The 55998-nt window shown below is 46.5% G+C and overlaps 1 protein-coding gene and 1 long non-coding RNA gene across 2 annotated transcripts; both read left to right on the plus strand.

The window, feature by feature from the left end:
• The first annotated feature begins 2149 nt into the window (after window positions 1-2149).
• Window positions 2150-6819, plus strand: LOC142085566 (uncharacterized). Its single transcript, XR_012674765.1, has 3 exons — window positions 2150-2462; window positions 3062-3157; window positions 5616-6819. It is a non-coding gene; the product is annotated as an uncharacterized LOC142085566 (long non-coding RNA).
• A 9851-nt stretch (window positions 6820-16670) lies between these two features.
• SGPP2 (sphingosine-1-phosphate phosphatase 2) lies at window positions 16671-54715 on the plus strand. Its single transcript, XM_075157625.1, has 5 exons — window positions 16671-16927; window positions 30865-31023; window positions 43393-43572; window positions 46095-46184; window positions 52790-54715. The coding sequence occupies exons 1-5, from the start codon at window positions 16715-16717 to the stop codon at window positions 53333-53335; spliced, it is 1188 nt and encodes a 395-aa protein (XP_075013726.1). The 5' UTR covers window positions 16671-16714; the 3' UTR covers window positions 53336-54715.
• The last annotated feature ends 1283 nt before the right edge of the window (window positions 54716-55998 follow it).

Below are 55998 nucleotides of genomic sequence, written 5' to 3' on the forward strand. Positions count from 1 at the left end.
GATTTACAGTCTGTTAAAAATCTAGGCTCAGTCTCTTGAGAAGAAGAAAGAAAATTACTTTTGCTGTCACTGTCCATAGTGCACAGATACTTCGGCATGTGGAGTCAAAAATCACCCCTTTTTAAAAGCCCACACTGGTTTGCAACCTCAGAGCTAATCTACCCCTGTCACCTGGAGGACTTTCTCAGTGTTACTGTTTTCCCAGTGCTGCATATCATCCCTGATGGATTTGGACTCTTTTCATCTAACTCTGGTATCTCCCATTTTTTACACTTATTTCATCTTCTTTACTCAGGTATTCTTAAATGTATGTTTCTGGTGGTTTGTTTTGTTTTGCCCTTTTTTTTTTTTTGCTTGCTACTGTTTCCCAGTTTAGCGTCATCTTCCCATTTAATTAGTTCATTGTTAAAAGATGTGTGTCAAATTATGCCAGGCACCACCCTTCCAGTTAATATTATTGCCACTTTCATAACCCTACAACTTTCAATTCATTTTCAAAACATGTGAAAGTCCTTAGATCCAAGCAGATCTGAATTAATTTTTCAAGTAAAATTTTTTGAGGCACTGTATCAAATGCTCTAATAAGGTCCAGATACATCAGCTGCGTTTCTGGTTCAAACTGCTTTGCCTCTGTCTTTTGTATTCTGAGTTTTCTTATCTGATGTGTATCTGCCTTGAGGTCAACTGAAACTCCACCTAATAAGTATATGAAAGACAGCATTGGGAAAGCTTCCTGTAATTCTGGCATGAAAACTGCACAGAATAGATGGCGAAGTTGAGCATAACTGAAAAATAGTAATAAAAAAAGTATAAATGCTAAATATGAAATTAGGATGAAATTTACATTTTTTGATAAAACTAAGTATGAGAAAAACTGCTGTATAGTCACAGAGACTTCTTTGCTCATAATCACCCCTGAGAACACAATCTATAACTAGATCCTGCACAAGCAAGGTTATCGTGTGCCGTGCGGTCCCTAGAGAACATTATTTAACAGAACATGTAAGCCGCGTGGTCCCCACGCCTGGTGAGATGCTGCTTTTTTCTATGGAAGGGCGCAACTCCTATTTACCTCTTTGTGTATCTGGTGGCACTTGCGGGCTCTTACCCTTCTGCTAGCACAGGAACTCGTGATGATACAGCAAGTCAGTTCATGGAGATGATCCAACTGAGCACTGTTAACTTTTTTATTAGTTTTTTCTGCTGGCACAACTCAGCGAAGCAGGTTGCTGCCTGGGTGCATGAGGTCTGCAGCCAGTGCAAGGAAAAATGCCGGTGGCTGTGTGGTCAGGAGAGGCTGGGACCACAGCAACAGTGATTTATGTCCTTACTATGGAACAAAGCCATTAATGATTTCAGCCCTTTTGTCTTAGTCCAGCATTATGTCATGTATATAATGGGATATTATAGTCCAGAGCAAGCCTTGAAAACCTGCTGTGACAACCTGAAGAGTAAGCTGCGTTCTTGTACCCCCTGGCAGCCTTATCCGTGTAGGTGTTCAGCTGTGGCTCTCCGAGGGTGCACAGGTTCATCGGGCAGGGTGTGTGTCTGTGCAGCACGCACTCCTACTTCTCACGACGTGGTGCTAGCCCGGCTCCTCGGTCACTTGGACCGGCAGAGCACCTGGCCTGGAGTTGAAGGTGGCTTCTTGGATGGATTCCGCTGGCGATTGAATCCATGATTCTTCACAAGCGGAGGAGTTGGGCCATGAGTACTGGAAAACACCTTCATGTTGAATTTAAAGGCTTGCTAGGCTGGGATTGAAGAGAAGAGAAATTTCTTCAGATTTTTGGAAGAGTTACTGTATTTCTTAAGGTCCAGATGTATTCTCTCCTTTAGTCGCTTTAATTACAACAAGCATTTGTTCTTTGGATTGTCAGCTTGTAGGGACTGTTATTTAGTGGGAAAAATGTATTAGTTATTTCAAAAAAACACCCTGAAATGCAACTGAGCTGATTCTGAGGGCTGACTTTTGGCTGAACCACTATCGGAGACTTTGGATGTTATTCAGCAGAAGTTGTGTTATGAATTCTGAGCAAAAGTGGCAAACAACCCTTAGGAAATACACATTTTTCCACTTAAAATAATCATCCTGCGGCTGGTAAGAATTGATTTTTAGCATTTTAAATATTGGGCCTGATTTACCCAGTGCAGCATGCCAGTTTTATGCTGGTGTAAGAGTTGATCTTAGAAGAGCTGTAACAGTGTAAAATGAACTCACTGATGAACCAAGCCCAAAACGCCAGAAGAATCCTCATGTTTTTCACAAGGGACATGCTGGCATACATCCCTGCAGCAATAATGTCTTGTTTAGCTGGTTTAATTCTTCAGAATTTCCGTGTTGCTGTACAATAGGTATGTTTAATGAAATTTGACGTCTTGCTTTTTATTTACAGGTAGGAAGAAAGTTCTCTCTGATGGATGCACAGGACAGGAATGGATCGGATGCCAGCCCATTCACGGTAAAAAAGTTAACTCCCCCTTTTTTGTGCTTATGTTTTCTATATATTTCAATGGTTTAGAAGCTTGTTTGGGACTGATGCAAAGTCAGACTGCTCTTCAGATAAGTCCTTGTGGTTTAATATACTATTATGGTTGACATCAGAAGCTTTTTGACAATATTTTAATATCAGCAGTTTTTTACTTCTATAAAAGTCTGCTTATTGTATGACTTTCTAGAGTGCATTAAGTAACTAAGCCTAGAGCTCATTTGGTAAATATTTGGAAAAAGAGAACTCTCTTGCTTTTCCATCCTTCCATTCAAATTCATTTACACAAGTTTCCTCCTCCAACCCCATTTCCCCTCACTTTTGAGGGGTGGCAAAAGCTGTGCGTTATTTTTATGCCCTATCATTGTATTGTAGGATGCTGCAACGTCATCTTCTGCTTTCTTCACGTTAACATTTTATTTCATATAATGTATTTCTGAATAATTTATAATTAAAGTGCTTTTTAGTCTTTTCTGTCTTGGAACTACTGTAAAAACTATTGCATGCGCGGTCTATTGCATTCAGTACAGAAAGGAATGTTAATTTTCCATAATATTTGCGGGCTATTTCAGGGAGCTGAAAAAGGAGAGAAGAAGGATTCCACGTCAGTCACAGCCATATACAAAATGTGTTGTTCTCTTAATGCATGTAATAGGAAAGATGCAGAGGTAAATAGATGCAAAGGTACCATATTTCACACCCCACTCCCCCAAAAATACACTTTATTGTGTTGTAGCTGCTAAATACAGTCCTGCTTCAGTTGCCTCAGGCAGTGAGGAATGTGTGAAAGACTGCTTTCACTGACCACTCACCTCTGCTGGTGAGGTCTCTGCTTTCTCTTTTCTTCTAGGTTAAGCTTTAAGCTGCTCTTTAAGTTTCTTTCTCAGTGTTGTCCTGAAGCCCCAAGCACAGACACACCCTCGTTGGCATCAGTCTGATGCCAAATTGTGCAACAGGTTTAATGGCAATAAAAGGGTGAGGGACGCGGGATTAAAGCTGGGGAGGACTACATCATTTCTGGTGGGAATAATTTCTCATTATTCCCATCCCTTTATTTTCCATAACCCTGTGTTTTCCGCATGTCCCAAACAGGTAACTGCATTACGAGCTTTGGTTCAGAAAAGATGAGGAACCATTTAAAATTGTGAGGTTGTGTCCCTTAGAGCAATATTCTTCTCAAATAGCCAAGGTTTAACAGCAACAAGGAGCATCACCACAGACTTGCTATCCAGAGCAAACCCATCTCAGAAATGTTATTTAACTGATGGCAGAACTGGGCTAACTCTGCAGTTCAGGCAGAGGTGACTTCAATATTACCCGTGCAGATCTACGTTTAATCTAGCTAATCGGAGTATCAAGATCAACCGCTTGGGCTCCAGAGCTGTGCACCCCTTGGGTCCCTCGGGCTGTGCGGTACAGCAAAGCACAGCCAAAGGAGCCCGCATCTCACTAGCGTATGGCGCTTTATTAACGGCTCCCTGAAGCAGGAACTGTGTTTCTGTGTTAGGGCAGATCTGCCCTGGGTATTTGCAGGGATTTAATTAAGCTCATAGAAAACAGTATTTAAATTGGTGCAGTCTTCCAGGTTGGTTGCAGCTTTAGGAACAAATGTATTTTTATACTATTTACCTTCTACTAAGCAAATTGCACTTCTTCAAACCCTTTGCTGATGATATAATTGAGAAAAGAATCCAGGAATTGCACTGATTTAACCGTTGTTTTTTCAAAAAGGACCAAGCTAAAAAGAGAAAAAGAGAGAGAAACTCTGAGAAGTCCTTTGTTTTGGCCAGCACTGTTTTCTGCACGTCACAGGAATAGTGAAAATTGAATTCGACACTGGATGCTGATTTCGGTGCCAGTGTGGGGTTGGCAGAGCCTGTTTGGGCTTGCTTGGTGCAGCATGCTGCCTCAGCAGCCTCGGCAAGGAGACAGATCTCTGCGGAGCAGGGCGTTTTGGGATGCGGGACTGCTGTGTCTCATGTGGCACCTTGGGGCTTAAAATTAACTAAGTGTTATGGCTATGCTGGCCCTGTGGGAAAATATAGCCAAAATTAATAATTACTAATAATGATGATTAGAGTAATTAGTGAATACCAGCATGGCTATTTGCTCTTGGGCAGTTACTTTCTGCTATCAAAATTGTCCTTGCATTGTACTAAGAAAAGCTATTCCTATATGGAATCACTTTAAAAGATTATTTAGTGCTTTGGGAGCTCTGCTTAAAACACACAGTACGCATTTCAGTTACTGCTTTTATTACAGCATATCATTGGTAACGTTGAGTTAAAATAGGGATGGTTATCTCTGAAGTAAAATCCTGATCCAGTGAAGCTGGTAAGAATTTTTTCATCAGCTTCAAAGGGGACAAGTTTTTATCCTTGATAATGACAGGGACATATTTTTTTAAGACAGCTTGGAAACAACTACTATTGCTCAGACCACAATATTATGTATATGTGCTTAAATCAATTTTCTTCAGAATGAGAAACAGATGAAGGGTTTGGGGATTTTTGCATTCATACTATTGCATATATTCAGATATTAAAATTGGGGTCTTTTTGTTTGTTTTGAGCTCAAGTGAGCACATGGGAGTTTCTTTTTTTTTAGACAAACTTTAACATCTTCTCACAAGAAATAACAAATTTTAAAATCACTTGATGTGAACCTAAAACCTGATTTATAGCTAGCTGAAGCCTAAGGGACCATTTCTATAAATTTCTCTGGGCTCGAGGTTAGTTTCAAATAGTATTATTTTCTATTGTAGATTTATTTCAGCTTTGTGCTCAAGAAGTGCCTACATAAGGGAGAAGAAACTTCATAAACTTCACCTGAGCTCAGGTAGCTTGTAAGGGGACACAGAAATTGGGTTGCCTCCGGAGTGGCAGAGGCTGTGTGCTACCCCCACCACGCCCTGCTCTCCTCACCTCTTGGAAGCCTCTGCATTCCCTACTTGGGTCTCTGCAGGAGGAGCCCAGCCTCTGCTTTTAAAAGAGGTATCAGTCCGAAAAGCAAACCAAGTGTTAGGGGTAAATTAGGAACAATCGTAGACCAAAAGAGAAAACATCGTTTTGCCACTCTAACAATCACATACTGAGCACTGTGTGCGCTCTGGTGCCTCTTCTCTAGGAAGGAAAATGTTCAGGAAAGAGCAAGACGGACCAGGGATTGGGAAGAGCTTCCTTACGAAGGAAACCCAACGGACCAGGACTCCACAACCTCCAGAAGAGGCAGCTTAGAGGGGGTACAATAGCGGTCTAATTGACTCTGCTGAACAAGCCAAGCGACTCAGACACAGGGAACGGATCTCCAGCATTACAAGGGGATGGAGACTGCCAAAAGGGTTGCTGCCAACTTCTAAACTCGCCCCGCCGAGGGTGACTGTAACTCTAGAAGGAAAGGGATATCTGATTTGTTACTTGGCATACTCCTGCTGTATAGTCTGTTCTGCTGGCCCACTCATTTTCATAATATTGGAAAGGAAGATGAGAAGCTTGTTTCTAATGGGTTGATTAGATATTAAATATTTTGGAACAAAAACAACTAACAACTGGGATGTCTTTCTGGTGGGGGTGAGAACTCAGGATGTTACATTTGGAGAGAAAACTCTCCAATTAGCTAAAAATGCGGTTCTAGCTGAGTCAAGAAAGAGATTCCTTCATCCTAATTTGAAATCTAAATTACTTTAATTGAAGAGTATATGGTTCCTGAGTTTTATGAGTAAGAATAATTGAAAATGGATTAAATTGCCATTTTTTTGTTCACAACTGTTTTCCCCACAAAAATGTGGACTAAATTTATACTCCCACTAGTGAATGCCAATTTGGAAGAATTCCACTGGATTCATTGCAGTTGCCCTAGTTGCACCTTCCTTAGCGAGTACAGAATCAGGCCCTGCGTGCATAATTTTTCCACTTTTAGACCTGAGGGAATATAATCGGGAGCCAGGCTGAGGTCCCATTCCAGATCAAGTCTTTCATATGCAGATTATAAAATCAGTGAAAAACAAGCTTGGTTTGGCAGTTACTTTAAAAGAGACCTTGGGATGATTTTATCAACAGCAGAAGAGGCAATTCATTCTTCATGCTAGAAATCATCATATATCTCATTCTGGGAGATGTGATCTATACTGACTGTTTTTTGTGTAGAGAGAAAAATACCATATTTGGGAGAAATTTTCGTAGGGCCACTTCAGGTCTCTGGAAACACTTCTGCCCTCAAAAACCTCATCCCGTAATCTCAGAGAAATATTTTTACCCAATGTATTTAGATCAATATTTTTGTTTTATTTATTTCTATATCTTGTCTCTTTGACTGTCTGAGGCTTCAAATAAAATTTCAGAAGCTCATCCAAAGTTTCTATATTAATTCTGCTAGAAGCATGGACATTGAGTTATAGTTGTGGTTCGGATTTGTAGATGCTAATGCAAGAAAGCACCCAAGGAATGCAACTTCTCTCAGCTGTTGCACTGCTAGAGACCTCATAACCACTAAGGAAGGGAGTTAAAACATTATTTTCTCTTCAGCCATTGCCAGGAAAGCTGCCAACCAGATGGATGATCCATGGTGGATGGTGAACAATCCTAGTTAGAAGCTCTGTAGGTGCTGCCATTGTCTTTCAAAAGAATGCATATTCCCCAAATGAGCACAAATAAATAGAGATAACAGAGTGGGCATGGATGTCTTCTCTAAAACGATTAATGGATGTCTCAAGCCTTGTTGACCTGCACAGTGTCCATGCGAGGGCCGTGCAAGGTCAGGCTGTAGCACTGTAAATGCTGCCGTAACATCCACCCTCCCACTCAGAGGGTGCAGCAGCTCCTGTCAGGTGTGATTGGTCGCCTCTCGGATGACATCTGATATTCCACAATTTGATGCAGAGGAAATATTTTTGCTAAAATAGTTAAAAATAAGGATTATTAAAATAGCCATACAGACAGTTGATAGAGTTTGCATTGAAGGGAGATGACAGAGTATGGCCATGTTTCTCTCCTGCAAAAAATATTGAAAATGCCTGCCATTTGGTGATATTTAAATACATTTCAACAGCAAAATGTTTGCTCTGAGAGTGAGGCATAGTAGAAAATCACTCCTACTATGAGTTATTAGAGGTGAAGGATCAATGATGACTCCATTCTGAAGAGGGATGAGGGAGCCGCCCAGGCAAGACATCTCCTCGGTCTGCCTGTGTCTGAATTCACAAAGAGGTCCGTAAGTGCAGGGTAGCCCTATATTTCTGTCTTGCTTATGGATCCCTTTTTCTTCCTTCCTTACCCCGGTCTGAAAATGGCCACCTTTTTAAGGAGTTGCAAACTGCTTCAAAGAGCTGGGACAGGACAGGCGGAGGCTCTGGAAATGTGGCGGTCACACCTGGAACAAGGGGTAACCTCAACTTCCCTTACCCATATGTAAAAATGGCAGTACCCTTGCTTCATCAGTAGCTGAATATTAATTGCTAGAATTGGGGCAAATTCCCAGAATATAAAATGTTTTTTTTTTTACTGCCCTGTACAGTTAATCTCATGGCTTCCAGTGTTTGAAGTGGATGACTTGTATTATTTCTAATGAATCAAGGCAAACGCTGTCAGACCTCCTAATGATTGTTTCTATCTACTATACCATAAAAAATGTACATATGTATCCATCTTGGTTTACTGCCAGTCAATCAATGTTAAAACATTGACATATGGGTGTGGGATTTTTTGCTGTCTTTAAAATAGGATCAATGACATTAAGGTTTGTCATGTAAATAGTAGAAATAAAGCAAAAAACCCAAGAGCTATTTATGGTTTTAGGATGACATCTGTAATGTGGGTGGCAGTAGAATGAAAAGTAGAGAATTTCGAAGCTCTTCAGAGTTGAATGGATCAACTGAGTGTATATTTTTTAATAGGTTAAAAAGTGTTAGTTACCCAAAGTTCATGCATACAAACAAAGTAAATCTATGAACTAAAGATAAAATAAATGTATGAACTGGCTGCACTAGCCTCAACCCATTTCATTGCTCATTTTCCACTCCCACTTTTCTTCCTTCTCTGGACTGTTAAATCCTGAACAGACTTCTTGTTGAAACTCATAAATTACCTGAAAAAAAAGAATTAAAAAGTGAGCAGCTCCCAACAAAAGCCACTGTTGCCCTTCTCAGGATGCTTTGTGTCGGCTGAGTCTCTGCAGGAACTGAACAATCCTGATGGCCAAGTTAACCTGCACTGGCAGTGCCCAGCTCCACACCGCAAATAAACAGAGTTTAGAGGAAAGAAAAATACCCTCAGTCTGTTGCATTCCTAAGAAGTGTTTGACAGCAGTGACTCATGCTGTCATAATGCAGCGATAAACATTTAGAATCATAGAATCATAGAATCATAGAATCATTAAGGTTGGAAAAGACCTCTAAGATCATCGTGTCCAACCATCAACTCAACACCACCATACCCACTACACCATGTCCGTAAGGGCCTCATCTACACGTCTTTTAAATACTTCCAGGGATGGAGACTCCACCACTTCCCTGGGCAGCCTGTTCCAAGGCCTGACCACTCTTTCAGTGAAGAAATTTCTCCTAATGTCCAGTCTAAACCTCCCTTGGCGCAACTTGAGGCCATTTCCTCTCGTCCTATCACTAGTTACTTGGCAGAAGAGACCAACACCCACGTCGCTACAACCTCCTTTCAGGTAGTTGTAGAGCGCGATGAGGTCTCCCCTCAGCCTCCTCTTCTCCAGACCAAACAACCCCAGTTCCCTCAGCCGCTCCTCATAAAACTTGTGTTTTAGACTCTTCACCAGCTTTGTTGCCCTTCTCTGGACACTCCAGCACCTCAATGTCCTTCTTGTAGTGAGGGGCCCAGAACTGAGGTGCGGCCTCACCAGTGCCAAGTACAGGGGCACGATCACCTCCTTACTCCTGCTGGCCACACTATTTCTGATACAGGCCAGGATGCCGTTGGCCTTCTTGGCCACCTGAGCACACTGCCGGCTCATGTTCAGCCGGCTGTCAATCAGCACCCCCAGGTCCTTTTCCTCTGGGCAGCTTTCCAGCCACTCTTCCCCAAGCCTGTAGCGTTGCCCGGGGTTGTTGTGGCCGAAGTGCAGGACCCGGCACTTGGCTGCGTTCGATAACAGTTACCCAAGAACTGCCACGTTGTCACCATTTTTCCATGCGCTGAATGAGGGTTTATTCAAGAGAGCATGCCAAGAGATGTCTCAGAATAAAACAAGCAAAGAGAAAGGATGTTTGTTCCGCTGAGCCCTTCCAGCAGTGCCCCCGTCTCTGTAGCAAAGGTGTACTATCAGACGGACCATTTCCAGGGGAGCTGGTTATAACGACATAGGAGCTGGTCACACCAGCAAAGACCCTCCCAGATGCTTTTACAGGGCTGATTTACAGAGGCTGCTGAATTCCCTTGTCTTTGTGTCAGACCTTCAGTCCAGGCACTGGCTGCTACAAGCAGAGACGCACCAGACAGCAGCGTGGGAGCCGCCCTAAAAAGTGCTAGAAACCCTTTCCGTGGTTTCAAGTGCATCAAGGCAAAACTCAACCCAGAGAAAGAGAAGTTTTCACCATTTTAGGTCTAGACCACTGTTGAGACAATCAGACATTTTTTCCAGAGGGCTAAGATACAGTATTAGAAATAAAATCAGACAGGTCAACGGGTGTGAAAGTCAAGCTTTTAAAAATTCTTAGGGAGTAAATTTGATATTTAAACACAGCATTATTAATTTCTCTTCTGCTGTTATTTCCCAAAACGCTGAAACAGCCAAGGTATGGAATAGCCTACAAATAACTCGAAAGGTTGAGAACACCTCTAGGAATTTCACAGTAGATGTGCGTGCAATTGAAGTGTCCAAATGATATGGTGCAGAATAATTATTTAAATGACATGCTAATCATCACTGGAAATTAGCAATACCATTTCAAGCAATGCAAATCATAAGCAATTACATAGCATTATCTGGTTACTTACACTGCAAACAGAAAAGTTAATTATTCCTACCCAAGACAGCAGCCGCAGCTTCAGCACTTTCCCTTTCTCGCAGTTTTTGGAGATACTTTCATCTTTCCAAGTTCTAAAATTCACTTTGCTGATGTACTTATATTCTCTAAAACTGGAAATATGACCATATATATAAAATAAGGTTTTTATAATAAAATTATGGGAGAATTATAAAATCACGGGTCTACAATTCCATTTTTTCCATGCCTAAAGTTATGGGAGTTGATGAGCAGTTAGGACCTTAAAGGACTGATATATTTAGCACATGCTGTGTGCTGGAGCTTTACATTTTTAAAACCATCTGTGCAAAGACAATCAGCTATGTGTTCAGTGCATTGAAGACTGCTGAGGTATTACAGAAACATGTTCCAATCTTGCTATACTGCTCAGTTAAACTAAAGAAGTTATTTGCATAGAAAACATTTTCTCATAGTCAGAAAAGGCACACAAAACATGCAGGCTTGAGGCCCATTACAGCTGTGTGGACTCCTGCTGTGCAAAATCAAGCTGGTTTATGTTGTTACGTCTCAAATGGAGATCAAATCTGGGAGAGATTCAATGAGAATGGTACCTATTCATGGCTTTACATTGCAGACACAAGACCATTCCTACTGCTGCAGAGCAAAGCCTGGTGAAACTTTGTGATTCGTTCTTTATTGACCTGTGTTGCAAACAATTTTTTTTCAGAAAATTCTTCAAAATGGGTTTTATTTGAGCTTTGATATGCATTAGATAAGATATGCAAAAGCAAAAGATTCAAGTGCTGTGAAAACTGTAGTCTCGCATGCATTGGTTTCTAAGGGCACCTTCTACAGAACTTTGCCATCTCTTCACCTTACTTCACAATCTTCAGTTTTCCCACCCAAGCTGAGAAAGCTCCTTTTTGTTCCCTGTGAGGTTAGTGGGTGGTTGGGTCTGACATTCAGTACAAAAATCTTAGATCCAAAATAATGTGTTCAGTAATGTGTCAACCAAATAAAACAAAAAATCAAGAATCTTATAAAAAGAGTACTTGGAACTTTTTGTATTAAAAACACACAAATTTTAATAGTTTCTTCCGCAATATAAACAGTGAAAAACTCAAATTGCCAAAAAATGGTGAAGGAAGATGAAAGTATGAGTTGGGCTCTAAAGTACATTGAGAAAATGACTGAAGAGAGAAAAAAACCATATGGGATGAAGCTGGGAAAGAAAATTTGTCCAAAACCCGTTTAAATACAATGTGCCATAATGCTGATGAGTTGGTGGGATTTCTGTCTTCACTGCATGGCCAAAGGATTTCTGTGTCTAGCCCTAATTGTCTTCAAATGGTGAAGAAGAGGGATTGCACCAAACCGTAAGTTGAGTCCCCTCCCTCTGGCACAGCCCACATCCCACCGTCACGCTCTGCGGTCCCAGGTCACACCATGCTGATGTTTGTAGCTCTACCTTGTTAAATCTTCATCATCCTTCTAGGGATTGGTGATATTAGTAAGTCCTTTTCCCCTGGTACCAGAGACATCTCATAATGCAGTGGCTCTGCGCCTACTCTATGGCATTTCAGTGGAGGCTTCAGTTTGTCCATGTTCACCTCATCTCTGTGGTTTTTTTGTTTGGAAATGCAGTTCCGACATTTGTGTGTGTAACTAATAACCCGCCGCTGGCTGAAAGGGCTATCAGCTGAAGTAACTCTAAGTACGATCCTCCACAGTGAAACGTGGTTGTTGTCTGTAGAGTGACTGGAAAAGTTATGTTCATATTTGCTCCTTCAGACCCATTCCCTTGGCTTACGAGTCAAAACAAGACTTGACTGGCTGTCAGGATTGCAAACTCACGCTGGCATCCGAAAACCGAGCTGTGTTCTCCTAGCATCGTTATCCATCCCCAGTCATAGAATTTGTACTTCGCTCTTAGCTTTGTTGATGCTGGAGGCAAAATGATCCAGCGTCATGACAGTGACACCCGTTGTTGTTAAGGAAATGCCTTCAGCGCAAGGCACTATTTTCAGCTTTCTCAAAAGTTATCCTTTGTATTCTCATCTTTCATGCTTATCCTCAGCCCAGAGGTGATTTTCTTCCCTTGTGAAAATGAATGCTGACCAGCTGTTAGTGAGATATTTTGGCCCTAGATGAGATAGTTTCACCAGTTAAAGCTTTAAAAATGTTTTTTGCAGCTGGACAGTTTATAAATAGCTTCTTTTAAACCCTCTCAGAATGCTGCTCGTCCAGTCCTTTGCAGTGATGCTGCTTCCACTGGTTTTACAGAAAACTACCTTTCTAAATGTCAGAAAATCTGTATGGGGCATACAAAGTGTGGGACAGTTCTTGAATTTTTTGTTTTACTTTGTTTTTTATTTTGTTTTTTATTTTCTAAAGCAAATCTTTCAAGGAGCCAAATCCTGAGTATTTTTCTTGGCCATCAGAGGTAATGTGAGGTAGGTCTCAGGAAAAGGCGATTAGAGCATTGTTCTACAAGAGGAATAGAAAGAGGAATGATTCATACTCTTGCTTTGAACAAGAACAAACAAGTTGTTCCGTAAGCAGTGCAAATGATAAAACAAGCTTCCTATAGATTTTTATTCCACGTTACTAGGCACTTTCCACTGCAATAGTCAGTCTTCTGCCCTTGGTTCTCTCGTCAAACCCTCCATCCTCTTTGTGGCCCGCACACCTCCCACTGATGTGCTACAGTCCTTCCTACGATCCTTTATTCGATCCTGGAAGTATCTCTATTTCCCTCTTCCCGGTCCCCCAAAACCACGCTGCTGTATCCCGCAGCCGTGCCCATATCTGTTAGGTACCGGACAGGCAAGAGGTGGAATTGCCAGCAGCACACCTGGAGATAAGCGTGTCCTGAGCGGGGCCATCAGGCAGCCCTAATTGTGTCTCTGTCCGCTATTCCACTGCCATTTCTCCCTAAAACTGCAGGAGTGCAAGTCTGTGGAAACCTCTGCTCCCATGATGAACGTGGTTTGAATTTGCCAGGTGGTTCAAAAATTGGTTGAGGGGAGATGGCAGAGGCAGAGTGATCAGATTGAGCATTCTCTTCCTAAGAAAATGTCCAAAAGCCATCAATGAGTTTTCTTTCATGAAAACTTTGTGCCCTGTTGCCAATGAATGCCAAACTGAAATGTTTCTTTCATTCCAGATATCAGTCTCTGTTAGGAACATAACTTTCACAAATCCCTTCACTTTCTTTAGCAAAAAAGGGGTCACAAACTTCCATCATCAGCTTACGTACCACCTATAATTGCTCGTGTTGATTCAATGAGTGTTTGGCATCTGGCCTCTCCAGGCATTCCCACAAACCCCTTTTGCTGGATAGTTGCACCCCTGGGCCCCCAAGCACCTTTGTAAAATGCCCCCACACCTCCAACCTAATTAGCGTCAGCTCATTTCTAAGCTAGGAATTACAGGCAGCATCCTTTCCACACGCAGCCTTATTTTGCAGAGACAAAGGGTCACTGCAGTCTTGACTGAAGGGATGCTTAAAGTTCCTGCAGATCTGGCACGTTTCAAACCCAGTTTGCATTTTTTTTCAATGATGCTGTGATTCTGGCCCTGCTTTTTCTCCCATTCCCCAGGGGTTTTTATCTGCGTGCTGATTCCCCCGTAAATCAAGAGGGCTTGCTTAGTCTGGTGTTCCCCATGCCCCATAGCAGTAGGAAGGTCTCTTAGGCCTGGCTTTGTCTAATGCTTTGCTACTCAAGCTAGCCTAAGGAAATAGGGGGGTAAAACTGCATGCGGTTGTTCTGCATGGATGCCTCTGCTAAAATAATCTACTAACCCAATCTAAAGTCACAGCTGTATTAAGCTAATGTCAAGAAAATGGTAAATTCTTAAAAGTAAATCCTCCCCCCCCCTTTGGCTTTCTTGGAAGCCTTAGTGAATAAAGACAAACTAAGAGCTGGAGTGCTCAAAGACATGGACAAGGCAGATTAAAATTAACAATAGGTGGAAATTCCACCCCACCCCCCTTTCTTTTTCCTTTTTTTGGGCTCTATTAGATTTAGAGTAAGTTTGGAAAAAAAATCTCAGTCATCCTGAATTCTTATCAGCTGGATGTTGATGTCCTCACTGAGCACACTCCCACTAGCCTAAGTTTGCCTGAAGAAGAATTAGGTAGAAGCTGGCTACGAATTGTTAGTTCTATTTTAATACTTGGGAAGTATTATAATGACAATGGGTAGACACAAGTATGTAGGCAGATCAGATAAATATTGACTTGTGGTTGACAAAGAGATGTTTTAAAATACCTATAGAGTGATGGCCCCGGCCATGCACTTTCATTCCTGCTTTCCTGCTTTACGCTGTGTCTCTGAATAAGATCCTATCTCACCGGCATCAACGGCAAAACTCCCCGCCGCACCGCTGGGCCTGTAATTTTACGCTTCAAATTAACATGTTGAAAACTCTTGTACGCGTTGTCATATAGGTGGATAAAATAAGAATGAAATAGTTTTGAAGACTCTTCCTGTATACAATGAAAATAACCATGAAGGAACTATGGACTAAACTCATCTCTCATCCAGCTCTACTGAAGTCAGTCTATGTAGAAGGAATTAAGCAATTTAAATGCAATGTTTAATTGAAATTCCACACTTGTGGATGTTTTGCATATCCAAGAAAGAGGAAAAAGAACAGAAAAGCTTCCCAGATACTTATGAGTGCACCTAATAAATTATACATCCATTAAAAAACAAAACCAGGAGCAAACAATGAATAATTCCTGCAAGTAAACAATATAAACATATAACCAAGCCGGAACGGGCAGCCTCCCTCCTCAGCCTGCGTGAACTGGTTCTGCCAACAAGCGAGCTGCAACCCTGTCATCACGGCCGTGGATGAGTGCGTGCGCGCACAAGCGATGAGGAAAGCACTTGAAACATGGTATCACCTGGAGCTGTGGTTGGGCAAACCTCGAATGATTGAAGATTACCTTTTGAGAAGATAAAAGAAAATGAATCACACAAAACAATTAGATGGGATCTATGGAGTCTGCCCTAGACTCCGGATGGGAGTGAAGGAGACCCATCCTTGTCGTTCCTCGCGGAGGCCACACTGCCCATGGCCATGGAGCTGGCCTGGCCCGAGCTGGGGCTGGGTGAGGAGATGACCCTGCCAGCTCGAGGGCGCGGGCACTCGCAGGGGCTGGGTGAGGAACTCCCGCAGCCAGCACAAGCAATGGCACAGGGACAAACCAACTTTCTAAAAAGCAAAGGAGATGGCTTTGGTTTTCAAGGGCTCTAGAAAAAAAAGCCGGGATGCAATCCTGGATAATTTGGGGTATTTGAGAGGGGGAAAAAAGTAATGAATTTGCACTGAGCAAATGATAATTTTGCAATCTTTGTACAAAATATATTTCTGGGGATAGAAATGGGCTGTCCTAAAAAATCAAATACACCAACAAAACTAAGGTCCTTAACGTTTCATGAGCAGAAATCATCAGCAAGTATCATCCGTGGCAAGTTTTGCAGCCCCAGAGCTGCAGGTGTATCTTCCAGGTGATAACTTCTCTCTTTCTATGGGAAACTCCATAGCTGTATTTAAGGGAGAGAACAGAGATGTATGCTTATGTGTGTATGGGTACATGTGTATGTATACAATATATATATGTAAATATTCAGGAGAAAAAATAAATGCTGGCTCCAAGACGGGACAAAATGAAACTGGGGCCAGCCCAGGGTACGTTTTACACCCAAGAGGGGCACTGATGGGAGACGAGCCCAGGCAGCCCTTCCGTCCGGAGGAGCGGTAGTGTGGGTGCTAGCCTGGGGAGGGAAGGGGCTCTCCCCTCCAGTCCTCCGCGCTGCCTTTTCATGGCACCCATGTTTAAGTGTTTTCCAGGGAAATCCCGAAGCTCTTGGTGAGGTTCAGGGCGTTTTACCTGTAGGTTGAGAAAGTGGGCTGGTCTGCCTCAAGGTGATTCTATACGGTTTTTATCAGGATCGCCATGGGAGGAAAAATGACAAAAAAGAGGAACTCGCTGCGTTTCCTCCCGCCGCCGGGTGGGGCACCGGGGGGGGGAGGGGGGGGCGCACGGCCCGGCCGGCAGGGGGCGCTCCCGGGCGGGGCGCCGCACCTGTGCGGGTGGGGCGGGGCGGGGCGGGGCGGAGGGCGCCCGGGGCGGGGGGCGGGCGCACCTGGCGGGCGGGGCGGGGCGGGGCGGGGCGCACCTGCCCGCGGCCCCGCGGCCGCCGGGGCGCTGCGCGGGTCGGGGCTGCGCGGCGCGGAGCGCAGCGCGGAGGCTGCCGGCAGCATGGCCCGCCTGCTGGGCACCCTGCGCAGCTCCCAGCCCGTGGCGCGCTTCCAGCGCTGCTGCGGGCTCTTCCCCGCCGGCGAGGAGGGCGGCGGCGACCCCGCGGAGGGGGCCCGGGACGGCGGCGCCTGCAACGGCGCGGGCGCGCAGCGTCGCCCGGCAGCCGCCGGCCGCGGCCCCCCCAACGGGGTGCGGAGCGGCCGCGGCCCGCAGGTGAGTGCCGCGGGGGGCGGCCGGGCCCGGCCGTGACTCAGCAGAGCCGCCCCCCGCGGCCGTGCGCACCGGAGCTCCCCGGGGGTCCCCCCCATCCTGCCGCCTGCCCGGGCGAGGGAGCGGGAGGAGGGACGGAGGGGCCGGGCTGCGAGTGGGCGCCGGTGCCGGGGAGCGCTGCGCGGGGCCGCAGCCCGGCATCATCCCGGCCCCGGCAGGCAGGCGTTTCTGGGGTTCCCCGCTTGCCCGCCATCGCTGGCGCCCCCGACATGAGAAAATCGGTGTGAGTGGGGGTCCGCCTGCCGCGGTGCCTGGAGGAGCTCTGCAGCAGCGCAGCCTCATCCCGGGGTGCACGTTTTCCCGTGGGCAGCGGCTGGGAGCGCAGCTCCGTTTGGCGCGGATCTCCCTATCCGGCGGCTCTTCCCCGGCCCACGGCTTCTTGCTGGTCTCGCATGGGATGAGGCTCGGCCCAGGCGAGGGGCTCTGCCTGTAGCTGTGCCATCGCTGCTTCATTTCTGTTTATTGCAGCTGGGGAGATGGAGATAGGCCGCGCTCCTTGCGCTTCCCTCTGGGCAAGCAGGTCACGGCGTTTTATGGCACGGTCTGTAATTCAGTTGTGTATCTGAAGGGAACAGGGAAGGGCATGACGCAACCGATGTGTACAGGTTGGATGACCTGCTTTTTCTCCTACTGTAATGACTTTAATTCATTAGCAGATCACTTTGTGGTGCCTTTTGGAAAGGAGGTGTGATAATGGTCTTCCAAACTCTACCTGCAAAATAAACACAGGCCAGGCGTGAACGCCACAACTCTACCACTCCTCCCCTCTCATACTATTTTACCCTTCCCTGTTCTACATCTAGCGCTTGGTTTCCCATTTCAAGCATCTAAAATTCCTCATCAGCCACTGTTTGACTCTTTCTCAATTAGAAGATAAGGAAAACTGAGGTAGGCCTTCAGTCTGTTCACTTTTGAACTACAGTAAACTATTTTCAATAAATTATGCAGATAATTCACTAAAAGATTTGTTTTCACTACTTACTCCATGAAAGGAGCTATTCACTTCATCTGGAGCAATTATTTTGGGTTTCACAAAATAAGAAACAACTACCTTTACTGAAGGGTGAATATATCCTGGGTAAGACTTCATGAGACCTAGAGATAAAAGCAGAAGAGCTTGTTTCCACATAATTTGGACACTCACTTCTGAAACATGCAAAAGTTGGGTTCAAATCCAAAGCAAATGGAGATTGGAGTAATGGCTTGACCAATGTTTCAGTGAAGTGCTAGAATTACAAAGATAGACTCTCTCTGCTGCTGTGAAAATCGATTTATACAAAAAGGGTCTTCTGCAACCTGCCAGAAGATGCAGAAAGTGAATTTGGATCTTCCTTATGCCAAAAAAACATACTCGCTGCTCTGTTGCTAAATGAACTGGGGTTGCCCTTTCTGAAGTTTGGGGCTTTCAAAGTCTCTACTATCAGGACAGAAGGTTTTTAGGAGGTTATATTACTTTGTGTTTACTGTCATAATGCAGTAGCCTTAAAAGCTTTCAGGTTCTCCTATGTAAGTTCTTGAATGATCAGTAGGTTATACCTGTGAAAACAGAATGTATAATTGAGTGCTTGAGTGAAGAAGATGGGAATGGTTGGCCAGATGCTGGGGCTGCCACAGCTCCCTCTCCCTAGGACATTCCCCTTTCTTCTGTGCCAGCTCTCAGGCCCCCGCATCTGACGTGTGCCGGATTGTGTGCTGAGGTGGCCCAGCTGGAGGGACTCTGGGGAAAGGGAGCTGAGGACTACCAGCTGGTGGTGGTTTGGGAGGGGATGGACACACCTGATAGGGATGGATGCCATACTGCATGGAGAGAAGGGGGGATCCCTCAGGAGGGTAACAAGACAAGACAGCTCATGATCTGGGAGAAGGAGGCCTTTAATTACCTGCATGCATTTGTTGCCAGCAGTGCTACTCGTGATGCATCAGTGTCATCTTTTATGTATAACCTGCAGATTATATGTGGTTTTTTTAAAAAAAAAAAAGTCAGCAGGGTCTCATTACAGTGGTCGGCAGTGCAATGAGTGGCTGTATTTCTGAATCTTTGTAATTCAGTCCTGTCTGCCCCACAGGAGCTGCTGAGATGACGAGACAAGGAATGAAATGCTTAGATGTGACAGCGAGGGCTGCATGTGTTTCTTAAATATTGAATCAGTTGCTTAGCCCATGTTCTTGATGTTCTCTTGCTTACCAGATCACTTAGAAACACTTTTTAATACTTCAAGTGAAAACTCAGGTATCCGAGGATGATACAAAATGTGCTAGTCCAATGCGCTAGCTGGATTTATGTCCTGGCTTGGACTTAATATTGAACCCATGGGCTTTTAGTGAAGGAACCTTTGGATTTTATTACTATGGAAGACAAGACAGTAACTTCTTGTAATTATCCTGTCTCTAGCTAATACTTCTTTGTTTTCTGCACTCCTTTCTAATATTACTTTGTTTTGCAGGGAATTTATTTCTGAAACTGCTTTGGAAGATATCTTTTCCTGATGCTCTGTATGAAGTCCTTGAGTTGCACACTTAAAAATACTAACTTTCTGAAGACTTGTCCAGTTTTTTAGTGAGTGGCCAAATAAATGTTACATATGTTTAAAAAGTAGAGCTCTGCTTATCTGTAACCTCCTGATGGAGGGAACAAAGAAAAAAAAAATCTCTTATTCCAAGTTCTCTGTAGAGATTTGTTTGTTTTTCTCCACTCTTCCTTTTCCCGGATGCTTTATCATCTCTTGAGATCTATCTTTCTGCCTTTGAGAGAGTACAGTTCATATTTACCTTAGTTATACCTTAACTGTCAGAACTGCTCCGAACTGGTGCAATGTTTACAAACTGCCCGATCATGTGTAGTGGTTGTATAGTTCTTGCTCGTGCCTTAGGTGAGGAGGCTAATAACCGGGATAACAGCAAGGTGATGGTAACAGATGTGGTAGGTAAAAACTGCACATCCATCTCAGATGTATTGCAATCCCCAAAAATGTAGTTAATTATTGGCAAGACATAGATGACAGCACTGCTTTTGCTGTGATGGGATGTCTGGTAACTTGAAGTAGACTTGCTCTAGAGCTTGAGTCAGTCTCTCTTCTGTGGTGTTCCCTCGCAATAGAGTTTTGCATCAGCCTCAGAGTCTTGCTTTTCCTTTTTAAATCATATTACTGGCTTACTCGGTTTCACATTGTTTCCCTTTCTACCCAGCAGTAAGTTGACAGTAGCTGAGGTAGGTTCAGCAGGTGAGACAAACCCTTGTAAGAAAAGCCCACGAGTGCCGTTAGGAGAGCTGGCAGCAAGGCATTTCTGCCTCCAGTGCTAGGGCTTCGTTCTCCTAGAGAATATAGCTGAACTTTTGGAAGTTCCTCCGTTTGGAGCTGCAGCTGGAGAAACATGAGATCCAGTTTCTGATTTCAATGGGCTGAGCATGAGGCTCACGTTCCTCAGCATCGCTCCCGCTGCTCTGGTACTTCGTGTTCAGCTCTCCCCTACCCGGTGTGGTGGCCGAGGGACTTGCCTGTCTTGCACGTGTCCGATTTTTGTTTTAAGGTTCCCACGGAAAGAAGCTGGTACGTTGTTAGTCTGTATGAACAAGATGGTTTCATCGGATGGTTTTGGCCAGCCTTATGAGTGATGGTCCTTTGGAAGATGACAGTACAGTCACATCCAAGATTCAAGTAGTGTGTGGCAACGCTGTGTAGATCTGTTAGTGCTGGGTTTGCTGCTCTTCAGCGAGAAGACCAGTGTCTCCTCTGGAGAACATGCAGCAAAGCTAGGCCCCTGCCGTTTGTTACCAGTGTCTAGATCTTGCTGCAGAAAGACCTGATGCTCATAAAAGTTTGTGAAACTTCACTCGCTGGTTGTACTAGGTATCCTGGGTGGCTGTGTGGTGCCTACTGCTGCGGAAGCTGCTGCTGGCGAGATGGGTGCAGGGGGCATGCGAGGGGCTGCGCCAGGAGCCCGAGTTGTTATGCCGATGATTAGGTGCTTCCTGGCTCACAGCCTGAGTCATCTTTTTGGAGGCTGCTGGACCTCATGGTGAAGAGCTGTCGGGATCCTAGTATTAATTCCGGTACTTGGAGGTGAGCCATTTACTGTTTTATAATTCTGCTGAATGTCTTAGGCCATTAGTTCAGATATCAACCAGAAGAATAAAAGCTCATCTGCTGTCATTTTTCTCCTTTGGGTCTCTGGAGAACAGGGGTAGGTTTAATGAGCGAGGAGCCGGAGGAAATCTGTTCTCCCTGGAAAATTCCTTTGGACAGCCAGTTCTTTTTCTTTATCTCATGTATATGCTCTGCAGGGAATATTTATGGGTCATCTGGGCAATGGAAGGTGACTCTTGACTGCTATGGCAAGTAAATCTGAGGTCTAGAATGTACAGGTAGTGTTGTCTAAACCATGAGATTTTTATTTAAAATAGCTATTCAAGTTCCTGCTTTTTAGGGCTTCATATCAGTTCAGCATAGTTAGCACCTGTAACTTATTTTTCCAAGGTAAACTGCTATTGGTCTAGATTCAGAGCTACGTGAATACTTTAATATAGGGTTACATTGCTAATTTATTACTATTTTATTGTATTACTATCTTTGTGAAAATTTATTATTAGATGTAAAAAAAAAAAAGTATGTTTAATCCTTCCTTTTGAAGACAACTGGCTGTTGCAAGCTACTGCTAATAGAGTTCCCTGAGCCTGCCAGTTCTGGTACGCACGAAGCTGTGCGGTCATTCTGTAACAGCAGACCAGGTCGTTGTTATCCCCTCTGCAGCTAGCTCGACTTGACATAATTATACCTGCTTACTTATGCTAACCAGTTTAATTAGTATGTATTGCCTTCAGTGTTCCCTGTTGACATTTCTCTGTGCAAAGGGAGGGCGTCGAGATGCTGTATTTTCCAGGAGAAGGGTGTCAGACATGGGAAAGGGCTCAGAGGCATTAGCAGCGAGGAACCTGTTCCCTGACAGATATAAGGCCCGTGGACCAGGATGTATGGCATGAAGCAGAGGGCAGAATCAGCAAAACACTGTAGGAGGGGTCTAGGGAGGAGAAGGGGATATGTACGGCAGGGTGGCTGTGATGCCAATGTCACCCCTACCTGTGAGGTGCCAGGGTGAATAGAGACCTGGCACAGCTTTGAAGCATTAAACCTTGCAAGCGCTGTGCCGAGCAGTGCCAGCAGCGCTGTGCCGAGCTGCGCTGGCGCGTGGAGGCTGCTGGGCTGCCAAGGGGGCTTCAGCCACAGAGTCGCTTGTTCAGTGGCGTAAGAGATCCTGGCCGTCTTCTTGAACAGCGCGTGTTGGTGACATCGGGACACCTGTTGGTCTCCTTGTGTGTTTCTGCATCAGAAACAGAGCTGACATTGGCATGGCCTGCACTAATTGCCACTAATAATGAGGCAGCAAGTGAATTGAGAACATCTTATCTACGGCTCTCGTCCCCAGGGGTGGGCTGGCTGGTGGGGTGTCCTCAGCATGCCTCTCTAGTCACGGCTGCAATTTGAACACCGTGTCCCTTCCTGTTTACAGTGGTCTCTGCCTTCCAGGAGCACATCTACCGGGGACTGGCATATCTGCAGGGATAGTTAACTTGAAGCCTTAGTCGGCTTAGGAAACTGCTCTTTGGCTTGAATCCTGGAACTACCTGCTGGGGAAGCAGTCACTTCTCCCGGTGCTGTTGCTTGATTATAACAGATTAAAAAAAAATAATAATTTAGTTGTCTGAAAATGGTATGGTGTTACTCTGCCCATTTATCTTCCAGAAGCCTTGCTGCTCCGTGCCTCTCAAAATAGACCTCTACTGTGGAAATGATCTTTGCGCAGAAGCAGGCTGACTTCTGGGTTCATGATGCTGCTGAGTAGATATATGTGACTAATCTATGGTGTCAAATTTCCAGGCTATAGTTTATTTATAAAACCAAGTCTTAAGACGAGAAGAAGCTTTTTGCTCTGAAAAGAAACATAATATTGAAGTCCTTGGTCATTTGGCCATTCCTGTATGCTTCTGTTGGGTTAGGCTGCCATCAGCGGGGAGGTCCCCAAACGCAGGCATGCTGGGGGAAAAGCAAATTGAGGGGCTTTGCACTCTTCTTTCTCTAGACGTCTGGAGAGCAGCCTGGGTATCTAGCAGCCACGCAGGTCCTAGTAACGCTCTGACTCATGTGTTTTGGCAGGAAGTCAAAAATACGAGGTGGTGGCGCTCGCAGGGAGCTGGCGTGTGGGCAGGGTGGCCGACTAATGCTGCGCGGTTTGAAAACTGTTGTTGTGTGACGCACCCTTCTTCTATCCAAAAACGCTTTTAGTAACACTCAACCTTTGGAGATATGAAATATGGTTGAGTTTCAGAGGAATTTTTTTGATCTCTGTTTCAAAGCAGGAGTCTCTGTCCTTCTGAGCTGTCTGTAATTTACTTTCTCTGCTTCTTAACTGAAGTTTTTTCCCTGCTCTGTCCACAAACATTGCAGCTACCTAACCCTTAAAATGACTTCCTCAGACACTTTCAGGCGTAGGCTCCGTGGTGCACCTCACAAAATTGCAATCTAATTCTCAGGAATTAAAATGCAATTAAACAAACCTGTTCTCCCACTGTAAATCAGGGAGGAAGGAAGCCTTTTCCTTCTGCCCTTCCCTCTCCTGCCTCTCTCTTGCCCTGTTACTTCCGTATTGCACAAATCAGCCAGTGCTTCCTGGAACGTAGGAGGATGCCGAAGCGCCTGGGAAGCTCACCACCGCTTTTGTCGGGGGCACCTGAGAGAGCCGTGTCCAACCTGCCTAACCCCTGGCTGGCAAAGCAGGGCCGGTCGCTTGCGGAGAGGATGAAGGAGGTGAGCGCCTCACAGCGCTCATCAAGAAGCAGACGCACGCAGCCCTACTCGCGCTGGTGTTGTGCGGCTTTCTTGGCGGGAAACTGCTGTTGACACTCATCAGTGATTAAAACCAAAAGTGTAAGAACTGGCCATCTGAGGAGTTACTCAGGTGGCTGGAATGGCCACGAGAGGGACAACTTTCCATAAAGAGCATGCAAGGAGATAAAGACAAAGGCATTACCTTCCGTGTCAGGGATGTGTGTATAGGTGTTTGCTCACGAGTCTGAAGACCGTGGTGGAGGGTAGATCTCTTTGGGTTTCTCTGAATGATATTGGAAGAAAAGGGCTGAAAGATCATTCTGATACCATGAGACCACTGTGTGGAGAAGATCAGATGATCTTGCATTTTTACTAGCACCTAGCACAAGCTCCAAAGCATATGAGCCAGCAGGAATCATGGATGTCAACTCTCCAGGCATCTGCTAAGAAAGGACTATATGAAGTCGAATGGCCTGCGAGGAAGAACACCTTTTGAGGGAAAGCAATGAGTTCAGAGGCTCTTCTGAATAGGTTTCATGGTCATATGGAAGTAACTAGCTGGAAATGTAGGTGTGAGAGGCATGCTGTCTCTGAGATGAATTTAGGAGGAGCTGTGGGTAGGCTGGAGGACGAGAACAGAAATCAAATAGTCTTGTCAAGTTGAAGGTGTGGTTCAAAACTGGCTTTATTCAATAGGTGCAGCTACATATTGAACAAGCAGGTGTAATAAATACTCAACTACAGAATGGGAAACCATAGGCTTTAGTGCTTTCATGGAGAAAAAAATTATTAGAGGAGATCACAGGTTGAGCATGGTTCAATGGTGGCATGCTGTTCTGAAAACAGCCTGCAAAATGAATGAAACTATGGAGGACTATTCCTTCAGCATTACTGTGTCATGTCTGATCTTTGGGCACTGTAATTCAAGGCAGGCATGTTACGTGCTGTGTCTGTAAAATGCAAAATATCTTCTGTAAGAAATACCAGGCGATTAAGCAGTGGAAGAGAGGACAGTTATGTCCTTTTTGAATGCTTGTACCAAGCTTCTCCCGTGTCAGCCTTCAGAGGAAGGAAACAATTTGTTCCTTGTCTGCAGCAGATAAAAATACAGTCATAGGTTTAAATTACAGTAAGAAAGTTTCAGGCTAGGTGTCAGGGAGAGCAAAGCACACGGAGATCGCCTGGAGCAAGCAGTGGAGCCTCCACCGTCGGCATCGGTAAGGACAGGTTAGACAAACTTCTGTCGGAGTGATGGGAGTGTAAACTGTCCGTCCTTGGTGGACAAGCTGGACTAGACTTCGGTTAGGCTGTCTTTCAGGAAACACGAGGCTGTCCTTCCAGCCGACTGCAGGCATGGTCCTTCACAAGCAACCTCGATCTCGTTAGCAGCCATTCCCCTATGTCTCTGACAGAGAATTATGGGCTTTTCTTTATTCTTTTTTTGATTAAGAAGGCTTTCTTTTAGGAAGACGACATAATCAATTTTTTCCTTCATTGATTCTTCCTATTAATTGCCTAAGCAAGTGCTCTGTCAACTCTAGTCTTATTTTATTCCACTTTATATTTAAATGACTTGGCAGATTCTGGTACATCTACCTGTGTTCTTTCAACAGAAGGAATGAGGGCTAATTATGTTACTTCAAGAGCAATGTACAGAAATATAACCTATAATTCAGTCTACCTCCTAAGTACTAATCAGAGTGGAAGGGAAAATAATCTGAAGATTAAAAAATGAGATCTTCAGGGATAAACTGAGGTGTCTTAGCTATGTCCCGTCCTAGCTGCGGCGTGCTGAGTGTGTGTTGATCGTGCAGGGGTGTGTGTCTGTCTCAGCTGACCACCCTTTACAGACTGGAGGGGAAACTTTGGATGAAGACGCACCGATGTAAGATGTGATGAATGGTGCGACATCGATTGGGCATTGTGCCCAGCGTGGCAGCACTGGTGGGAGTCCTGGACACACCTTTCCCATTTCCCACTTGACTGGTCCCAACCTTTGGTCCTGCAAAGCCTGGCCCATTTCAGGCTGACAGCTTCCAGCCGTCCCTGGCGCTGCTGGCTGTGCGACACTGCTCTGCTCTGCTGAAGTGCCTTGCTGAGAGCTTTACGTAATGGCCTTTTTTGGTGCTTTGAATGAATTAAGAAACTACTGAAATGCTACCTGATTTTTAGATTCGCTGCTTGTTCCATGCCTGAGACTACTGTTATGGTTGTCTGGCTTGAAGCTCACACGTTGTTACTTTTCATGCAGAGATTGTCTTGCTCCTGCATCCTGACTCAAGGCCATGTCCCTGACCATTATGCCATTAGTGCATGCCACTATAAATGCATGCGCAACACTGCGAGTTGGACATCGCGTATTTGCGTAGTAGTCAACAAGCCCTTCCTGCTAATAGCAGAGCTGGTCAGAACTTTATAGCGTTGAAGGAGGGTTTTTCTCATGATTTCTGTTTGTCTCCATCCTCACGTTTCTCAGGTTTCAGTTAGCTCTAGGTGTCTCTCCAACAACAAGGATGCTGTATAAACCTGGACAACTCGTGTTAACTGGCTGCATCACATTGGGGGCGGGAGGTAGGGGGAAGAAAAGGAAAATAATTACCTGATTAAAAGTGCTTGAGCAGAGCGGGAAGCTGCACATACATATATGAGCTTGGTTAGGTAAGCTTTTCATGCCTTGGGGCTCGTTCTGTGCGTTTTGTAGGCTCTGCGTGCTGCTGCCTTTGACAACTCTGCAATTTCTTCCATGTATCTGCATCCCTCCCTTGCTGCCTCCGCCCTCTCCGCTGGTCCAGTGCCCCCAACCCCGCCCTGCGAGGGGCTCACGGCCACACCAGGATCTCCCACTGGGGCACAGCCCCTTTTTCCTGGCCAAGGAAAAGGAAAGATTTTCTTTCATCTTGGAGCGGAGAGTTCCTAACATTGGTGCTCCCAGGATCGGCAAACGCATAGGTGCTGGAGATGTCACTGGCTGCTCTCAGCTGCGCCTTGGATCTTCAGAAAACTCTGAAATTGTTTGACACTTAGCTGTGCAGATGGGTGGAAGAACTGAAGCCTTTGATATCATGGTTTTTGCTTTTTCTTATTTTCCAAAATCTGATCACCGATACCTAATTTTTGGTTGTGATGTGATAGGTTGTTTTATTAACTGGGTACAGTTAATAAACGTAGAAATGACATCAAACTGGGTGCTTATACAGAATACTGCAATACAGAAGGTTTTTTCCCCACCGGTTGTACTCCACACAGTACTGCACTGTGGGACTGAATTGTCTGATTTATATTGTCTCCGTGTACAGCAGCATCTCGATGGGAATTTTTGGCTTTTTGTTCTTGTGCCTGGTCTTCGGTGGCTTCTCTATATTTTGTGCCTTTTTGCAGCATAAAAAATGCCTCCCTTAAGTGAGAAGTATCGCAATGCATTAACCAGGGGCTTTGGGAGGGAAATTCCTGATTTTCTGCAAGGCAATTCTGTTGGAAGGGAAGCAAGGGACTTCAAGAACTTTAATTAAACATGCACATCTTCTGAAAGATCTGAAGTAATTGAGAGCAGAGAACAAAATGTTGGTATCTCTGGGTCAGGCTCTGAGCCTTGGACATCTGATGCAAAGCTTGTCTCTAGAGACAGGGCAGGGAAAGGCGGTGCCTGTTTAGCGCTCTGACAAGAGAGATCCTACAGGAATTGGAAGGAGTGGTATCTTTACGCAGCTTTTTTTTTTTTTTCTTTTGTCTTGTGGAGGGTATACCTCTGCCTAAAAATACATTTAAAATCCATTACATTAGTGTTCAGCTGCTGTTCAGCTATAAAGGCTAAGTATTCTTTATGTGTGTACTGTCTAAAATTCCTGCTATACTGTGTCATGGTGTTAGGGTCTCCCAAGGGTCACCATGGTGGTGGTTTGATCTGCTCTGCTGGCCCGGTCATTGCCGCTCCGTAGGGAGGCTTTGAGGATGCTCCCGTGCTCCGGGGGAGGTTGGGTGGGAGCTGTGGCGGCGTAGGGGCTGCACGCGGACCCCCGAGCGTGTGTGGGGCAGCACCTGGCGTGGGTGACCCACCCATGACCTACAATAGCCATTTTTGGTGCCAATACTTCAGGTGAGCATTTAGTTTATGTAATTTGAGCAGTTAAGTTTTTTCAAAATAGATATTTTATAGTTGATGAGAGGGTCATTTGTATGACATTACCTGTCTTCTGTGTCTGCGAATGTCATGGCTTATTACAACTTGCTTCTGAAATGTTCTTAAAATTCTGACTTTCTCTACAGCCTTAATTATTGCCCATTAAAACTTCTCTGATCCTGACTGAGTAGTAATGGAGATGGATGGAGGGGCTGACTCACTGAAAGTGCTTCAGAGGTTTGGAAGGCATCAGGTCACTTCAGTACATTAAATATAAACAAGTCTAAAGATCAGAGTTATTTAAAAGTAGAGATTGAATAAACTTCTGAGAGTGTTAGAAGATGCTAAATGTTCACACAAATAATTGTAAGCTTTTTCCTGCACTGGGGTTAGAATGAGAATAAAAAGGGAAGGCAATTCACAAAGCACAGTAGTCTTTGCTTTCTGCAGAAATAATGGATATAAACAGTAAATGTGAGCTAACCGCTGCAGCCGAACGTAGACCTCTCATGGGCCAGGGTACCAAGGTGCGTGGAGTGGGCTTTCTGTACTTACAGTGCTTTAGGATCACAATGAATGAAAACATGGGGTTTTTTTTATTACCGTACACTATCTAAAATGAAGTAGAGCGATTCTGTGATACCTTGCATGCCCAACACGTGGCTGTTACCATCGTGTGTCACAGGTGTGATCTTTGTCCCCTGCCTCACATGTTGGGCTGTCCACAACCGCTGGTGTGGTGTTTAAAAAAAAAACAAAAAGTTTAAAAAAAAACAGAAAAAAAACCCAGACAAGTGGGGAGTGATTTCTGTTAGAAAAAGAAAAAGGTTTTAAAAATCACATTTAAAAATGGCAAGACTTGGCCTTGCCTTCTGCCTGGAAATATTTTTTAACTCCAGATTTCTGTTAGAACCTGAAAAATTATTTTTTTTCCCCACAAAACAGATTACTGGAATTAGAAAGTTTTATCCCTCATCCCGCGAGTCCAAGTATAAAAGAGTTACCTTAGGGATATGTCTGATCATCTTTGATTTAAAGCACACAAGCACATAATTCCTAATACATTGGAGATTGACGCTTAATTGAGGAATTAGCGATGCCAGAAGCGAGCTTTCTTTGGGGCGATATAAGTATGGCCAAATGCACTTTCAGGATCTCAGGCAGAAGCATCAGAGTTGCTAATTGCACTGGGGGTGTTTTCTAAGTGGCATATGAGACTCGAGACACTTAGCCTGATAGCTCTGTCATTCGGCCAGCCGTAGCATACTGCTGAATTGTCTTAGAGGGATGCCGGGAACTCATCTGTGACCTCTATTACTAATACACGGGGGAACACTCCTGTGACCCCAGTGTTTCAAAAGCGTTGACTCATCTTTTCTGTTTATTGATGCAAAAATCAATTTAAATAAGTTGTTGGGGTTTTTTTCTGTGATAGGTGAATGGATGCAACCTCTTTCCATCTTGCTTCTTGTTTTCCTCATGCAGTTTGCCTCATCTCCATATTAAAAGCAGATTAAGGGACTGGAACTTCTAATGGCTTTTACAATGAGTCGCAGTTGTGTGTCTAGACTCCTTAGACAATTTTTACATTTTCTCTCTAGCATGTAGGATGAGAATTTCTCTCTGGTAGATTAGTTACACAGCCAAGTCCAAGCATAATAGTTTTTCTCTTAGAAGAGTTTTAGGAGCTTATGTCAAAGCTATATCTTAACTTAGTGTGTGTATGCTGAAACCTTCATGATCCCTTCTCAGCTCTCATCTTTAGGAAGTTCTTTCACCTCATATTTACACAGCCAACTTCCATATTTTATTTCTTTTCTTTTTGGGGAGATGGAGAGAGACTAGATTGGCTCCCTCACTCCGGCCCCTAAATCAAAATTCCTCTTCATATATATCTCCTTTTTTCTGAAGTGTACAGGTGTTTATATAAAATAGGATTCACTTGCATGTTGCTCCTGCTAACAGGGTGGGAGGCTTCTTAGTGGTGTGCTAGTCCCAAACGGCAGCAACAGCAAACCTCGCCACAAGTGACCAAAGTCACGGCCTTAATAATACACGCTGTTGTGTGGCTTCCCAGCTCCGGCGGGCTGGGTGCAGCCTTTTAGAAGAGAGAAAACAAGTATGTTAGGTGGGGTGCCTCTAATGAGATCATCTAGCTGCCAAATCCAGAGAGCAATGAAATCTGTAGCTTAATAAAATGAATAAAGTCCTAAACAGCGTCACCTGATACTGTTTGCAATACATCTGCTGGTGATGTTTAAAGAGACAACCTGGTTGTTGTTACTTAAAGATATTGGAGCGAAGATTTGGTGGTGACAGGGGCAGCTCTTCTCTCTGCCCGCTCGCAGCCTTGTGTCCCCCGGATCAGCTCCTGCAGCTGCGGTTGCTGGGCCAGCTCACACTGGGGCTGCAGCGTACAGCCGCGGCGTTTCAGCGCGGGGCGGTGCGAGGGGCGTCCCGCCGTGGGGGAGCGCGGGGTCGGAAGAGCCCGTGTTGGGGGCAGCGCAGGGGATGCTGTTACCAGGGAACTGAAATGGTTCAGTAATTGCAGTTTACTTTTTTCATCTTAAAACACATTTCCAGTCAAAGCAATGGTGCCTCTTTTTATCTACAGATGTAAAACTTCAAAATTAACGCATCAGTACCCTTTCTTAAATATACTTGATTTCCCTGGAGGAAAGACTGGGATCCAATCTCTTGAAAATCTTTGTCAGTGTGACTGCTACCCTTAATTAGTTTGAATAGATTTCTGATCTGGAGGAAATGTAATTAAGCTATCACTATAGTCTTAATTTTATTATAAAAATTTGACTTCATTTCTTGACACTTGTTCCAACAAATTATTTGGTTTAAGGGCTGGGAACTGTAACAGTTAAAATATCTTAAATATTTGATACAATTTGCTAATTCACTAAAACTTTCTAAAATCCTCTCATTTCCAGGGTTGCGCGCAGAAGTATATTGTGAAGAACTACTTCTACTACTACCTGTTCAAGTTTTCAGCTGCTTTGGGAGAAGAGATTTTTTATATCACTTTCCTTCCATTTACCTACTGGAACATAGATCACTCTGTGTCTAGAAGGATGATAATTATTTGGTCTGTAAGTATTTCTATGACTTACTTAAACAGGTACTTGTTAATTCTGTAACTGTAGCAAATGAATATTTAAGAGTAAGAATAACCTTTCAAACAAACAAAATCCCTTCAAACAAAAAAAAGCCAACATTATTTATATGTGTAACTCGTGCGTTCATGAAGCAGAGGCATTGCGACGCTGAGAGAGGAGGCGAGAGGCATTAGCTGACGCAGGGCGTCTGTTCATCTCCGTTACGTCTTGCACTGACTTCTTTTTTTCAGTCCAATAAATGATTGAGCTGCTTTTGATAGGGTTTGCACAGAACAGTTGGGAAAACACTTCCTTCCCAATGTATCATGGTATTTTAAGGATCCTTCTTTATCATTTTAGGAAATCTTTCTCTTACCTCAATTTCTTCTGCATAACCTGTTCATATAGTTCTGGCTCAGTTGAAATCAGTATAAATCTAATAGGAAGGGGATTGCAGGGTGCTTCTGCTGTCACTTGAGGGGAAAAAAAAAAAAAACAGATTCTCTGTTGAAGGCTAAGACTTAAAAGCATTGATTTTTGTTAACACCAGAGCGTTCTCAAATTAACTGGCTTCAGCATTGCTTCAGTCTTCACAGATGCGGTTTGGGGTATCCAGAATAACGTATTTCCATTCTGGCACCGAAAATCAGTAGATAACCAGGCACTTCAGTCTGGGAATGGCGGCTGTTTTGTCACTGCCATTGCTCATCTTGGTATTGATCAGATCTTTGCTGCCCGAATAAGACTGTTTTAGAACAAAGAAGGGAGGTAGGAAGCATCTCTGGCAGATGGCAGACCCTGGAGATTTAGCTGTCAATCTACATTGATTTAAGAAATTGAAGCTTGGTAAAAACTTGGATGTGGTATCTAGCTTTGTTTCTTTACAGTGAAGCTTCTCCTTGACTTAGTCAATTCTGGTTAATAATATTCTGTCTTTTGTCCAAATAATATGATGAGAAATAATAAAAACAATCTGAATTGGGTCATACACTTCAAATGCACCCGGTCTTGGACAGAAGGCATCAGTTGTTCTGTGCCAGTAACACTAGTCAATGTATTTTATAAAGAGAACATGAAAAATAACTTGCAGATGAAATTTAGAAGTAGGTGGACACTGTATAATTAGAGTTGGGTTTTGGCCAGGAGTACACCTACTGCTTCTGGAAACATGCCACAGGAGATGATAATTGGTAGTCACTGCCTTCTGGGTTTGCGTATTGCTCAAAAAATGACTCTTTAGAGCTCCTCGCATGCCTTTCTGCAGACTTGCCTTGCCTTTACCTTGCAAAGAACCCGTCTGAGTACTGGCCAGATCTAGGCTGGTTTAGAGTATTCAAGCATGTGATATTATGATTATTAATATTATTCTTTGACTTAGGGAGCTGTGGAGTTGCATTTTGTACTGAAAAGGAGAAGCTGTTTTAAATACACAGACTTGTGACAATCTGTAGTTAAAAACATTTTAATTATATGTAATTGTGAAATGGCTAAAAATGTCTGTGCAGGCTATGTGTTAATGTTATGGCAAGCTCAGCTGGGTGGCTTATTTGCTGGCGAGCAGGCTGTGAGCGGGAACCAGCATTCACGGTGCTGTAAGCGGTGTGGGTCTGTCTCGCACACCTCGGTCACGTACGCAACAGCGGAATCAGCTTAGCTGCGTGGGAAATGCCAAGGTGTTCAATGTGACCAAGCTGTGCTTTTAACTTACTGGAAGGGTTTTGGTGGTAGCACTGGAGGGCGCCTGTCCGGTGACACCGTGGTGAGCAGGAGCGCAGGTCTGCAGGCTACCTGCAATTCAGAGTTTTAAAGAAACCCTTCTGTTTCTGCATGGGTGATGATGTGGGGCTGAGGACAGCCAGGTTAGGGAAAAGTAGAAATCCGGGTAGCCCGATAGCCTCTGACAACAGCTGCCTGGGAAGAGCACTAAAGGGCAAGTGCAGCACCCAGGCACGGTCTGCAGAAGGCTCTTATCCAGCTGGGGAAAGAAGCCCGTATCGAACAGAGAGCCCCAAGGAGAAGGCAGTAGTAGTTCCCTTTTAGCACTGGGATGAGGAGAGGTTGTTAGTGAAGCTCTTCAGCAGGGAGAGAGACGGTGGACAAGCAATGACCTTATCGTGTGCCTGCTGCAAAGCACACGGGTGCGTTGGGGACAGGCGCTGGTAAAACACGGTCGGCAGGGATGGTCGTGACGACGGGGGTTAGGCCACTGCGTGGGAGAAGCAGGCTTACCCGTGGGCGATGGAGAGACAGAAGTGGTACTGAGTGTGGTACTTCATTTTGTGCTATCGGGGACTTAAACCTGTGAGTTTCTGCTGCAAGTCGGAAATGACAGAGTTGGGGTCGCAGGATGAATCAGGGGAGTTTCTTCCCTTAAAAATTAAGGGAGTATTAATGCTGTTTACAAGGCCTTCCTGCCATCTTATCTGCCATAGCTCATGCAGAGCCAGGCCCCCACATTTGAGAGAGAGAAATTCGAACCGGAGCGGGGCCGGGGACGATTAGGGAACAGGCTATTTTCTGAGCAGAGACTGAAAGCTTAGATAAGTCCCTAACAAAATGAAGTTGGAGAGAGGCTGGGGCTGGCTGTAAACACCAGGGGAAGGAAGGAGCTTCTTAAAATAAAAGTACAGTCATGAGGAGAAACGTGCATAAGACAGTTGTAAATAAGCTAAGTTGAAACCAAAGGTTGTGAAATAGCTCTAGAACAGCAAAGGGCCGTAAGAAAAATTACAAAGCGAGTTTATTTCACCAGCAGCAGAGGAGCGGACTTGGTGCTCTGGGATGTCTTCTCCAGTCCCGGGTCCCCAAAACCGGCTGCTCGTGGTTTTCTGTTCAGCTGGACAGCTCTGGGAAACGCCGGCTGCGGCCACATCCGGGTGCTTTGGGAGCTTAAAGCAGCACGTTGCGGTTCCACGGTGCCTGTCCTCCGAGGAGTCATAGTATGTATGTAGGCTTTACCTTTCCCTTTGGGGATAGACAAGTGAAATAACAGCCTGAAACCTCCGATCAAGGTGCTGGGTCAGTGCCAAAGGTACCCTGGTGTCTTCGCTTCCCTTCTTCAGCTCTTTGAAGTAAACACTCTTGAGTCTGCACAGAGCAGGCTTTCATGCCCGTGACTGTTGTGACTTCAACCAGGAAGCGCAGAGGTGAAAAATAACTTCACGTGAACCAGCCCCTAAATGCTCTGTAAGTGTACTGCACATCTCGGCCCCAGAGGTGAAAATTCAGTTGTGTTTTTTTTTTTTTAATCTCTGCACCCCGTCAGGTTTGGAAGCTTTATTTTGGTGTGGAATTTCAGCCTGGGAAAAAATGGTTAACAGTTTCTGCTTGCCATTCAGCATGCTTGGAATTTTTCTTTTTGTTATTTTTGTCAGGGTGTGTGGATGTAAAATGTACCCACACCTCTTTTAAGCCTAAAAAACTTTAATTTGTACAACACAAATAAGAGCTGGCCAGCGTGGACTTTGTCGGGGCAGGTGTGGAAGCTGTCGGCGTGTGACAGCGATGAGCTGCTGCCCGGGGTGAAGGCGGCACCTCCGAAGGACGGCGGAGGTGGGTGGCTGGCGGTGCCAGGCGGGCCCCCGCCGGGCTGCACGTGCCCCTCGGGGCTCCCCCGGCTGGGGCCCGGTGCTGGGCACAGCAGGGCAGGCCTGAGAAGGTCCTGGGTCTGTATCCATGGCAACTGAGTTTCCCGTCTTGCTTTTCAGAGGAACGGTTTTCCAAAGGCTGTCGCCATTTGGTTACTCGGGAGGGGCGAGCCCTGAACTCTGGCTGTCAGAGTAACCAGGAGTTTAATAACCAGCAGGAATCTACCTGCGGTCCTGGTGTGTGGCAGCTGAATCCCTGCGTGCTGCTTTGAAAATGCACTTTGCAGCAAACTCTGGGCTTAGGGATTCTCCTGTGTGTGTTGGTATTTGTGCTTTTGCAACACTTCACCAAAACGTTTTTGTGCTTTTGCAACACTTCACCAAAACGTTTTTGTGCTTTTGCAACACTTCACCAAAACGTTTTTGTGCTTTTGCAACATTTCACCAAAACGTTTTTGTGCTTTTGCAACATTTCACCAAAACAAGTTTGGAACAGCTGGTAAACACAGTCACTGGAAAGTCAAACTCTTTAAAGCGCCGTGTATTACACTGCATAAGAACATGAAAGACTGTATTCAGGCATGTAAGTAACTACAAAATGTCAGAATACAAAAATAAATGGTCCACAAAAGAAAATGCCATGTGCAAGATGATAGTGTTTATTGAGAGAGAACTTTGTACGTGCTGGTAGCCGTACTCTACCCTTGAAGAAAAAGTGCCAGTGAAGCTTTCGTAACTGAGATGCTGAATTAGGGTAAACACCGTGTATCTGATGTCGGTTCAAGACTGCTACGTTTCAGTCAGAATACTTTAAGGTGAAGTTTAAATCGGAAACCTTTTGTATTTCACTAGAACTACAAGATGTAACAGTTTCTCAGGTTTAGGTGTTAGATGATAAACCAGATCAATGTGACAGTTGTTTTTCCTGCTACCAGGAGACTGTGGCCCCAATTTCTCTTACTTAGACCCATCACAAGATAGTCAGCTATCTTACAGTTTTTGTCTGAAGACTTCTTTTAAAGACAGAGTGAACGTCCTGGGACGTTGGTCAGTTATACTTCTGGAGGCACGAGGCTCTCTTGATCGTCTTGTTCTGGCTTTGTTTTTCTGAAGTCTGACCTGAGAGAGCCAAAGTCCTCCCTCCTATATATATGGATTTTAAGGAGCTGTCTGTGCTGTCTTTTCCCTCCTCCTGTCCCCTGCTGCCCTGGCTGTGACATGCTCGTGGTGGTGGGCTAGTGGTGGGCTGGAGACCTGCCTCGTGGATGTGCCGCTCACCTCATGGCCGGGACAACTTGAATAAGTGTTTGAGCATCCCACCAGCTCAATGCAACCTTGAACGTCCCTTTGCACCTGACCAAATCCTTGACGAATGTCGTGCAAGGTTCCTGCGCAGCTGGCACAGGATTGATGTGTTTTCTGGAAGACAATACCGACACCGCAGACGGCAGATCCTCGAGCTCCCCTCACCCCTAAGGTGCGTGTGCCTTGAGGGGGTGCCCAGCCTCGCGGTCGCTGTTGGCATCCCTGCCTGTGGGCAGCATCCAGGTGGCTCGGGGAGGGGATGGGGAGCAGGATGCGATCAGAGGGTGGGTTGGGGGCCCCCAGGCCGGGGGTGCCCGGGGCTCTGCGGGGCTTCCTCCACCTGGGCTGCCACCAGGGCAGAAGGCCAGCAGTGCTGCTCAGTGACGTTCGTGGTCATTTCCCTGCACCGAACCTTAGTTCTTGGCATTGACTTGGGGGTAGGAGGAGCATCTCCAGAAGAACATACTCTTCCTCGCTCTGCTCCTCTTTCACTGTGAACCAAGTGATGCTCGAGGGGCACAGTCACAGCTGTTATCTGTTGCAGTGTTATCTGTTCACTTAAGCTTTAGTTGGGGGATGTTGAGAGTAGGAGCTTTGAACAGTGCAGACTGGATGCTTGGTTTAATTTTTGCTCGGTGAATCAAAGTCACACCTGCCTTGACAACCACAAAAAATAGCTGGCACTTTCAGGATACAGTCTTTGCTGCTGCTTGACTAATCTCCTGCAAATGCCAGTTTATTAATAGAGTATCCTTATTTTTTTTCCCTCTTTCCAGTGTTCCCGATGGGCTTTGTCATTCCTATCAGCACACAGAGATTATGATAAAAACTAAAGCAACATCATTTTCAAACTGTAAATTTCCTTTCTGGGAAGATTACAAACACTACTGCAGGGCAGGGTTTCTAGAGCCAGGTTACAGAGTTTCTTTTTTGGAGCCAAACCAGCAGATTCAAAGTCAGGCTGCCACAGCGCGAGTCTCGGGGAAGAAGTCGCCAATGCTATTTGACCCCACCTCTTCTCTAGAATTTCATTTTGTCCTTTTAATAGATCAATAGCGCAGATGGGAGAGCTGCAAAATCAGAAGCGGAAAATAAGTAAGTTCTGGTTCACCTTTGTTAGCCGAAATATTACAGAGTGGAAAAAGAATTGCTCCTCCTGACCTTCGCACGCCTGTACGGAGGTTGTGGCCGAGGAGGGATGACTGGCGCGAGGAGGACGTGCCCCACGCAGCACACCTGCAGCCCTGGGCCCGCTTCCTAAAACCTGCCAGGTTCAGGGTCTGGGCAGCTGCCATGTAAATGTTTCAAAGGGGAAATCACACCGGCCCCGTGCCTCTGCGTGCGGGGCTGGCTCGGCTGTGTTTGTCTATGTGCCTTCATACCTGTCTGCACTGCGGTGGTAGATATGTGCAGCTCTTTGCTTCCACACAAGTGCTGCCCACAGCGATTGCAGGAGTAGTGAGGGGAAAACCATTGAAAATGCCAGGCAACACCTGCAGGTGAGCAAAACCACCTCTTAAATTATTGAAGCAATACCAGAGTTACGGGAATGTCAAGGAGCCAGGTCGCTTTATGGGACCCTGATGCCCCCAGGGAGGGGAACAGCCCCTCACTCCAGAGGGAACCCCCGCAGGTGTTGGGACAAATGTGTTGGCACCTGGACCTATGTGGATGCCAGTGCCTCGAGTTTGATTTGTCATTGTTCACTAAAGCAAGATCTGTTAAAACACAAAGATAGATTCCTCTTGTTTACCCCAGTGCAAAGCCCCAGGTGAGGATGTATTTTTGGAGATGGACCATCTATATGACTCGGAGCAAAGTCAGAGGAAACCTCAGAAAAAGGCTGCAATTGCTAATTACCTTCGTGTAGTAAAATGTAATGCTGTTGACCCATGGCAATAAAGCTTTGCCTTTCCTTCACCTGATGCGTTGGCTCTGAAGGATTGCTGTTCCCCTCACGCAGCCTGGGCTGCCCCAGCAGTATGGCAGGCAGCAGAGTTTGGGGAAAGTCTTGTTTTAAGTTGCTTACAGCATTACAGAAAAACCCTTTGAGAGGGGAACAAGTATGTACAACAAGTAAGAAGTCTTTACCCAAGCAATTTTTAAATGCTTCTTGCATTTGTTGTAAGGATTTATTCTGAAAGCTTCCGAGTCATCTGCATAGCACTGGAAATTCAGAAAATCCCAAACTGAATAATGGTGGTGTGGGGTTAGACGAATGCCCCCGTGTGTCAGGCTTGCTGCCTTGGCCCACGCGTTCAGCCTGTGCGGTTATAAATGCGGGACCCCGGGGAGGGACGGCAGCTTCGGCGCAGCCTGTGCCGCATTGCGTTCCCAGCATGACCACAGCGTGCCGAGCTGATGCGATAGCACCTGGCAGTGCAGAAGCAGTAGAAGCTGGTTCATCTGCAAACAGATTAGGGTAGCCGTGGCTCAGTAAGCCAGGCTGCTTACTGCTTCACTGCGGAGCAGAACAAGACGTGGGTAATCTATTCCCTTGCAGCGCGGGGCAGGAGCCCTCAGGAGGAAGAGCCTGCCTTGCCTAGCCCTGGGCTCTCCTCTGCCTGCGAGTGCAGCTCGTGGATTCAGCCGCATAAATGAAGCGCCCGGTTTGTGTTTCACCGAGGCAGAGCAGCGGCAGGGCACATGGGAGCTGCGCAGCCCGCAGCGGAGCAGCACACAGCCGGGGAGCGGTGGGGACAGCCCCGCAGCCATGGCCGTGCCAGTGTGGCTTTGGAAGAAGGGGCTGGGAGGATGCGTTTTATTTCCTACATCTCCAGCTGGCGCTGCTGTGTCACTGTCCAGTGATGTTGCAAACATTAGGGAGCTGACATAACTTCCTGAGGGTCCCCACCGTGGCAGCGGTATGTGAGCAACTTTTCCTCGTGTGTGTGTGTGCCCGCCTCAATACAGAAGGGACAGCAGCATTTCCCTGTGTTATGCATGTGCATGGTTGTTGCTGATGACCCCTCCACCACACTTCTGCTCCCGCACCATGGTCCACCTTGCTTTTGCCATCATTTCTTTAGTAAGGACTTGCATCGTGGCATTTGTCACAACCGTAGTTTGTAGGACTTGCAAATACAGAGGTAGAGCAGAGTCTGTTTGCCTCCCCTAACAGGGGAAACTGGTGAGGGCCTGGGGGCGAGGGCTCCCTGTACAGACCTGTCTGATGCCCAAGAGCATCGCTTTGCTTCTGCCCAGGTTTGCGCCCCACTTGTGGGTGCCCAGTGACGCGGGAAGGCTGCGGTGCTGACCTGTGGTGCTTTTCCATTTCCCATCCTTGAACTCCAGCTCCCCTCCCTCCCTGCCAGCCTGAGCAGCCCCCCTCGTTTGCCAACACATCGTTGTAACTTGGGTGTGAAATGGTTACGTTTCATTTTGGAAAGTTTGAACAGTCTGAGGTACATGGTAGGTAGAGTTGCTGCCGTCAGCTTTCAGAGTAAAGGGAATTAGCCATGCCCGTTCCATCAGCTTTTGTGAAATCTCAACTAAATTCCCATGCATTTCTGTGTAGTTATCTTCTCCAGCTAATTGTGTCCTACACAATCCATCACGGCTTTGACTTTGTTGCTTCAGTAATGGAATAGTCTCCAGGTTCAGACAAATTCCCCGTGCAGAGACAGAGGTACTTATTAATGTGCAAATTAAAATTATTTATGCTGAAGATATCTGCAAACCATTTTCCACCAGAACTGCAGAAAATTTGGTTGATCTGCCTCACTCAGACGGAGTGGAAGAGAGCCTGTGCTGGAAATAAACAGAAGAATAGCATCGAGAGCTGTAATATAGCACTCTAGGTAGGCAAAAAAAGTCAGCAACGAAGGAAAGAAGCAAAGAGAACAATAAAGCATGAAGAAATTATTTGCTTCAAGGTTTCTTGTCTTTGCCTTGCCTACGAGACAGCAAACAGTGTCTGCTCGCTCAGAGTTCAAGGGCCTGTTCCCTCTTCTCTCCAACATTCAGCTTTGGGCCTGGAGACCCATCAGGTGGAAAGGTCCACGAGCACATAAAGACTTTTGGAATGGGTTTTATTTAAATCTTTGAGCCTAATCCCTCCTTCCTCCCTAAATCTTCCCAGCCTGTGTGAAGAAAGGGGGGCTGGGTGAAGCCCAGCACTGCAGGCTTGAGGGATCACCCTGCTTTAGACTTGAAACTTGCTGCCGATCAGCTGCTACAAGGTGACACGCTCCTGGGTCAAGCCTTAACCTACCCTCCCCTGTTTGTCTGTCCGAAGCCATCGCCAACGTCCTCTTTGGCTTCCCTAGCGTAGGCTGGAAATCACAGCAAAATTGCCCAGTCCTGCGGACCTAAGCATCCCAAGTTACTTGCTGGTCCAGACTTGGGGTAATTTCTGCCCATGCTAAATTTATTCCAGGGCTATCAAAGATTTTTGGCATTGCACAAATAGGTAATTCAAGTCAAGTGTAGGTGAGGCTTAGCTCTGTGTTGATCTTTAGCCTGTCCCCCGTGCTCACCTCTCCACCTCCCTTCTCCTTTCCAGTGCTTCAGTGCTTATGGTTCGCAATGGTTATTACAGGGGTTTTCTCATTTGCTAGGCTGAAAAAAGCTGATAAGCAGCCTGAAAGTTTTGGCCTGTTGCTTTCTTTTCTGGGACTGTTAGAGAGAAATAAGGTCAGGGAATAATGAAATATGGCTTAAGAGAGAATATGCCACTTAGCCAAGGCAGATACCTATCATCCTCAGAAGATGAGAGCCACAGCAGAGCGCAATTCAGATATATCCTGCAACGAAATAAAATGCTCTAAGTGTGTTTCTGCAAAGCACTTGTCACGTAGTGACCGCATCCGCGGTGGCCTCCTGCTTGTTTGTGGTTTGGTTTTGTTTTTTGTTTTGTTTTTTTTTTCTGTTTGCGACTGAGCTCTGGGAGTTTGTGCCTGGTACAGTCGCAAGGGTATTGCCCCCGGTCGCCAGCCGTGTGATGGCCCCCGGCAGGACTGGCTGATGCGCTGGGCTGGGCTGGGGAGGGATGCGCAGGTCCCGGCTGGTGCTCTGCCTGCCCCGCTCCGTGCTGCGGGGCCGTCTCCCCGAGGAGGGCACCCCCTGCCCACCACGGCAGATCTGGCAGGAGCTCTGGGCTGCTTGCTTTGCCGTGCTGCGAGCCAAAGAGCCCGTGCGGAGCCTGGGCAGTCCTCTGCTCCGTGAGCAGCGTGTGGGGAGGCAGGCGAACCAGAGCGACACCTTTGCTGGGTGGCTTTTGGTGCACTTGGCATCTTTCGCCTTCTCGGGGAAGCCTACCAGTTCGGCTGGTGGGGGATGTTTTACTGCACCCGCAACTGCTGCTTCTGCCAAATAATCGGGGACGTTGGGTGCTGTGCACTTGGTTTGACATGCAGATAAGCTAAAGGCAAAGGTTGGTGCTTCAGAGGGCGGTGCTTAGTCTGAATGTATTCTGGACTCCCCTTCATATTTTATGGAGGTTGTCTCATCTCTCATTACTGTACGTGTCTATACAATATGTGTTTTTAAAAAAATATAAGGGTCAAAATTTAATCTGGAATGCCAGGAAGGAAGGTGGTGTGAGAATGCCTGGTATTTTAGCTTACCCATACCACCTCCAGCATTCAGCCTGTTTTTCTCCGTCAGAGGAGTCCTAGCATAGCCTTCATTTCAAAGATGACTCATTTCCCTTCCTGTAATGCTCTTACGTACTAGTGCTAATAATACTTCTACAAGTGGAAGTCATTATTATAGAGGACTGCTGATAAACTGGCTGGTCCTACCTTGCCTCTCAGATGGTATCATGGATGGTAGCCTCGATGTTCTGTTGGAGAGAGTAATTTTGTTTTCAACCCTGGAATTTAAGTAACTTCCAAAGATGTGCCTGCATCCATTTGGAAACTGGTGGCATTAACCAAATAAACTCACGCAGTGGTTTCTTTAAGACGCTTGTTCCTTGAGCCTTTGTTTACTGTGTATGTGCTGGCTGCCCTGTGCCCCATATATCAGGGTGAAGGAGGAGCAGCCAGGCGTGCCACAGGTGGTGCCGGTAATAAGGCGGTGATGTGATTCATGTGGTGAGGGACAAAGGATGCAAAGGCAGCAGCCGCCACTTTTCCAGGCTCTGGCATGCCCCCTGCGGCGTGCCCCTTGCTGTGGAGTGGGGGATGAAGGAACATGACGTTTTGGCTTTTTCCTGGTCCTGATTTGTGAATCCTGATGTCTTTCTTTTAATGTGAAGCCATTTTTTAAATGGCTGGTGGGAAAGAGAGGGATGCAATGTGGCTGGTGACAACTGTGGCAGTGGATGGTTGTGTTGCTGTTCTGGCATATGGCTAACACCAGCATGGGAAGGGTGTTATTTTAAGACCCCTCCTTTGCTAGTGGAAGCGTGAGAAGCAGAACAGCGAGCCGTCTCGCACAGCAACGGAGCTTTCATGGCAGATGTCAGTTAACCTGATTTTTGTATTTTTAAAAAAAAAAAGAAAAAAGGTTTGCTTTGTTTTGTAGAGCTTGCTTTGCATATGTCTCGCTGCACTATCCAAAGGAAGGATGGGGCAATAGAAAGCAAATACATCCTCCAGGGACAGCCTGGGTGACTTTTGTTCGCATCCTTCTCACTGTGGGTGCTGAGAGCCCGTTGCCTTTGGGAAGGGCGTGCTGAGGAGCAGAGGATGGCAGCACGGCGGGTGCCCTGGGCACTGCTGGATGGGCTGCATCTCTCGGGGATGCTGGCCGGCTTTGCCTCTTGCCTCTGCTTCCCATCGCTACTGCTTGCAGCGACCTGAGAATACAACATTTCCCCCCAAAATCACTGCATTGCAGTGCTCAGCAGGTAATTACTGGAGCCCTTGCTTAAACCTCCGGTGTCCCAAGCAGGGCACAAAAGCCCTTTGTTAGGGAGTTAGGCAGGAGAACTGGTACTTTATGTTGCTCGTCCAGTTTTCTCTCTGCTGCCTCCCCAAGGATTATTATTTAATAACCACACCGGTGGTGCGTCCCAGCGGGGTTCCTGCAGCACCTTGTGCGGTGGGTGGAGTGGGAGCTGCTGGGAAGGGGAGAGCGGGTGCTACCCTCGGAGAGCTGCTGCATGGAGCTGGGAGGGACGCGGCTGGGCAAGGTGATGATTTGAAGGTGGTGGCAGAAAAATTGCTCTTACACCTGTTTGCTTTGCAGGAGAGGGGTTGTGAGGGATAGGGAGGAAACTTAAACTTCTCCAGCATGGGGTGGGAGCCAGGTGTCCGTCTCACGCCACCCTGTATTGCTGCATCTCGTCAGCGAACCCTCCTTTTGGTCCCACTTCTGATCAGGTTACAACACGGTGCGGTAAAACTGCCGCTTCCTTCGCTGACCGGGATAATGGAAACCCCTTCAATAATTCAGGGGATATGTTCTGCGCTTGGGGTGGTGGATTTTGCAGGAAAAAGCGCAGAAATAGAGGTTGTTCTCGGGTGGGCTGAGCGGGGGTTGCCCGTGCTGACTGACAGCCTGTGGCCTTTCCTCTCCCCAGATAGTGATGTACATAGGCCAGGTCTCCAAGGACATCCTGAAGTGGCCTCGGCCCCTCTCGCCACCTGTCGTCAAGCTGGAAATGAGGACGGATGCAGAGTACGGGATGCCTTCCACCCACGCCATGGCCGCCACTGCCATCTCCTTCTCCTTCCTCATTGCGACCATGAAGCAGTACCAGGTAGGGGGTACAAAGAGAAAAAAAAGAAAATAACAAAAAGAAAAGCACGTGTCTGCCTCCAGCAAGCTACAGAAAACTAGCAAATCCAAAGGTGTTGCCACTTCCAGGGGAGCTCTGTATTTCTTTTCACAGCCGTGTATTTTTCCCTGTTGTTAGCGGTAGCTGGCCGATCATAGGCACAAGAAGAAATTTAGTGGAAATCTCCTTTTTTAGCACGAACCCCACTCAGAGCCGCGGGCGGGGTGTGCTGCCCTGCCGTGGTTTGGCGGGTTCGCAGTGTTTTCGCGTGCGGGGTGACCATGGAGGGAGCCGCGGTGCTGCTGCGGAAGGTGCCCGGGTCGGTGTTTTGTGCTCGCCCCGTGCTCGCCAAGCCAACGGGGCACATCGGGAAACGCCGGCTCCCAGGGAAACCAAAGGAGCTCTGTGCCGCCTGGTTTTTGTATGATGCAGGAAAAGCATCCTTGGGAGTCCCCTGGCTCTAACCCGTGTTAGACTAATAGCATACAACAGGATTTGAGAGCCTGTTTGTCAGAGAAGTAACAGCAGCCTCCACTGCCCTGGAGCTGTAGGCTGCTTGGGGAGATCTCATAATTATTTTCCCCAAACCTTCAGCCTTTTATCTTTCTAAAAGGTTTATTTCCCAGAAACTCATTTCTCCATGATGATTATTTTTGTTTTGTTTTATGAATCAAAACATGTGTTTCCTGTACTCTAGCAATAATAACTTCCTGGCTGCATCGTATTTAAGCATGTTTCTCCGCCCTCTCAAGCGTATTTCAAAGATAAACCCGTGTAACCGAGAGGGCTCGCAGTACGGCCGGGGGTCTCGCTGTCGCAGTGTCCCTGGGTGTCCTCCCTGCGATGTGCAGGGACAGAAGGTGGCCACCCCTTTGATGAGAGGTGCTGCGTCCTGGAGCTGTAACTCATAGAAACGGAGAGCTCTGAATTACACGGGGATCTCTGAATTAATTTGACTTCCAGACTCCTCCGGTCCCAGCCGTGAAGCAGCGGGCTGGGCTCCTGCCCGCGGTGCAGGACGAGTGAGCAGGTCAGTGGTGCCCAGCGCTGCGCTGCCAGCCGCCGGCTCCCTGGTTGTTGTACGGCAACTGGTCGGAGCAGCTTGGCAGTGGGATGGGGCTGGGGAGCAGGAGCCATAAACCAGGATATTTGTCAGCCCTGGAAGGCCAGATCCATCCCACGTGTCGGATCTGCCAAAAAGACCTGTCAGCAGCACTTTCGCCTCCTCCTCGATTGATAAGCTACCAGTGGGACACACAGCTCTTCACGGGCTGTCTCATACTTCTTGGAAACTGCCATGAAACAATAAAGCTACTGTAAAATAATTAAATTAATTAATTGCCTCTATTAAGAAGGAAAAATCTACCAGTACATTATGTTGCTATCTTCTAAAGCTGCCCTAGTCATTAATTACCGATCTGGACTAGCTCCCGGGCTGCCTGCTGAGGGGGGAATAAAGTGGGTGTAAATTCTCCGAAGGCTTAGCGAAGTGAGGAAAAAATAGTGTTTTATGAGCTGGGAGTGACATCTGCAGCCGGGTCTGAGCTCTCTACTCCGGGGGCTAGAGTACGCCGGGGGAAAGGGTCAGAAGCAAGTTGTTATGCTTAAAATTTCCACAGAAGCATTTTTGCGCTGACCTGTGGCCACCCTGGTCAGTCATCAGCCCTGCGGCAGTAGATGGAGACTTTGTGTCAAATCGTGTGAATTAATTTCATTTATTTATATTTTGGGTTGGTTTATTTTTTTCAGAAAAATGTCCTTTACGGACCAGCCCACTCGGTTTCAGGATTTGAATGCGTGGATTAAGGGCTAATATGTTAAGCTTATTCTTTACCAAATGTGTGTGGGTTTTTTGCTTTTTAAATGTTGATTTATTTCGACACTTCTTTGCATGTTCATAGGCAACTCGGAGAGGGAATTAAGCAAAACCAGCTTCATAAGAAGACGATTAAACCTTAAGCATCACAGGGAAGAGCGGCCCTGACTGCTCTAATAGCTGGACTGCGGTTTCAGCCCAGACATTGATCTTCCCCTCCCAGCCCGCTGCTCAAGGACTATTGATCACGCTTCTGGCCAGGCTCTGCGGCTATCGCGTTCCCCTCGGGTGATCTGAGGCCGCAGTTCAACCTCGGGCATCGCTCGTACAACGTGCTGTGCCTTTTTTTCTTAAGGTCTTCAGCGCTAACATGGATTTTGCAGGTGGATATTGTGGGGTAAAACTCTGCAAATGCCATCTATTTCCCAGGTTTCCCGTGCTAAGACTAGACCTTTGCAAAAGTGGGCACCACAGATACGGAAACGACCTTCCAGCAGGATTGCACGTTGGCCGATGTGAGGTCTCATCTCGGGTCATGTTAATCTCTTTGGGCAAGTACAGCTCAGGAGCCGCTTCCCGACACGAGATCCTTACATCGGTCCGGCTGCTTGGATGTTTTACTTCGGATATATACTGATGTTAAAGTGGATAACGGTGTAACGTGTCTTTATTTTTTCCCTGTCCACAGTATCCGTTCGAACTAGGCCTGGTAGCAGCATTTGTGTTTTCGACGCTGGTGTGTCTCAGCAGGCTCTACACGGGGATGCACACCGTCCTGGTAAGGATGCCCCGCGCCGCCCCGCGCCGGTCCTGCCTCCCGCTCCGCTTGCCCACAGCGATCCCCAGCTCCCACTCTTCAAGCGATGAGCGGCCTGCCTTGGCCGTGCCACCGCAGGAATATAGGAGTCACGCCACTGAAGCTCAGGCTGTACGTTCAAAGGCAGCTGCGAGGAAACCCTCAGGCTATTGCTATTTGAATCCGCAGGGGAATTATTTATACCGTGCGGGAAGCAGCAGCGCGCGTGGGCTGAGGAGCCGGGTGAGGTCGGTGTGGCATCCGAATTGTAGTTCTCTATTTTGAAATTTTAATTGCGAGGAATGCACTTGGGCAACTGACGCTGCTCCTCAGCTAAGCCTTTTGTGCAATAGTATCACTGTTGTCAGCGAGAAATATTCCGGGCTGGTTCAGCCTGGGAGTGGCAGGGGAGGATAGCAGGTGGGTGAGTCACGCCGGCGGAGAGCGGAGGGGAGGGTAAAACGTGACAAGTGAGCGCTGTCGGGGGCTGGGGGACAGCGTGGCTCGTGTTAGCGTACAGGGACATGGCACTTAAGAAAATATTATGACAAGCTTCTCGTTTTCAGCTGGTAGGAAATTCATTCTTAAAGGATTGAGATGCATAAATACTTCGTTCAGAAATAATCATAAAATATCTGTGACTTCATATGCCAGACTTGTTGGGCGCAGTTGTTTAGAGATGTCAGCCCTGCTTTAAGAACAGATTTCAGTGTAACTTTGATTTGGCAGTAGCTGGTTCCTTCCTGACGAGAGGAATCGTTACTGAGCTGTTATATGTAGTGGGCAGAGGGGTGGTCCAGCTGCCTCACTATGGATAAAAACTGCCGGCTACTTCCCTGCAGGAGTTTGATAGGCATTGTTTGCTGGTTGCATATGCATAAATAATTGCATTTTTTTACTGAGTAATAATTATGTTTGTAATAAGGAGGCTTGATGACTGTAAGAAAGGGAGCCCTTATGAGATTAAGGTTATCTATAAAATATAGCTTGACCTTCCCTTCCAGGACTAGTGGATCAAAACAACATCTTAAATTGAAGCTGGAAACACCCTTTCTTGACTAGTGACCTTAAGTCAATCAGTAAAAATTCTTTGCATACTTCCCTTGCTGGTCCATCATAATGAAAGACTCCTCTAAATTTAGATGGATTTTAGGGTAAAGAAGAAAAAGTCCGTTGTGCCTTTGACATGATAAAAAAGGGCTTTAAAATAAAAAAAAAAGCTCCTTGGTTGAACTGTGAGCAATGCTGCCTTTCAAAAGGGCAAACGTACTTTGCCGGGGTCTTCATCCCGTGCGTGCCATGGTGGGGTCGGAGCTGGGGAAACGGCTGGTGGTCACAGCTGCCCAAACGCAACCCCCTTCTCTCTGCGGTGCTGTCCGTCCCACCTGCGGTGGCAGGTTCTGGCGTCCCACCTGCGGTGACTGACAGGTGCTTTCGGGGAAGAAGTGCGGTTCCGAGACGTTTACCACACTTTGAGGGACGGCTCCCAGCCTGACCTGCCCGAGATAGCACGGGGCCGAGGCGCAGTGGCCGCTCAGCCAAGCCACCAGCCGAAACAGCCTCTATCTAGTGAGTTCTTAACTGAGGTCTGAATAGAAAATGAATACTGACAGGATATAATTATGTATTAAGCAATCATAATATTTTAGTAAAGCAAATGAATAGGTAAAATATACCCACCGACTTCGTGTAACTGAGTTTTTCCCATTTGAGGAACCAGAAAAGGAGTAGCAAGGTGGTTGCACTGTGCTTTGCTACAGCCGTAGCTGGAGCTCTGGCACGGGAGCTCATCTTCTGTAGCCTCAGCTCTACAAATCAGTCTGGATTTCAGCATTGCTGGTGTTGCTTTTAGACCAGGAGCAGCCTCAAAAAGCACAGTCGTGTCAGTAGAAGAGATGTCACCATTAAAGACCTTCCGGAGAGGCAGTAAACTGGTATGAGAGCTATCTGCATCATTATAGCCGTATCAGAAGGAACCCTATGCTTGGGGAAAAGGGAATAAACTCCTGCTGCCTGGGCTGTTACCAGGAGAGCATCACCCAGCTAGAGAATGGGGTGGATGCAATATACTTGCACTGCTGAGAGATAATTTAATTACAGCAATCCACCTTCACCACCTCAACACGAGAATGTCCCATGTGCGTGGAGGAGCCGGGGAAAGGCAGGATCCTTCCTTTTAGGTCTTAAATGATGGAGTCTGAAGAGCTGGGGAAGTGGGAATCTGGAGTTACCTGGAAAGGGCAAAGTGAAAATTTGGACACGTTTTGAGGCAGAGAATCTGTAATTTTACAGAGGTTATTTTTAAGGAACAAAATGCGATTGGAGACGATAGGACTGTTGTTGTTTGCATTTTTCCCCAGACAATTGTATTTTAGAAAATATCCCTTTACTCCCCATCTTAAAGCTTTGGCCCAATTTTTGATCCGTGTCTCAGTGAGATGAACAAGTTTTTCTGTCTCAGCCTTGCCGCAGCACATCCGAGTCATCTCGTATTTGAAACGATGAGCGACGGTGTTCATGTGAGTGCACAGTATTCCAAAAAGATGCGAGCAAGGTCACTGCAAATCGTATTGGGAAGAACTTCACCAGCCGAGGGCAGCCCCCAAACCGGGGGGGGAGGAGGGGAGGCTTTGAGCCTTCTTTTAACCCTTCAGGGCCAGCCGTAGGAATTTCTTCATGCACCCAGCTAATGGGTTTGGCATTGGCTGTGGAGGCAGAGCTGGGTCTCCTCCCGGTGTAAGGCAGACTGCCCTGCCTGCACCAGCGGCGGGGCTTGGGGAAGCAGACAGTCGCTCCAGAGCCGCGGCTGGGGGTGTCACAACCTCACTGGTACTGCGGCTTCCCGCTGTGCTGCCTGGAGATAAAAGCAATAATGCCCTGTGCCGGCCAGTGCCGGGGGTAGGATACAGAGAGAAGTCAAAAGGTCACTTTTTATGACCAAAAAGAAACCTGAAAGTTGTTTCTGTAAACAAGGTAAATTGTTTTTTTTCCCTGAGGTAGAGCGATTGGGTGTTGGTGCATGTATTGCTGATTAACCCCCCCCAGCAGAGGGTACGCTGTAGCCCCCACCCTGCTCCTTTGCTGGGCTGTATCTCAGGTTTTTTACCACCACCATTAATCCTGAAATTATCTTAAATATTTTAAAGCTGATAAACAAACAGTGTAGTGGCATCACTTTACACACTGTGGCACTACAGTCCCCGTGGGGTGAAACAGAGTAACCTACAGGAGTGGGACGCAAATCAGGTATTTCTGTTCAGGAGAGCGAGCAGCGTCTCACACTGTAAATGAAAACGTGAAGGGAATTCAGGCAACACAAGGCAGAATAGGAAAAGTGTTATTTCTGCTTTGATTGGAAACATCAGGGAAGATGCTTGAGTGCCACCGTGTTTGGGGTGCTGGTTCGATGTTCTGGGGGCCTTTTGTGAGTGTTTGCATCTCCAACCGTAGTTTCAATGGGAAGAGCATAGAACAGCCTTGCCTTCGGAAAGCCAGACCACACGCTTTTGCGATCCTAAACCAAATCGTGCTCTAAAACCTTGTGAAACAAAAAAAACCAGCCCAGCGCAAGAACGGCAGCAGCGGTGCTGGTATCCACGGACCACGCTGCTGCCGTGCTTCCTCAGTGTCGGGCAGAACGCGTGGTGAAGCGCCCCGGTCCTGCATCCCAGGCATCGCCTGCAGCTGGGTTTTCACCTCGGTTGTTTTTCTTCACGTACCTGTAACGCAGGAAAATAACTTGAAGGGCTTGCAGCGTTAGCAACCCGATACTGGTCTCTTCTTCAGGTAGCAAAGCAAAATGACAGCTTTCTAGTTAAAATCGATAGGAGCGAGGCCTCCCTTGTGTCGAACCCGGGCAGATGCTCGTCGCTGTGCGGGAGGCAGGGGGGTGCTGTGTGGGAGCGGGGCCCAGCTGCAGGGCAGTGGGGGGGCTTTTTGGGAGCCTGTGGAGCACTGCCGCAGCAGTCCCTGGTGCTGAGGGAGCTGGAGCATCCCAGCAGGGAAATGGGAGGTTTTAAACCTTGCCGGTAGTGCTGCACCTTGAGCAAAATCCGTGCCTGCCCTCATTTAAAAATTCCTTTATAATTGTGGGTTTGGCAAGAGGCTAATCTGTTTACACAGGCAAGAATGTGCTTCCTGGGAGTGCTAACAGCAGCTCCACCGCCGGGAAGAGCGAAGGTCCCGCTCCTGGGTGCACAGTAGACGGAGTCCCAGAAAAGCAGTTTTTCTCACAGAAATCGGAGCCATCCCTCCTCTTCCCATCCTCTCTTTAGTTTAACAGGCGAGGGGGGAAATCATTAATTTTGCACCGCTAAATGTCATGGTAAAGTGTTGGTCTTGAACTCACCGCCTCTTCTGGGTGCTCAGAAAATCAAACCTCTGCCCGTGCGTACCAGAACCAAAGGAATCATTGCTGACGGGCTGGGCTGGGTACGGCCCACGCTCTCCAGCAGCTTCTAGTAAGGAGTCTCCAAAACTGGAGAAGATTGGTGGATGGGGCGAAAAACAGTATAAACCACTAGTCTCCAAACTTTTTTGATCATGCACCCCATCAGTAAAAAAATTTTTAGCATGCACGCCCAATATATGTATATTTATTTATGAATTATATACATGTATTACTATACTGATAAATATACTATAAACATACAGAATAATAGAAATTAAAAAAAGGATGAGATAAGGATGAAATAAACACTACTTTTAAAATATATATCTATTTTTTGTTTTACTTATTAGTGGTGCAAAAAGTATTTCCTTCCCACAGCCTGATGGGTTGCCTTGTGCACCCACTTTGGAGACCACTGGTATAAGCCGCTGGCTGGGAGCAGAGCTGGTTGTGTGGGTCCTGCCTGAACACTACAGGGGCCGTGTTACTGCTTTGGGGCTGAGCGGGAGGATAATAAAATTCAGAAAACTTTAATGAGGTTTGTAAATAGAGGGTGTCTGCCCCCCAGCTGGGAACTGCTGGAGTCAGCTGGGTGAATCTGAGCAAAGCATTTGTTAGGGGAATGTTAATGTTTGGTTAAATGTCTTCAATTGGAACAGAAAAGCACGTGAACAGCTTTTGAATTTCAATCGTTAATCACACGTGGAGGAGGTATTGAGATGTCAGGACTTTTTTCTTCTAATATGAAGTGGGCAAATAGTGAGGTGGGAAGTGGAGGTGCACAGAGGTGATGGGATCTCTGAGCATCGGTGCTGGGAACAACCCCCAGCTCTTTCGATGCAGTTACTTATTGTTAGGCCAAAACATGCCTTTGTGTGTAAAGTTATCATCTAAAAATTTTGATGTTGCAAAATATTGACACCTAATGGTATGTTACATGTTAGACGTCCGTGAACAACTTTGTGTATGTCCACGGCTATCCTCATGTCATGGATGAGGGAATAAATGTAAGTGGGAATTCGTATTAGGAATATGCAAAATAGCTCCGGGAGTTGCTTAAAACCAAATGTGCTGTGAATCTATTGCCTGGAAGTTGTAAACAGCTAGAGTTCAGCCATACTGGAGTAATGCATGTACCAGAAAATCATGAAATATTTCTGTTGTGAAAAAGTCCCTTCATCCCTGCCTAACTATAAATGAAGTTCTCATAAATAATTCGTTTTAGACTGTGACCAAGCATGGTGGTAGTCAACTGTCATGACTCGGTGAAAAAGATACCATCTTGAGAAGAGGACATTTCTGTCTGTGATTAACTCTAGCTTTTGCAGGGCATTTCGTGGTCAGAATACAAACTCTGCTGCCTCCTGAGCGACGCCGGGAGAGCAGCACGGGGAAACTTGTTCTATTGCTTTTTATCTGGCTGCTCTCATACAGACAGCTTTTGTTGGGGGTTAGCTCTTGTATCCTTTCCCAGCCTTGCGGTCGACAGCAATCAAGTTCTGAAAACACCTGATTTGCCTCTGTTAATAAATTAGGTTTTAACTACGCGCTTGCCTCGGGCGCTTAACTGCAAGCTGGATTTCAGAGGCTTGGGCAACAAATTTCTCCTTGATGTATTCTTGCCCGGCGGTGCCTACCTCTTGCCGCGGTCGGCAGAAATCATGGCACCATGCCCCGCAGCTCTGCACTTTTCTCCCCCGGAGCCTGTGTTCCTGGACAGGGTGCTTCTCTCTGACAAGAGACACCATCTTCCCATTTATGCAAAGCAAGCAAGCGGTAATCCTACTGATATGATGAAATTACTTGTAGGATTATGGAAGGGGAAGGGTTTGTCTGAAGGCAGCTTGCTGAGATATTGTGCACGTGCTTGTGCCTTTTCCACTGAGGTCGTAGGCGGAGGGTGCCCTTAAATATGAAAGCAGGTGAGGGGAAGAATTTCACTTGTTCAGGGGAAAAATATGAGTCAATAGATATATTCACAGGGACAAGGCTAAGGATGGGTTCACAGATTGTCACGTTTTGTTTAGCACAAGCTTTGGGTTGTCACTGTGCCGGGGCAGCGCCATCGCTGTGAATTCAGGGCGTTCCTCTGCTGCTGCACGCTCATGAATGCAGATACCCGTCTTTTATCATCACCCGAGAATATCTGTTTTGCCTTCCAGGTCTCACAAAGCTTTTAAACGTGGTCTCTTTGCAGGACGTGATCGGCGGAGCGCTGATTTCGGCTGCGCTGCTCATGCTCTTGTATCCTGCGTGGGACATGATAGATCACTTGCTGTTAACTAGTCCCTTCTGTCCACTGCTTTCCATAGTTGTGCCTCTTGTCCTATGCTACAACTACCCCAAACTGGACTATTACAGCCCTACCAGGGGAGACACCACTACTATCTTAGGAGCAGGAGCTGGAGCAACTGTGGGATTTTGGTTAAATAACCAGTATGCCGTGCCAGCCTACACCAGCGAAAATTTTCAGCTTGGATTTCCTCTGATTACCAGTAAAATAGTGGTGGTAGTGCTAGCCAGGTTCTTCGTAGGGATCTTGGTTGTTCTGTTGACGCGCCAGCTCATGAAGAGTGTGGTCCTTGGCGTGCTGGGTTATCGGTACCAGTTTCCCATTGGCGACCTGGAAGCCCGAAGACGACTGGAAGTCGAAGTGCCATACAAATTTGTAACGTACTCCTCAGTTGGCTTCAGTGCTACCGTGATTGTGCCGCTGCTGCACAAGCTGTTAGGACTGATGTGAGCGCAGCGCCAACGAAGTAATGTATGGCACCACCGTTCCAGAGACGCGATGAGTCGATCAAGGCTGGTCGCTTGACCAAAAAGTGTTTTGTGCCTTTCTGCACTGGCCTAAAATACCCGATTGGGAAGAGTCATGGGAATCGCTGTACACAAATAACTTTGGGTTAGAAATTGCTGACCCCACTATGTCCCATAATTAGAGACCCCTGGCCCAGACGACTGAAGATGACAAGCACAGAGTACAAACCCAAAATCCCTGCCGGAGGGGCAGCAGCAGCTGGTTTGCCGTGGGGCTGGGGGTGCTGGGAAGCGTGGCTGTGCCTGCGGGATGCCGGCCCCGGGGGCTGCGAAACTGCCTGCCTGGCAGCGGGGCTGCGCTGCTGAAGAAGGAGAGCAAGCCAAGGACGGGCTCGCGTCTGGGGCAAGGGGGAGCGAGCGGCTGGTGGGGTGGGGGAAGAGGCAACCAGCCAAGAGCGAAGCGCCGTCCTTGGGGCGTGCAGAGCTCTGTCTGCGCCCCGCTATCCCCTGAGGACCGGGGCGAAGGAAGAGTGGCTGAAGATGGGAAGGTGACGTGGAGGTGGAGGGAGGTGGAGGCTTTTCAAGCGCTGGCACCTTCCCGCTGTCAGACTTTGGTGGGAGCGTCCTGCTGGCCAAGAGGGCAGGTTTCTTCAGCAGCCGGCGTCGGCAGAGATCAGAGACATCCACGCTTGGGTATGGCTGTGCATTTCCCTAAAGAAATCTGATGATTATTGTACTTGTCGCTTGTCATAGCGTCTTCTGGCGGCACTGCCAGACCTGGCTAGTTCTGTGTGTATGGTTTTACCCACTGCAATCTTTTAAAAAAACAACAAAAAAGTAGAACAGAAGAAAGAAAAATCCAACAAAAAACATTTTAAGTGACTTATAACAGATCCATCTTGAATAGTAATAAGAAAGCCTCCACTAAAAGATCCTTTACCTACATACAACCGAGCAGAGTTGTTACCCCAATGTTGAGGCTCGAGTTCAAACTGTTTAACTCTGATTTAGCTTCTCTGTCTGGGAGATAGGACAAAGCCCTTCCTATCATGCGGGGGCTCGGTGACAGGTAGTGTCCTTAAACCGCGTTGTGGAAGGAGCTGAGTGGTGAATCCGGTGACTACAACGTGTGGCGATGATGAGATGCCATCATTTTCTGGTGCTGCGCAGCATTACAGTTGGGCTTCCGTGCATCTTGCAATACTGTGTATACACTTGCAGAATAGCAGTTGAGGAGTGTTCATAGGAGGGTCGTGGCTATAACTCAGGCCGCTTATTTTAAAAACTATATATCTGCTGTTGGACCAATGAGCTGTTGAGAAATACAGTGGTGAATGTGGTCTGCTTGGCTGGAAAAATGTAACATGCTATTACCGCGGAGCTTCAAGCATGGCCCCTGTGCCTTTCCCTGGCAGAATGTACATAAAAGCCAGCTTTTTAACCATGTACGCTTGTCTTCCTGGCTGCACAAAAAGTTAACCTGAAGAATGTAAAGGAGGTGCTTTGCCATCAGTTTGATCGCTTGGATAAATATAATCAAGTTAAAAAAAGGTAGCTGGGAGTTTTGTATGAGGAGCAGGAGGCGATTTTAAAACCAGGTTGGTAGTCTCCAGAAGAAATGCAGGCAGAAATTTTGACCATTTTTAGATTTGCCCAGGCTGTGGATAAACTCTTTTAAATCAGGCTGCGTGGACTTTACATGTGCACGCAAGCAGCTTCAAGGAGTCTTTCGTCAGGGCACGTGCCTGCTCACACGCGCCCTTTGGTGAGCACTGGACTCGGGCCACCAAAGCCCCGGGGTCCCGTCCCCAGTCTCCCTCCCTCCCACACACCACAGAAGAGCTGCCATCAGGCCTTAAAACACCTTTAAACACCTTCTGTTAAGGGTACTTTATGACGTACAGCGGCAGGGCAGAGTTGAAGCCCTGCGGAGGGACCATATCACACTGGATGGGACCAAAATTGGGAAAAAACCTGACAGCAAGCCAAGTGTTGAACCTGTGGGGTGAAATCAGTTGGTGCCAGGAAAGGCAGGGTTTGACTGGGACATTCATGCAGTTTTGTCTGTAAAATTTCTGTTCTGAATCACAGCTATTTTATGCTATGAAAATTTTATAAATTATATATAAATGCTTGGATTTATAAAGTATGTGCACAGGTATTTTTATCTTTTATAGCATTCACCTGCATGTGATTCATGCAATACATGCAAACTGTACTTGGTTCAAATTTTAAAATACACCTATTTTGCAAAATTTGGTGTTTCTCTGTTCATTTTGCATCCTCTGTTACTACTTGTAAATGATTGACGTAAGGGGAATGAGTTGCAGTTTAAAAAGCCACCCAAATTCAACCAGCCACCTCTCTTCCCAGGCTGGCCCGCTTGCGTCCCCTGCTCAGTCTAGCTGCGAGGTTCGGCTCCTCGGGGCTCGGCAGCAACATCCTGCTTTTTTTAAAACGTAAAAAAAGACTACTGATCTACTCACAACTATTTGTTACGTCCTTTGCAAATGGAAACACATGAGTTGCTGTGTCGTCAGTGATGGGGGACACTTGGGCATCTGGAATCTTCTTCACCTGCAATATCTATCTCTAATAGACTAAACAGTTAATTTGAAGCCAAATTTGATTTTAAATGAATATATG

Source organism: Calonectris borealis, chromosome 9 (assembly GCF_964195595.1).
Source record: "Calonectris borealis chromosome 9, bCalBor7.hap1.2, whole genome shotgun sequence".
Classification (NCBI taxonomy): Eukaryota; Metazoa; Chordata; class Aves; order Procellariiformes; family Procellariidae; genus Calonectris; species Calonectris borealis.

Bases quoted from the DNA above. Each gene is read 5' to 3' on its own strand.
- SGPP2 (XM_075157625.1), top strand. From the start codon at position 16,715: ATGGCCCGCCTGCTGGGCACCCTGCGCAGCTCCCAGCCCGTGGCGCGC. The intron at 31,024-43,392 runs GTAAGTATTTCT...TCCTCTCCCCAG, and splicing joins GGATGATAATTATTTGGTCT to ATAGTGATGTACATAGGCCA. The intron at 46,185-52,789 runs GTAAGGATGCCC...GTCTCTTTGCAG, and splicing joins CGGGGATGCACACCGTCCTG to GACGTGATCGGCGGAGCGCT.